This window comes from Dasypus novemcinctus, chromosome 10 (genome assembly GCF_030445035.2).
Source record: "Dasypus novemcinctus isolate mDasNov1 chromosome 10, mDasNov1.1.hap2, whole genome shotgun sequence".
NCBI lineage: Eukaryota > Metazoa > Chordata > Mammalia > Cingulata > Dasypodidae > Dasypus > Dasypus novemcinctus.
The window spans coordinates 29,710,851-29,782,939 of record NC_080682.1 but is presented as its reverse complement, the minus strand read 5'-3'; the positions used below and the strand labels follow the sequence as shown (position 1 = coordinate 29,782,939).

The 72,089-nt window shown below is 38.5% G+C and overlaps 1 protein-coding gene and 1 long non-coding RNA gene across 2 annotated transcripts; one reads left to right on the top strand and one right to left on the bottom strand.

Annotated features, from left to right (window-relative positions):
• Positions 1-28,037: 28,037 nt before the first annotated feature.
• Positions 28,038-35,890, top strand: LOC139439805 (uncharacterized). The gene is made up of 2 exons (XR_011649907.1): positions 28,038-28,707; positions 34,571-35,890. It is a non-coding gene; the product is annotated as an uncharacterized lncRNA (long non-coding RNA).
• A 296-nt stretch (positions 35,891-36,186) lies between these two features.
• LOC101437901 (olfactory receptor 8I2) lies at positions 36,187-37,119 on the bottom strand. The gene has a single exon (XM_004466630.2). It carries the CDS (start codon positions 37,117-37,119, stop codon positions 36,187-36,189), a length of 933 nt encoding a protein of 310 aa, XP_004466687.2.
• Positions 37,120-72,089: the final 34,970 nt, after the last annotated feature.

Below are 72,089 nucleotides of genomic sequence, written 5' to 3'. Positions count from 1 at the left end.
CATCATAAAACCATTACTCATCTTCGTGAATCTGTTCAAGAATATAGTCTTAATAGCCCCTGTGCTCAGATGTTATTAAACAGCATTTCTTATGCTCACAATACACCTACTGATTGGAAAAGTCTAGCCCTTCCTATTTTAACCCCCAAACATTTTATTACCTAAAAAGCTCTTTATTATAATGAAGCCAACAGTGTAGGTACCCACAACATTACTAACGGAATAACAGTCATTCCCCCAAGTGCTTTAAATGGTGAGGAGCAATAAACCCTTCCAAAAGTTCAAGCTAGCTGTCCCCCCCCCACTTTGAACAATGTTTAACCATAGCTAAACTAATAACAATGTTCCCAAGCACAAGCTTGCATGTTACAGGCAACATGGATTTCAGAAGGAATCTTAAGAAGTAATATTTAAAATGTCATATAATGGAGAACTTCAAAGCATCTGTACCAAGAAAGTAAGAATTATGAGTTAATTGTAAATATTTAAAATGTCATATAATGGAGAACTTAAAAGCAGCTATACTAAGAAACTAAGAATTACGAGTCGATTGTAAATAAATTGTATGTTTCCGTTACTGTATTGTGATTGTTCTGTGTTTGTCTGTTCATTCAATGTCAGTGTATATTTTGATACCTCCGGATGGTAAATATAAATCAATAAAAATTTATAAAAGAGCTCTATTCAAATGGCCAAAAATTAAATAAGTGCTTATATTAATACTTAAGTGTATTATATTACTACATAAGTTTAAATGTTAATAAGATATCTACAATAATAAAAATTGTAAGTCTTGATTAACAAAATTAACTGTAAGCCTTCATAAAAGGTTGTTCTTGCCTAGATTGAAATGAATAGTTTATTTTTCTTCACAGGATAAAATGAAGGATGCAAAACTTAAATGAATATTTGGTTAAAAGTTTGTGGGAATGCTGACTGAAATTTAAAAGTTTTTTCTAAAAGGTGTATTTTGTCCTAAAATAGGATGGCTAATTTTCAAAAACTCTTGGAACTTAATTTGCATGGCAAATGATAGAAGGTATTATAAAAACTTTAAGTAAGAGAATGTGTTCTGTAAAGATAAAATTTGTCTTAAAATGATATAGTTATAGTCTATATGGTTATAAATAATTATAAAACATCTTATGAAGCATTGTTTACATTAAAGTGTTTAAGTGGCTAATTCCAAAAGGTCATTAGTAAACACACCTGATTTAATAATAATAATAAAATAATAATAATAAAAGGTAATTTTATTACAGGAAAGATTGGCACCAACCAGCCTCCCCTGCCAACTTGCTTCTAGAAAACTGTTTCTGATATTGCATGCTACTAAGTATTTAAAGTAAAGAAAAGTTCATTATTTTAATAAGCTTGTTTAGTGTTCACGGTATTATGGTATAAAAGGTTTGCTTAATAACTTTGCATGTAGGCTATATGGAATGTGTTTTTATTATTAAGAAAATGGGGGATATTTTGTCCTAAGATAAAATGATTGATTTTTGGAAAGAGTAGAGTGTGCGACAAAACCTAAGTAAATACTAAAAGTGCAAAAGGTTCATGAAAAAGAAATTTTTATACTTAAAGTTGAATAAGATTTGATGGGTCTATCTATAAAATTTTAAAGGCTTTAGTATCAAGTAGTATGCTGATGCAAGGTTAAAATTTTTTATTCTTTCTCAAGGCCTCTCATCATTAATCTGTTTTGGTAAAAGTTCTTATCCTCAATAGTCAGTATACAAATAAAGTCTGTCTTATCAAAATAGCTTCTTGTGCTTATCGTTTCCTCAGTGTTCCAAGAAGGAAACTTTTATCTCTTTTAAAAGAACATAATGTTCAAAACTGCTTTCTCAAAACCTAATCCTGAACAGTGGCCTTTTATTCCAAACTAATTATAAGAGATTTGTTCTTTTACCTTAAAGGAAAAATTAAATAAAATAATTAAGTTCATTTAATATGTTATAAGTTAAATAAAGGTGTTTTACAGTGTTATAAAATTAACAAGTTTTTCTTCCCTTGAACCCTCTATTAATTAAAGTCATATGAATAGAAGGTTTCTATAAATGCTTAAAAGTGTATAAAGTTACCAATATTTCAGCATAATATTAAAGAGAAGTACAATGTGGTTATTCATGGATTTAATTATTATAAAAGAGTGTGTGTCACAGAAACAACCTCTTATCATAGATTAAAGTAACGACACTAGTATGCAGCAATCCCAAACACTGCTAGTTTGTTGCAAAAAGTTAAAGTCCAGCTGTATTGCTATCACTTTGTTTTAAAACTTGCTAAGACTTTCTTTAGTGTCTTTTTACACAAATCAAGCCAGCTGCATTCCTCTATCTGAAAAAACCCAACAATAAACTTTTGCAGTGCTTTTCAAGGCTATGTGCATAGCCCAACCATCTTCTACAGTATTTACTGATAGTAATAGTAATGGAAAAGCAGCATACGTTACTTCTCAAAAAGACAGGTCTGACAAACTCCTTATTTGTCTGCTCAATGCACAAAGCTTTCAGCCATCATTAAAGTTTTACAAATGTTTTAAGAGCCCTTGAACATTGTCTCTGACTCTAAATATGTAAGTCTTACTGTCAAGCATATTAAAACAGCTCATATCTTTGCTACTGATGAGTTATCTCAACTTTTCACTGACTTGCAACATCTCATTGGGTTAAAACAGCATCCTATTTACATTACTCATATACGCTCTCATACCTCTTTGCCTGGTCCTATGACAGCAAATAATGCAAGGACTGATTTATTAGTAGGATATTTGCAGGATGCCATTAAATATCATACATTAACTCATATTAATACTAAGAGACTTAGACATAAATTTCCTCAATTAACAAAACATCAAGCTCAAGAAATTATTTGTACCTGTCCCACCAGTGGACCCTTAACTACAGTGCCTTTTCAGGCTGGGACTAATCCCAGAGGCCTGGTTCCTAATCAATTATGACAGATGGATGTTACTCACATACCATTCTTTGGTAAATTACAATATGTTCATGTTTGTATTGACACTTATTCTCATTTTTTGTGGGCTACTGCTCAAGGTGGGGAACAGTTTCATCATGTTCACTCATACCTCTGGTCTGCTTTTGCTGTAAGGAGATGCCCTCTGAAAATTAAAACTGATAATGGACGTTCTTATATTAGTAAATCCTTTGAATCTTTCATTTTAAAATATGGTATTCAATATGTTGCTAATATTCCTTATAATCCTATATGTCAAGCCATAGTTGAATGCAGCCATCATACCCTAAAAACTACACTTTTAAAACAAAAAGGGGGAAATGATGGTATTATAACACCAAAAGATTAATTAGCAAAAGCTTTATTTACTTTACATTTTCTTAATGTTTATAATTCATTAACACCTGTGGAATGTCACTTTGAAAAATGTCAAACATCAACAGTGAATGCAGAAAATGAAGATCAACCAATATTGTAGAAGGATATTTTAAGCAATGAATGGAAAAAAGGCAGGATTAAAGTAAGGGGGTGAGGCTATGCTCGTATCATTTCAGAAAATGGAAAATAAATTTAGTTATCTGCGAAAAGGATTAAACCCCAGAATGAAGAGATGGAGTCTTCTACAACTTCTGATGATGGTGATCGTAAGTAATAAAGAAGTTGCCAGTAATTACACTTATTAGGCCTATATACCTAACCCCCCATTACTTAGAGTGTTAACCTGGAAAAATCCATTCTTTCATATATATCTGAATAAAACCCATATATTCCCTATACCAATTGATAATCGATTGCCAATTAAACCCTATAAAGAAAAAGAATTGATAATCTCATATTACCATTTGATTATCAACCCTTATGCATTAGTAACCATCCTTCCTGTATGTAGGTTAAAAATCGGGCCATAATTATCTTTAAAAATAATAATACTCAGTTTATTGTGACTTTATTTCCCTCTACCAATTTATTCATGACCAAAAATCCTACTTATGATTGTCCGCAAAAAGATAGTAGGGATAAAGAAGGATGGCAAGAGTGCCATACAGGAAGAGGATCTATCATTTTTAATGATTCCTATGGAAGAGTGTGGGAAAGTGCTCCTATGGGGAGTCCCATTGAATATAATGACAGATTTATTTGGCATGGTCTAAATAGTAAAGAACAACAAAAAATAATTTTTACTAAAAATTATATTTGGAAACAGAAAGGGAAATGGATCCCTTCTCCATGGTGTAATATTACATCTATACATATACAAAAGAATTTGTGGAAAGTTTTTCTAGGAATAGCTCCTACTATAGAATGCATTGGGAATAATAGTAAGAGTAGTCAATATCTGCATTTAAATCAAATTTATCATCTTCAGGCATGTGTAAGAGATCCTTATTTGTTTGTGGTTGGAAAATTAACTATAACCCAAAAATGCTCTATTCTATAAAATTGAGGCCTTGCATCCTAGTAGCCATTACCCCGCAACTAACATACTATGGAGAAGGCAACTAAAAATTTTACTATCCCCATCTGTGTCAAAGAGAGCCGCCTTCCTCCCTATATTCGTAAAAAATTAGCCTCACAGGTTCAGTCGCTGCAGCTGCCACAGCACGTGGTGCTCTTGGTCATGGCCTCATCAGCTTGCAATACTTTAAACAACAATGACAAATTAGCCTAGAATCCAGTGCACAGTCTCTTGACTCTCTGCAGCGGCAACTAACATCCCTAGCCCAAGTAGCCTTACAAAACCGTAGGGCCTTAAACTTACTCACAGCTTAAAAGGGGGAATCCTGCCTCTTTCTCCAAGAGGAATGCTGCCACTACATAAATGAATCTGGTATTGTTGAGCAAAATGTTCAGAAAATACGAGAATTGTGGGAAGGGATACTGCCCTCCCAACCAACCTCCTCCCTATCGGCCTGGCTCACCTCCCCTCTCTTGACATGGCTGGGTCCCCTCCTCAGCCCCCTAATTGCTCTCCTTTTAATCTGTGCATTTTTACCTTGCCTCCTTAAATTTCTCCAAGAAAGGATGAAGCAAATCTTGGCCCACGTGATGTATCTTGCCGCTCTTCATCAGTACCAACCTCTCCAGACCGAAATACGAGCAACCAACCTTTGAAAATGCAAATTTCTTATGTTGCCTCATTTGCTATCCTGTACCCTAATAGCATTTCTTTGCCTGTTTTCCCCTTACAGTCACCACCTCCCTTATCATGGCTTAACTTTCTCTGATTAATCTATATCACTGAATGGCTTTAGCAAACATCTAGCAGCTCGAACGAGCAATGTGCACCCTGGCCAAACAAGACCAGGGCGGGTGTGACCACACCCACCAATCTCAGTACATCATGCTTGTTATACACGGTCTATGAGGGCTCCCCATTATAGCTTGCTGTAATTGCAAGCCATCTGTCTCTGAGGTGCTGGACTGGTTAGCCAATGATGGGCAACTGGGCTGACCCATCAGTCAACCTAAGACAGGGACGTGGCATTTTGCTGCCATGATTCCCAATGCCGGGTAAGATTGATCGCATGCCGGGTAAGACGAATCGCTTACCGGGTGCAGCCCCGACCTAAGACATGCACAGCCCCCCTTTCAGCATGGGAGCACCTTGCAGCCACATGCCACTATTGAAAATAAGCCCTGCTCTAACATGAGCCATCGTCAGCTGTTCCTTTCTTCAATTCATAATGCATTAAACAGAGAAGGGGGACCTGTAGGGAGCCACCCGCTGTGAGACCTATTTACAGCCTCCCACAACATGGCGGATCTCACAACATGGTGGAGTTCACAAATCTGCCCTGTCATTTCCTTATTCTTCTCCCTGCTTCTTTGTTCTCCCCCTCCCGCCACTACTCAGGTGACCACAGCAACACACATGCACAAGGCGTGAAACTCCGCAGACCCGGTGCGAACTGTTGGCCAATCCCCTCCTTGGAGGTCTGCCACCCACAAGACCAGCCTATCACCTATGTACACGTTCCCTTCCCTCTCTATATATCCCCCTTCCCTCTCTATATATCCCCATGTTTTACCCCCAATAAACAAGGCTTGATCAGAACCTTGTCTTGCCTCCATTCTTCTCTCAACTCCTGCCCCACACCACTTCTTCCCACAGGTCCCTGGACTTGCCCCCGCTGGCTCAGGCAGAAAGAGGGGACAACAAGTGTCATCTGCTGACTGGTCTGGAGTTGCATGGACAAAGACTGCTTTTAGAGCTCTTTTTACCCCACCGTTGGGAGAAAGTCTGCACCACATTAGTGAGGCCCTGGCATGACTTTGATAACAGAGTCTGGACAATTTTAAAAACTTAGGAGAAGTTAAAACAAATATCAAAGAAGAGCTTTGAAAAAATAATAATAGGCAAGAGAGAGACATTGTATATCAGAGTAAATTCAGCAACATATCAGATGCCTAGACATCAGTGAAAAAAATTACAAGCCATACGAGGAAATAGGAAGAGGTGGCCCAGACAAAGGAACAAATCAAAGATCCTGAAGAGATTCAGGATTTCAGACAATTAATCAATGATAATCACACACCTTTCCTAAATTGCTTCAAACAATTTACAGAAAATATAACTAAAGAAATAAAAGATATTAAAGAGACACTGGGTGAGCTTTAAGAGCAATTTGAAAGTCTGCAAAGAAAAGTTACAGATCTTATGGGAATGAAAGATATGATGGATGAGACAAAAATACATTAGGCATATAAGAGAAGATTTGAATTGCTTGAAGATAGAGTTAGTGATTTAGAAAACAGAACATCTGAATTGGAAAAGAGAGGAGAACAGAAAGTGAAAAGAATGGAAAAAATGAAACAAATCCTCAAGGAACTGAATGACAATATGAAACACAAAAATTGCAAATATGCATTATCAGTATCCCAGAAGGAGAAGAAAATGGAAAAAGGCCATGTATTAATCAGCCAAAGGTGTGCTGATGTAAAATACCAGAAATCTTGGATTTTTTAAAGGGTATTTATAGGTAGAAGCTTACAGTCCCAAGGCCATAAAGAGTAATTTACTTCCCTCACTAAAACTTTTTGCCACATGTTGGAGAACATGACTGCCAGTTTGTGTGAGGGTTCAGGCTTCCTCTTCCTCCTAAGACTCCCTGATTCCAGCTTCTTCTGATCTCAGCTGTAAGCTGGCCTAAGCCTCATCACTCTCCCTTGGACTCATTTCTTTCCAGGATCAGCTGCTTTGTTCTCTCCACAAGGTCATCTGTAGACAATTAGGCTCATTTCTCTTCCTAGGCCATGTCTATGGAGACCTCTGTCTTCCTGCAAATCTGCTTCTGTGTTCTCCTTTTCCATGTCTATGATTGAGCATCTGTTAATTAAGCCCACAAAGGAGGGGGTGGTGTCAGGGAATCAAACTGAATCACCCTGATTATATAGTCAAATAACAGCCCTAATCTTGATTTAAAAAAGTAAAACTGAAACCTAGGAATCTAATGCAATCTAATACATCCAAAGGAACAGATCAGTATAAAAATGCAATCTGGTATCTATTTTTGGAATTCATAAACAAATACCAAACTGTCGAAGGGCGGAAAGAATATTGGAGGAAATAAGGACTGCAAACTTACCAATCATTATGAAAGACATAAATTTTAATATCTGAGAAGAACAACACACCTCAAACAGAGTAAACATGAATAGAGTTACCCCAGGGCACCTACTATTCAGGATGTCATTTATCAGAAGATAAGGAAAAGATTTTGAAAGCAGCAAGAGAGAAAACAAAGCATCAAATACAAGGGAAATTCAATAAGGTTAAGTGCCAACTTTTCATCAGAAATAATGGAGAAGAGAAGAAGTTGCATGATGTATTTAAGATATTGAGGGAGAAAAACTGTCAGCCAAGAATTCTGTATCAGACAAAGCTGTCCTTCAAAAATGAAGGGGAGTTCAAAGTCTTCATAATTAAAAACTAATAGAATATGTTACTAAAAGACCAGAATTACAAGTGATATAGTGCGAGTGCAGCAATCTGAAAAGATAAAACAAATGTGACATAGTTGAGAAAGGTGCAGAAAGGAAAGTTATTAGAAAGGGTAAGAAAAAGTTAGACTATAGTATGATATGATAGCAGAATGCCAATGATCAAAAATGGATGAAATAAGCGATTCACAAATGCAGTGCTCAGAGGGAAATTTTTAGCCCTCAATGCTTACATTAAAAAAGAAGAAATAGCTAATATTGTTGATCTAACTGCACACCTGGAAACAATAGAAAAAGAACAGCAAGCTAATCTGAAACCAAGCTAAAGAAAAGAAATAGTAAAGATCAGAGCAGATGTAAATGAAATCAAGAAGAAAAAAAGAAAAACAATCGAGAGAATCAACAAAAACAAAATTTGTTTCTTTGAGAAGATCAACAAAATCAACAAACGCTTAGCTAAACTGAGGAAGAAGAGAGGAATCAAATAAATAAAATAAAAAAAGAGGGGACCATTACTACCAACCCTGTCAAAATAAAAGACAACATAAAGGATACTTGAACAACCATATGTTAAAAAAAACTAGAAACTGTAGATAAGATGGACAAATTCCTAGAAACACATTAACCATCATTACTGAACCTCTGGACTGACTATGTGATAGCCAGGCCCTGAGCCTCAAAAGACTTGCAGCCCCTACACTCTGGTTTGTTGGACTTACCTCACTCAGCTAGCATGGAGGTGAAGAAGGTCAGTCACCACACCACGGAGCCAAGAATGCCTACAACTGAAAGCAGGAGAATTGCATCCAGAATCCATGTGGAATCTAAGCCCCCTCTTGATATAGATGTGGAGTGGACACCACCATTCTAAGGTCCACAGGATGGAGTAATAGAGTATGGATTCGAGTGGACTTACTGATATTCTATTCATGAACTATTGTGATTAGTAATCGAAGAAAATGTGGCCTTGAAGTGGAGAAAGTGGCCATGGTGATTGCCGGAGGTAGGGAGTGGGAGGAAGAGATGTGATTTGGGGGCATTTTTGGGGGTTGGAGTTGTCCTGGGTGGTGCTGCAGGGACAGTTAACAGACATTGTATGTCCTCCCATGGCCCACCGGGTGGACTGTGGGAGAGTGTGGGCTATGGTGTGGACCATTGACCATGAGGTGCAGTGGTGATCAAAGATGTAGTCACCAAGTGCAATGAATGTCTCATGATGATGGAGGAGGTTGTTGTTATGGGGGGAGGAATGGGGTGAGGGAGGTGGGGTGTACATGGGGACCTCATATTTTTTAATGTAACATTAAAAAAAGATTAAAAATCTATTGTGACTAGTAATAGAAGAAATTGTAGCTTTGAGGTGGAGAAAGTGACCACAGTATTTGCTGAGGGCAGGGAGAGGGAAGAAGAGATGTTTGGGACTTTGAGTTGTCCTAAATGATATTGCAGAGTCAGATGCTGGACATTATACATCCTGCCATAACACACTGAATGTACTGGGGGAGAGTGTGAACTAGAGGGTAAATTATTATCCATGTGTTGCAGCAGTGCTTCAAAATGTGATACCAAGTGCAATGAGTGTGCCACAATGATGGAGGAGGTTATTGGTGTGGGAGGAGTGGGTAGGGGTGTGGGTAGTATACAGGAACCTCTTATTTTTTTAATGTAACATTTTTGTGTGTGTGATGTATATATCTTCAAAAAATAAAATTTACAAAAATGATGGGGTGGGGCTGTAGGGAGTGGGGTATACGGAAACTTCTTATTTTTCTTATTTTTTTAAAAGATTTATTTATTTATTTCTCTCCCCTCCCCCCCCACACCTCGATTGTCTGTTCTCTGTGTCTATTTTCTGCATCTTCTCTGTCAGCTTCTATTGTCAGTGGCACGGGAATTTGTGTTTCTTTTCATTGCATCATCTTGTGTCAGCTATCCGTGTGTGCGGCACCATTCCTGGGCAGGCTGCACTTTCTTTCGCACTCTCTCCTTATGGGGTGCACTCCTTGTGCTTGGGGATCCCCTATGCGGGGGACACCCCTGCATGGTAGGGCACTCTTTGCACACATCAGCACTGCACATGGGCCAGCTCCACATGGGTCAAGGAGGCCCGGGGTTTGAACCGCGGACCTCCCATGTGGTAGACAGATGCCCTAACCACTGGGCCAAGTCTGCCATCCTAAATGTTTTTTATTGTAACATTTTTTGTGTTCTATTAACTAATAAAAATAATTTCTTTGACCATTCCCTAAGCTACATCTATACCTCCTTCTGATAGTCAAAATGCCTAAGAAACTATCAGAATTTTTATAGAATGGTGGCATCAGTTTGTGTTCCTTCTAGGGATGTTGGAGAAATTCAATCGCTCTGCATACTTGTAAGAGCTTTGCATTGTCAGTTATTACTACCTGTTTTTTTTTTCTCTAAGCATCTTAATATGTGTCTGAAAACACAGCATGTTTTTAAATTGTACTTCCCCTAATGATGAATGGTAATGTGATTCTTTTCCTGGGTTTGGTTGCCATCTTGTTTTCCTGTTCTTTAATCTTCATATTATTGAGGCGTAGGAGTTTTTTTTAGTATAATGGATACATATTCTTTGTCAAATAGCTGTTTAGCAAATATTCTCTCCAATTCTGAAACTTGTTCGCTCATTCCCTCATAGTCTTTCACAGAGCAGATTTTAATATGTTGGAATACAATGTATACAGTTTTCTCTGATGGCTAATGTATTTTGTGTTTTATGTAAAAAATGGGACTAAACCATGGTCGCACAGTTGTTGTCCTATGTCTACTTTAGAATTTTTATAGTATCAGACTTCATATTAATGTCTAAATTCTAATTTGGAGACATTTATGTATGGAACAAATGATAAGTTAACATATCCTCTTTTAACAAAAGACTACACATTTTTTTCATAACCATTTTTTAAAAATACTATATGTCAGTCATGAATATTCCTTGACATCTTTGTGAAAAATCAATTGGTCATATGTGTGTGACTCTAATTCTAAACTCTCTAATTGGTTACACTGATCTAGGCATTTATCTTTTCACCATTACCACATTCTGTTGATTATTTAGGTTGATGACAAGTCCTGAAATCTGATGATATGAGTCATCCAACTTTATTCTTTTTTTTCAAATTTGTGTTGGCCTACTCAGTTTTTCGGTTTTTTCACAATTGTCGAATCAGCTTCTCAATTTCTAGAAAAATAATAACTGTTAGTTGGTGCTCCCCTGAAACTATAGATCAATTTTAGAATTCATTTTTTAACAGATTGCTCCCAATTGGGTTGCCTACCAATATGATTTTCATTACATATTTTTTTTTCCTTTTATTTGAGATTCCATAATCGATATTCCATATATAAGTTAGAATGTAAGGGTTTGGGATCTAACAGCCATGTATTATTTACAAATTGTATAAGAGTTCCTTATTAACATGACAAAGTACTAGTCTGAAATCTAATGTTTTAATGTTTTACCCCATAGAATATTACAGTTAGTGGTCTACTTGCACTTATTCTGTTAATAGTTTTTATCCATAGCCTTACAATATCCATACCTATCTATTCTTTGAAATTCTCAATAAGCTTAAACTCTCTCATACCACATAAAAGTCTATCATTTGACAATTTAAACAAGAGCCTAGTCATATTTATTAAAGAACTATGAATTTTGTCATAGGATATATTTTATATTGTTTAATTGCAAATATTATTAATTAATTCCCAAGCTTATGGAGATTTTGAAAGAATTGAACAAGTTTTACTCTAAAGAAGAGTAAATTGGATTTCAGGGTTTTAAATTATTAACTGAATGGCACATAGCTAATCAGTATCAGAGCTAATTCTATGTACTTATGATTAGATTTCTTGTCCAATCCTACAGCATATGATTTTTGATAAGAGTTCTTTTTCTACCAGAGACAAAAGAGCATTCAATGTGATCATTTTAGTCATATAGCTTATTTTTCCAGAAACATTCACTAGCTTACTACTGGGGGGAAAAAGTCATCTTGTTGATCTTCTGTCCCAAAAGGGAAGGTGTTTTCTTCCTGGGGCATCCACTGTGGAAATCAGGCTATCAAGAAGAGCTTGACAATCTGATATAAGAATCCAAATGCTTTGTATACCTAGAGTTTCTTAATTAGAGTGAGCAGTTCTATTACACAGGTAAAAAGACTGGGTCTTAATCATTAATACTATGTGGGCAGCTGCAGGCCTCCGGGAGGGTCGACGCGGATGGCCGGGTGAGCTCTCCGGACGGGGGCTGTCCCACGGTCAAAGAAGAGGAGGGGGGTCGGCACGAAGCCGTTGGGTGCGGTCACCCCTCTGGCTGAAGTGTGGTTTGCTGGCCTGGCAGGGGAGCGGCCGCGGTAGGCCTAATTCCGCTGCCCCCATAATAGGGTGGTTGGTCGGGCCCACCGCCACCCCTGAAGGAAGCTCGGCATGGGCGCAGAGTGCCCTCGGGTCTCCCCTTCTCGGCAGCCATGCTTCCGCGGCCGCCCCTCCTCCCAGATGGCGCCACCTGATGCCTTGTGGGGCGGCACCCTTCTTCTTCCTTCTCCCTGCGCAGGCGCAGGGCAGAAAATTCCAGTCTGCCCTTTTCCCCTCCCCCAACAGCAGCAACAGCCAGGCGTGGGCGGGAAACTCAAGTCTGCCCTCCACCCCAGCAACAGCAGCCACCAATCCCGAAACCCTGCCCCTTCCCCCAGCAACAGCGACAGCCAATCCCTAACCACCACCCCTCCCCCGCCCAGTACCGCCCACTGACCTTTCACCGGCAACCAATCAGAACAGGGCGTGGCTTCGACCAATCAGCCTTCCCCAGCCCCTACAAAACTGTTGCCTCTCCCTCAGTAAAGTGGACTTGCGTGTTTACCTTGTCTCCGTGGTAGTTCTTCTGCCATGCGCCCTCCAGTCCTGAGAGCCCCCGACAAGGGCCTGGCCTCCCTTGTCCCCAGTTCGTCGCCTGCTTCTCCGGGCGACCCCTTCGTCGCCGGCTTCGCCGGGCGACCCCTTCGTCGCCGGCTTTGCCGGGCGACCCCGTCAGCCGAACCGCGCAACCCCTTGTGAGACCGATCCCTCGTCTGCTGCCGGACTGACCCCTCATCCCAGGTGGGACCGACCCCTCATCCCAAGCGGGACCGACCCCTCGTCCAGAGCTGGACCGACCCCTCGTCCGCAGCCAGACCCCACCTCTACCGACCGAGCAAGCCACCGCAGTTGGCGCCCAACGTGGGGCAAGGCAACCCCACCACAGCCTCACTCCATAACCTGGCGGCCGCCCCCTCCTCTCTTCTCACCGTGGGACTTCTCTCGTGCAACATTGCTGCTACCTGAGCCTTGGCTACCTCATATGATCCACGGCGGTCTGGAGAATCGCTGGACGGCTTTCTCCTTCCATGTCGGGGGCTTATACCGACCCGCTATGATTAAGAGGAGCCTTGGATTTCTCGGGAGCGCGCGCTTGCACGTCTGAAGTAATCCTACCATAGCCCTACGCTCTCCTCTCTTCTCACCCCTATCTTTTCGCTCTGCATTGCTGCTCCTGAACCTTGGTGACCTCATATGATCCACGGCGGTCTGGGAGAATTGCTGGATGGCTTTCTCCTTCCATGTCGGGGGCTTATACCGACCCGCTATGATTAAGAGGCGCCAATAAAACTCTCAGGAGCACGTGCCTGAGCACCTCCACCCCTGCCTTCACCTCTGCCTCCTCCCTTCTGCGCTTGCTCCCCTTTGCCTTGCTCCACTGCTCGTCGTCCCGCCCTCCCCTCGTCGGGGCCTTCTCTTGGCCCGCGACCACCGTCGGAGCCCCACCGGCTCCGACCCCTCATCTCACCGTGCACCTCGGCTCCCATCGCCGCACTCTCAAGGTAAGGGCCCCTTTTCTTATCGGCTCCAAAAGGCCATTAGCAATGGGTAACATCCTATCTGCTAAGCAAGCCCCACAAGTTCGGGCCCTCGCCGGTCTCCTAGACACTCACCGGTGTAAGATCTCTTTCAAACAGCTTCAAGTATATTGGGACCTTCTTCTCCCCTTTAATCCGTGGCTTACCACATGTCAGCTTTGGGACCCGGACACCTATACTCGCCTTATAGATAGGGTCACTTTTGCTGTGGAGCAGGAAGGTAAAAGATTCCCTCCTGGCTTATTACAGGCAACATAAAGTCCAGAAAAAATCTTGAAGGGTATAATCTATGATATGCTATATAAAAAAAGATTTAAAAGCAGCTATACCAAGAAAGTAAGAATTATGAGTCAACTGTAAATAAATTATATATTTCTGTTAATGTGTTGTAATTGTTCTGTGTTTGTCTGTCTGTTCGTTCAATGTCAACGTATATTGTGATACCTCTGGATGGTAAATATAAATTACTAGAAATCTTTAAAAGAGCTCTATTCAAATGGCCAAAAATTAAATAAGCGCTTATATTAATACTTAAGTTTATTATATTAATACATAAGTTTAAATGTTAATAAGATATCTACAATTTTAAAAAAAAATTGTAAGTCTTAATTAACAAAATTAACTGTACGTCTTCATAAAAAGTTGTTCTTGCCTAGATTAAAATGAATAACTTATTTTTCTTCACAGGATAATATAAAGAATGTAAAACTTATATGAATATTAAAAAGGTTAAAAGTTTGTAAAAATGGTAACGGAAATGTAATAAGTTTTGCAAAAAGACGTATTTTGTCCTAAAGTAAGATGGCTAATTATTCATAAACTCTTGAAATTTAATTTGCATGCGGCAAGTGTAAAAGGTATTGTGATAACTTTACGTAAGGGAATGTGTTCTGTAAAGATAAAATTTATCTTCAATAGTTTACATTAAGGTATTAAATGGCTAATTCCAAAAGGTCATTCTTAAATATATATATATAAAACTAAATTGATGATAATAATAATAAAAGGTAATTTTGTAACAGGAAAGATTAACAGCAACCAAGCTCCCCTGCCAACTTGCTTTTAGGAAACGGTTTCTAATATTGCATGCTACTAAGTATTTAAAGAAAAGTTATTCTTAAGGAAACAGAGGATGATTTTGTCTTTGCAGCCATTGTCTACTCAGCAACACCCCTCGCTATCGGCCTAGCCACTGTTGTGCCGGACGATTGAAACCTTAAACAAAGACTCCTCCTCACTGTCATCTTCCTATCTATCGTTACTATATTTACTGCCCTCATTCTCCTTCGTTTATAAAGCAGTCTCCTACAAACCACAAAGCTTCTGTCTTAAACATACCATTCTCAACCCTATCCTCTAAATGATCTTCTCACTTCCCCCACAGCCTTTAATACTCTATTTCTTTCTCATAACCTTTGCTTTCTTGATAATATTTTCCGCCATCTGTCTAGCCGCTACCACCCCAGAAGATTGTAACCACGGCCCCCATGCCGCCATCGCTCTCAAGCAGCTCCAGCCCTGCTAAACAGCCCGCAACCCGCTTTCCCCGGCCCGCGGCCTGCTTTCTAGCATCCAATAATGCTTCTGCTCTTGCCTCCCCATACTTCTGCGGAGCTTCCTCCTGTCTCGACCTCACTCCTCTTCTCAGCCATCCAAAGCGTCCTTTCTCGTCCCCCGCCTCCCTCCTTTTTTCGCTTGAACCCCTACTGCGTTGCAGATTGGGCCGCCCCATGTCGGCCTGCCCCATTAACATCGGCCTTTCTCACGCCCGTGAAGACTTTGGCCTTCTTATTGTCCTACCTACGTCTCCACCACTCCCGACGCTGCCGCCACCACCGTCGCTGGTGCCCTGACACGACTTGTCCTCACCGCTGCGATCCTCCAGACCATCACACAGTCTGCCTCTACCGCTCTTCGCCGCCAAGAAGAGATCAACTACCTGTAACGCGCTGTCATCCTGGACTTTTAACAAGCAGATGGACCTTATAGCCACCGAGATCAACAAGAATTGGACATTGGCCACCCTTGCTTGCAACGGCAAGATACTGCCCCCCAAATTGTATATTTGTATCCCCGTCATACTCACCTCCCTCTTCAGCCCCGCTTCCCTCATTGCTTACTGCCTCTTGGGCCTCGGCTACTTGTTGCTGCTGCCATCCTGGCCCTTATTTGAAAAGAAGGGGGAAATGCGGTCACCCCTCAGGCTGAAGTGTGGTTTGCTGGCCTGGCAGGGGAGCGGCCGCGGTAGGCCTAATTCCGCTGCCCCCATAATAGGGTGGTTGGTCGGGCCCACCGCCACCCCTGAAGGAAGCTCGGCATGGGCGCAGAGTGCCCTCGGGTCTCCCCTTCTCGGCAGCCATGCTTCCGCGGCCGCCCCTCCTCCCAGATGGCGCCACCCGATGCCTTGTGGGGCGGCACCCTTCTTCTTCCTTCTCCCTGCGCAGGCGCAGGGCAGAAAATTCCAGTCTGCCCTTTTCCCCTCCCCCGACAGCAGCAACAGCCAGGTGTGGGCGGAAAAATCCAGCCCGCCCTTTTCCCCTCCCCCGACAGCAGCAACAGCCAGGTGTGGGCGGAAAAATCCAGCCCGCCCTTTTCCCTTCCCCCGACAGCAGCAACAGCCAGGCGTGGGTGGGAAACTCAAGTCTGCCCTCCACCCCAGCAACAGCAGCCACCAATCCCGAAACCCTGCCCCTTCCCCCAACAACAGCGACAGCCAATCCCTAACCACCACCCCTCCCCCGCCCAGTACCGCCCACTGACCTTTCGCCGGCAACCAATCAGAACAGGGCGTGGCTTCGACCAATCAGCCTTCCCCAGCCCCTATAAAACTGTTGCCTCTCCCTCAGTAAAGTGGACTTGCGTGTTTACCTTGTCTCCGCGGTAGTTCTTCTGCCATGCGCCCTCCAGTCCTGAGAGCCCCCGACAAGGGCCTGGCCTCCCTTGTCCCCAGTTCGTCGCCTGCTTCTCCGGGCGACCCCTTCGTCGCCGGCTTCGCCGGGCGACCCCTTCGTCACCGGCTTCGCCGGGCGACCCCGTCAGCCGAACCGCGCAACCCCTTGTGAGACCGATCCCTCGTCTGCTGCCGGACTGACCCCTCGTCCCAGGTGGGACCGACCCCTCATCCCAAGCGGGACCGACCCCTCGTCCAGAGCTGGACCGACCCCTCGTCCGCAGCCAGACCCCACCTCTACCGACCGAGCAAGCCGCCGCAGTTGGGCCCTCGCTCTCTCAGCTCAGGCATGGGGGACGCGCGGTGCAAGCAAAAACACCACGGAGACGAGGTCTGGGCACAAGTCTGCTTTATTGTAGAAGGGGACATGGTTTTATAGGGTCTAGGGATACATAAAGGGACTTGATTGGTGCCGGCGGGTGCTGTTGCTTGCGTAGACGGTTACTGGACAGTAGGCGGTTACTGGACAGTAGGCGGTTACTGGACAGTAGGTGGTTACTGGACAGTAAGCTGGCTAAGGGGTTAGGAGCAAGGAAGGGGAAGGGGAAAGTGTGGGCTGTCTAGATAATGGCTAGGCGGAAGACGGAGAAGGAGAGAAGGAGGGGCAGCGCCGGCTGCCAATACTGGGCGGGAAGGAGACGGGGACAATACTATATTTTAGAAATAAGCTTGAATGTCAAACTAGAGTATATACTTTTAATATTTAATTAGAGACTGGGTGTTCTATTAGAGTTTATTGAAAATTGAACCACATGCCTACACACAGAAAATAGCAGGGAAAACAGGAAGAGCTCCTAACATATTTAGTTCAATAGATATAAATTAGTTATTTGTCTAATAAAGATAATGATCAAAAATAGGGATACTAGGAATAAAGGACTATATTTTTATATTACTAAAATTATTAAATGAAGAGATTATTAACTTTTCACTGTCTATTTGGTATATGCAAAATTAATTATTTTTCTGGCAGAGAAATATAAATATATTTAAGACTATTTTACTATTCATTAATTGATTTAGAGACCATGGTAATTTTTGTTTATTTTAATTTCATTGCCTATTTTAGGTTTATAGCTTTAAAAAATAATTTTAATAAGTGAAGACATTACTCTATGTTTTTTCTTGAGGATAAAATTCCAAAATATTGGCAGATCACAATAGAATTGCAATACGGTCAAGTGGAAATATCTTAGATTGTGGAGTTAAGAAATCTTGACTTGAATCTTGGTTCTACTATTAACTATCTGTTACATGTCAATTATTTTCTCTCTGTTTTTCTTTAAATGTTACATTAAAAAATTATGAGATCCCCATATACCCTCCACTCCCCTCATCCCACTCCCCCCACATCAACAGCCTCTTTCATCATTGTGGCACAGTCATTGCATTTGGTGAATACATTTTGGATCACTGTTGCTCCAAAACAAGTGTAGTTTACAGTTTACCCCAGTTCAAGCATTGGGCCATGGCAGGACATACAATGTCCAGCATCTGTCCCTGTAATACCACCCAGGACAACTCCAAGTCCTGAAAATGCCCCCACATCATATCTCTTCTTCCCTCTCCCTCCTTCAGCAGCTACAGTGGTCACTTTCTCCACATCAATGCTACAATTTCTTCCATTACTAATCACAGTAGTTCCACAGGAGAACACCAGTAAGTCCACTCTGTTCCATATTGTATTCCTCCATCCTGTGGACCCTGGGATGCTTATATCCACTCCACCTCTATATCAATATCGGTCTTAGATTCCACACAGATGAAGGGTGCAATCCTCCTGCTTGCAGGTGTAGGTACTCTTGGCTCCCTGATGTGGTGGTTGACCTACTTCACCTCCCTGTTAGCTGGCCGGGGTAAGTCCAATAACCCTAAGGGTAGGAGTTGCAAGTCTGCTGAGGCTCAGGACTTGGCTGTCATATGGACAGTCCAGAGATTCAGGTCTCCTGAGTATTCACCAACCCCAGCACCATCCACAAGTCCAAATGGCTCAGGAGTTCATTATCATGTCAGTTGGCCCTATTTTGGACTTTGTGCTTTCCTGAGTGTGATGGAGTTGGACTCAGATGTGACCTTTCTATGCATGCCTCTTCTGTTTCATGTTTATATTTATTCTGGAATTTTCATTGATCCAAGTAAGCATTTTTTTAACCACATATTAATAACACAATTAATTATATATATTAAAAAGTCTTTCACTTGGATCTGGGAAATTTAAGGCCTGTTCCTTACCTTTAATTGCAGCAGTTTTAAGCTGATTTGTTCCTTCTCTTCTTGAAATATGAACGTCTAAATATGACAAAACCTTAGTGTATTTCACATCATAGAAATAAATCATTGTAGATCACTGAATACAACATAGCCTAATTATGTCAAATACTTCACTCCTTTAAAGCTAGGAAAATACAACTCACAATTAAATAAGAATTAAGGTTAAACACTTTGGTCTCTGCATGCTGAAGGAAAAAATTTACCATCAGGACATCTCACTCTAAATATAGTGGATCTTGAATTTGCAAGTTGTTGTACAAATAAAGATTTTAGTGCATATACAGAAGCAACTTTAGCATTTTGTTTTGTTTGTTTTGTTTTTGTTTTGTACTATACTTTCTTCACACTCCACTAAGTGAGAAACAGCCTGAATGTCTGAAGAAAAATAGGAGAAATCAAACTCTACTTTGTGTCAAATATTGTGATTTAATTCTTTCAGCAATAGCATTTACAGACAATTTTAATAATGATCATTGGGTGATATTTAATTTATAATTATTTTAGAGTATACACAAGCAAGTTTAAATCATTAATGAAATGGCCATGATGTGTTTTTGAGAGAAATATGTCTCAAAAATCCAGTCAAGAACTTTGCAGGGATAGTGAGCATAGGAACAGAGAAAAAAATATATATTGTTAAGTTAAAATTTAAACAAAAATAATGGTACAAGAAGTTACAAAGGCTAAAAACTAGTAATTTAAACATATATATTTTAAAAAACAAAAAAATATGTACTCTTTTTGAAATCACACAAGTTGCATCTACCTTCAGAGTATGTTCTGCTGCTAGGGTCATCACTGCTCCTGAAGGGGAACTGGAATGGAATTCTTGCCAGCAGAAGTCATTTGGTGTGAAAAGAAGTCCATATAAGACAAGTTGAAATGTTAACTAATCCCATATTTAAGTCATCAGGAAGCATTTTAAAATTAAGTAATTTTCACATTGTTTCTCATTTATCTTTAGTATAATCTTGTGATGTGAATGTGGTTCCTACCATTTTCTAATTATGACTATTTTAAAAAGGCATTTCATGCACATTATAGCAAATTTAAGATTATCATTTTCTTTTTAGTCTGAAGAAGTTTTTTTTTTTTAGCTTTTTTGTACTGCAGTATTTTGGCAGCAAATTTTCTGAACTTGCATTAATCTTAGATGGCTCTATGTCACCCTTGCTTTTATAGAATATTTTCAGTAGATATAGAGTTATTTTTCTTTTTGCCTTTAAATACTTTTAGATTTCTTTTTTGGTTTCTAGCCTTATTGTTTTTGATATGATGTCATCCGTAATTGATATATATTTCCCTGCAGGCAATGCATTTTCCCAGAACCACCATGGCTGCTTTTAACTTTAATTATTTGCAGGTAATGCATTCTCCATGACCCAACATGGCTGCTTTTACCTGTTTCTTTCTATCTTTCAATTTCTGTAGTTTGGGTATGGTGTGCCTGGGTTCATACCTATTTGTGTGTGTTTGTGTGTCTGTGTGTGTGTGTTTGAGTTGGATTTAACTGCGTTGGGTTTTCAGAATTTCTTAGATCTGTAAACTGATATTTTTGTCAAAATTTTTATAAGATTTCATCCACTTTTTCTTCATTGTTATATCAACCCACTATGCTATGTTCTTGATTACTTAGGTTGTTTTTGTAGTTTGAAAAATTTTATTGATCCAGTTTCAAGATTACTGATACACTCCTCTATGCTTCCAATATGCAGTTTAGTTCTTCCATGTAACTTTTATCCTGAGTATAGCAAGATGCTGTGGAAAAATGACAGCTTTTCTCCCAACGAGGTGGATATATCTGACTAAAGAAAGACTTGGACAAGTCCAGCTTGGTGAGTAATGAGCATTTATTTAGGGGATTTCTATGGAGTCCTCATCCTCAGCAGTGGAAAGAAAGACAATATTTTATGGCCTCAATTGTCCATGCTCCCTGCAAAATGAGAGGTGCCTTTTATTACATGTCTCCTTACAGATGAGGAGGATACATGAGAGACAGCAGGACTTCTAAGAAAAGTAGTGTTACAAGATTTACTGATCACTCACCAGTTAACAACCCATTCCCCAGGTTTGCCCTTTTAACTATTCAGGATTGCTGCTGCAATTTGGGAAAGAGAAGGAAGGGTTGGGGAAGAAAATGTCAAGTCATATATGCCACCCTTGTCATTTCAGATGTTTTTATTTTCCATTTTGGATCATCTTGAAATATATTTGCATTAACTTCTCTAACTATTCTTGTGGTTCACACTTTCTTGCTTTGTCTTCTTTTTAGTATTTTTATTATATACTGTATTTTGTGAATGATATATTATAGAGAATTGGTATTGTGTTGTTTTCCTTTAAAGATTATTCAGGTTTGCTCTGCAGGCAATGAATTAGTGATAGTGTCTTTTTTAAAATATATATTTTTTTTATTTTTTAAAAGATACTTAGATTACACAAAATTTTACACACAAAAAAATAAATGTAAGGGATTCCCATATGCCCCACTCCTCACACTTCCCACCCTCCCCACATTAACAACATCTTTCATTAGTGTGGCACATTCATTGCAATTGATCAACACATTTGTGGTGTTGCCATTAAGCTTATATTATAGTTTATATTGTAGTTTATACTCTCTCCCAATCAATTATGTGGGTTATGGCAGGATATATATAATGGCCTGTGTCTGTTATTGCAATGTCATTCAGGACAATTTCAAGTCCTAAAATGCCTTCATCTTACATCTCTTTTTCTTTCTCCCTGCCTTCAGCACCTCCAGTGACTATTGTCTTCACATCAATGATAGAATTTCTTCCATTGCTAGAATTCCAATTAGTCTATAGTAAAATACCAGTAAATCCACTCTAATCCATACTTTCCCAATCCTGAGGATTCTTGGTTGGTAATGTCCAGTCTACCTCTAATTTAGAGGGGGGTCTTGATCCCATATGGCTGAAGGATGGGACACTCTTGCTTGCAGATGTCGATATTCTTGGTTCCTTGGTGTGCTGGTTGTCCATCCTCACCTCCTTGGTAATTGTCCTGGGTGAGTCCAATGAACTGGAGAATAGCTGTTGCAATTCTGCTAAGGTTCAGGGCCCAACTGACATAAGGACTGCCCAAAGATTCAAGTCTCTTGGACATATACCTACCAACTCTAGCACCAACTATAGATTCAAATAGAAGGAACAGAAGAAGCACATGTAGAGAAGTCACAACTGAGTCCAACTCTGCCACATTCAGGAGCACAAACTCCAAAGTAATGCCCACTAGTGAGTCACCAAACTCTAGAGCTGTCTGCCATGACCATAGAACCTAGGTGTCTCCACAGCTCTCAGGTGCCCCCCTATTTGTGGTAGTATCTACTCTGGGAGTCCATGAAATCCTGCTGATACATGCATAAGTATTATCCCTGGGATGACCTCCCTACTCACATTGAAGTCTCTTGGCTGTATAAACTCATTTGTCTTTACATTTTCTCCCTTTTATTCAAGGTCATTTTTCAGTTGCTTTGCTCATTGGTGTTTGGTAGTAATCTCTTGGTGCCAGGGAGGCTTATGCCTGGGAGTCATGCCCCATGCTGGAAAGAAGGTAATGCATTGGTATGCTGAGTTTAGTTTAGAGAGAGGCCACATTTGAGCAACACAGAAGCTCTCAGGAGGTACCTCTTATGGACCCTACAGCACTAGGCTAAGTTGCAATTTCAAGAGGAGTAAAGGCTAATAAGCATAATTGTCAATATCAAGGGCCCATCAATGGACCATCCTTCTTGACTTGTCATTGCCCTTTACTTGGGAGATTGCTGTTATTCCATTAGAGAATGTGACAGAGCTCCTCAGGATGGGAATTCAATATTCTTTTGGCTATTGTGTGAATCTCCATCCACTGTGATAATGTCATATGGACATTTTAACATATTTATGCACCTTATATGTATGCCTAGGTGAACTTCTTCCCATGTATTCCCCATCTAACACCCCATTCCAATGATCCTCCCCTGCAACAGTGGTAACCCTTCTGTGGTTCAAAACTTCTACAAAAGTGATGCCAAGAACATTCACAATATAATGAATAGGAAAATGAAATAATAATGGTAGGTTTAAATGTAAGAAATAAAATACATAATAATTTTAAAAATAACCCTAAAATAAAAATTTTAAATTTGGCATATTAAAAATTAATGAAAAATATTTTTGAAAATATATTTGACCCTTTGCTTTTCATTACTCTAATATCTGTTACCTTGTATGTAGAGTAACATTTTTTCCATTTCTCCCCCAGTGTCTTACTTTTTTTCATTTTGTCTTCAAAGAAGTTTTAGGTCACAGTAAAGTCACAAACAGAACACAGTGGACTTTCATATACCCAACATTCTCCTTCTTTCCCCCCTTCCCATATCAATAACCATTTTATATGTGGATGGTACATTTGTTACAACTGATGTACAAATATTGAAACATAACCACTAACCATGGTCATTGGTTTACATTATGGTCTACACTCTAGGTAGTACCTTTTAAGAACTTTTGAGGGGTGATTTTTACTCTTTGATAAGAAAGATCTATTTGGTTTTGTCCTTAATCCACTTTGCTTTCCTTCCAAGATAGGGTCGTACAGCTTTTTGTGTGTGTGTGTCTCAATTTCAGGCCTGAGTCAATCAGACATATTCTTGGTAATGGTGGGACCATGACTTCAACTTCTTCCATCACTTCATGACCTCTGTAATTGTAATTCATTTTTTAGCTTTCTAATTAATTTTTGTTATTTTAGTTTCATCATTTTTATTTCCTCTACTTCTTTTAGGTTGAACTCATTGTTCTTTCTCTAACACATTCAGGTATCAATATCATTTAATTTTTTTATGTGTTTAAGAATACAGGAATTTAATGTTTCCATTATTCATCTGAGATCCACTTTACCTCTATTTTACATTTTTTGATATGCATTATTTATTTTGTAATCCATTATATAGAGTCTAGAATCAAAATTTTATTTCCTATTTGACCTAAGAAAAATTAAGATAATGTTTTTAGCATTAATTTTATATTTTTAAAGTTGAACAGTCTTTCAGTTTTTACATCTTGAATATTAATTTTAAATTAAATTACAGTTTTGTTAGAAAATGTTGCTCCTTTATAGTAAACTTTAGAAATTTATTGAAATATATGGATTATTTGAAACCAGTTTGTAGAAATGACACATAGATGCAGAGAAAGTAATGCTCAAATGTTGATATGGAATTTTAGCCTTCTCAGTTATGTTATTCAGACATTAAAATTCAGAAATGTGTTTCATTTATTGGATTAATTAAATACCAGATAATCTATGTTCGAACATGTCACTGCATTTTATTCATTCATTCAGTAAACATTTTATTGAATACATGCAATGTACCAGGCACTATTCTATAGCAAAAGAATAAAAGAGCTTTGTTTCCTTGGGGTTTGTATTCTAGCTGTGAGAAAGAGAAAAATAAACAGAAATAAGTGGTATGGCATGTCAGAATATGAAAAGTGCTATTTAAAAAAAGAAATAAAGGAGAAGACTAGATAGTGGGTAAATTCTCAAACAAAGGCTTGTGGAAGCAAAAGGAAATAATAGTATGATCATGGCAAACATCAATATAAAAGTTTGCATTTGATCGAAGGCTTGAATAAGAAAAGAATTACTCATACAGGGACATAGGAATAAGGTGTCCCAGACCAGCACAGAGACCCTGTGCAGGGGCTGGGCCATCCAACTGAGGAACCGTGAGGAGGTCTAACATGAGTGGCATGGAGTGACATTCTATTGCATGGGAAAGGGGGAATAAGTTAAGGGGTGCATGGAGACAGTTGGACTTGTTTTCTTAAAAATAATTTTCAGAGAATCTTCAGTGATGAAGTCACATTTGAGCAACCTGAAAGAAGTGGAGAGCCATAAAAATACCTTGCAAAAATAAGGCTGAGGTAAATGGAATTGTAAAAAATATGTCTATAAAATTAGTTACTTTGTATCCTCTTATCCTAATGATTTGCTTTATTATATCTTTATTAAAGTTTGTATAAGAAATATTTTATATTGCAATTTGGATTTGGTTATATCTCATAATACCTGTCTTTTTAGAGGAATTTATTCTACATATTTATATTTATAACCTTAGATTTACTCTTTTATATTTCATAATATTAATATTTCTACTTTCTTATTACTGCCCTTTTTTTAATTTGTGGTCTAAACTATTTTTAGATAGCTGCATTATCCACCCACACCAATCCTTCCATATCTTGAAAGGCAAATATCCTTTGAAAAATCCTACTTATTTTATACTTCTTTCTCCAATTATCAGCTGATAAAATTGAGTCCATTCTTAAATAGACCTCTTCATTGAGTGTGGATATGAGTGAGTATACATATACATGATATTAACCAGTCAATTTCATTCCATTTATTTTATTTTCATTACATTCCTGTCTTGGGGAATTCCTTAAATATTGTTTTTAAATAAAATTAGGGGGGAGAAGTAATCTTTTGTTAAAATTTTCCATTGATATAAAATTTATCTTAAACTGAACAAAATGATTGTCTTCATTTTATAACCTGATATATCAAACACATTTTAAAGTCAATGCTTTTTCTCATCATATTAAAAGAGAAAATATATCTGGCAAATTTCAGAAACAGTGTTTACTGCTAGGGCCATATTTCAAAACATTATGGAGCTGATCATCTCTATGGGAGAGAGTAAGAGCCTTGAGATAGGCAGGTGAGAGAAAGACAATTGGTGCCAAAGAAATCCATGACACATTCTGGAAAGTTGAGTTTTACTGGGACCTAAAGGCAAGGTGCAGAGGAAGCATCTAGAAAAGATACTGGGAGATACACCAGAGACAAATATGGAGATACACCAGAGCATGCTGAGAGTAGTAGATATGGACATTTTAGCATAATTTGGACAAATAAAATATATTCCCTCATCTTTTGATGGCAAATAAAGTGTGACATGTTTTTTCTCCTAGAAACAGAACAGCCTGAAAGCACTAACAAATTTAAAAGAACAACCAAATGCATCATTTTATTAATATTAAATATAGAAGTGTCCAAACTACTCTAAGCTATCAATAGAAGATATGAATAAGAATACATATTCAATGCAATTGCAGTAAAACAAAACATACAATTTAGAAGCAGTATAAATAGAAATAAGGTGGAAAATCAAGATGTTTACATAATTATTGAAAAATAAGCATTATATTTGGAATGAAAAATTAAAAATGGTTGAAAAAGAAATTCAGGAGTTTAATCAGTTTAATAATTCTCAATGATGATCATGAAAAATCTTGGAAATAATGGAAAAATCTTCACAGTAACCAATCTTGATCACACAATGTGATTGGAAGGGAAAACTATATAAAATATTATAATATATTACACAATGAACCTTGTAGGACTCAGACCATTGTCATATAGGTAAGAGAAAAGGCACATACATGTAGACATACACAAATTGCATCATATCAGCTACTTTTAGTCACTCCCAAGACTGAGACTGATTTCTCTTTACAGGAAATAGTTTTTTTGATATATGAGATATGAGAACTTCTTATCCAGTTGACTCCAATTATGTAAAGTCATATACTTCTATAACTGTTTACTCATGTTTCCCTATCTGAATCCTTTAGAAAAGACATCATTTGAAATGGAATATATCTGTAAACCACTATGTCATATTAATGTACATATAAAAATATTTGGAAAAGAATTCTAGGAATAAATTGTCAATGAAACTGTTATTTTTTGAATCCCAATGTGGACATGACTGTCCAAGTGCAAAACTAAATATACTTATGAATATTACAGAGTCCTTGGTTTTAATGATTCATCACTATACTTCCATGAGGCAGGAAAAAGCAAAGAAATTATTGTTAACTGGCATATGTGAATAAATTAATGCATCTGTAAATACATCCTCAGATATGCCAAAGCTAACAATATTTATTTGTATATTTTGTATATGATAATTTGTTAAATGCTGAAGAACAAGCTAACCCTTATTTCAGGACACATACAGCCTAAGTCTTTTTAGAGAGAGAGAGAATCATTATGTACATTTTGCTTTAATAAAAGAACCTCAGAAAATTAATCTTTGAGTCTTTTTAACATACAATTTAGATATGATGTCTCATCTCATTCTTTTGATTGCTACAAATGATTCATGCACAATAAAGGTAGTATTGAATGATTTCATAACATTATCTGGAAGAGTTCATTCCTTGTGTTTACATGAAAGAATAATTAATAAGTTCTGCAATTTTCATAAAAGGGACAAAATATTTCCCTTTATTTTATTACCATTATTTAATACCCATTATGACCAAAGTATTTCTGCTGCATTTGAAAAGCAAGTATCTATATCTATATTTCTAAACTACCTCAGAATATGCTATAGCTACAGCTTCATTTTTCTATGCAAACACATACACATACACACACACTCATTTGTTTATTAAGTCTTTGAACTTAGAGAGGGCACTGTATAGTTATTGGAAATTTATCTCTGGTGTTTTAATGTAGAATATACTCTACTTATTAAACAGATCAATTTTCTTCTTAATCAAAAATCAAAACCATGTCTAATCACAGATAAATGACTTTAACCATCAAAGCAAAAAGCTACATTAATTAAAGATTTCTCTACATTATTAAAATATTGCTTGCACTTCACTGAACTGCCCCAGTCTCTTCACTGAGGCATATATTTACTTTTATTAGTTCTAACCCAATATTTTCACAGAGCCTTTACTTTCATTAGTTATGTATGCTTTCCTGATTTTCTCTCAGGCTAACAGCTGCCATTATATGTGTTAGTAAATTTTATGAAACCCTATGTTGTAATATCGTAACATTTTACTCTCAGTTTGCTATTAGCTGAGAAAAAAGAATGCCCAATTTCATATTTTACACAGGCTACAGTGTGACACGTGCTCATGATATAGCCTGTGTATTAAAATCAAAATTATTTCCAAGAGTACCTAGTCTCCAAGATGGCCAAATAAGTAATAAAGGCCCTACAGTCTTTGAATGTTCAGAAGGGATGTGAGACTGAATGTGTATTCAGGGCTGCCTCCAGACAATGTGGAGCTATGCTAATCCAAACTGGCTTGGATGTGGAGAATATGTAACTCACCTGGAGGAAATAACCTATCTGATACTAAGATCTGAAGAACCTAACCAAAGGTCTGTTTACCATCACTGTTAGTCTTCCTAATCCTATATCCTCTGTATAAAAGGGTCTGGAAAAGGCTGTTCGGGGCTCGGTTTTTGTTAGGACAAAAGTCCGCCGAGCCCGGCCGGTCGAAATAAACCAACTTCCTTCTCAGTATTCTCTCGTGTCCTGGCCTTCGAAACCGCGCCTATCCGAATTTCTCCACTACATTTCTGGCGAGCCAGCCAGGAGGGCGCTGAGAAGGTCAGAGGCGGCAACAGTTGTTTGCCCCTACCGGACGTCTCCGGGGAGGCCGGGAGGGCCCGGGCGAAGCCCAGCCCTGGGCGCCCCTGGACACCCCATTTGAGTCCAGAAAGAGGTTGTGGTTTTCGCTGGAGCCCTTCCGGAGGAGCCGGGGACACCGGGAGGTTTGAGAGACCCTGAGAACGAAGCAAGGAGCTCCACACGTCGGATTGGTAAGACCCCCGGGGGCATAGTGCAGGGAAGGCCTAATTCTGAAATTAGGAGGGAGTCTGATCAACTCTCATAGAGGAGGCCCTAGTACTCCTGAGAATACAGGAGGAAGCCGTCTCCTCTTCAGGTCCGAGGAAAGGAAAGGGGGGTGGTTGTGTGCGTGTGCTTGTGGCGACTGAGTGAGACGCGGAAAATTGCTTCTGCGGCGCGAGTGCGGAGTCCCGATCCGCGGTTCCGTGGCGACCTCATACGATCAAGGGCGGTCTGGGGGGTCCCTGCAAAGGGACCCTCTTCCATATCGGGGGCTTATACCGATCCGCTAAGGTTAAGAGGCGCCTGAAAGTTCCCGCGAGGGACGCGGCCGGAGACGGACGAAGCGAAAGGCTTGAGTGACTGTTGTACACCGCCGGCACAGGGTGGAAATGGGAAACACACACAGTAAAACCCCGTTAGGATGTATGCTAGAAAACTTCCCCCGTGCATTCCAGGGAGAGATGTACGGCATAAGGTTTCAGCCAGGAAAGCTTAGGATGCTTTGTGAGTTAGAATGGCCAACTTTCGGCATGGGCTGGCCCCAGGAGGGCACTTTGGATCCCCGGATCATCCGTAAAGTCCACGAGGCAGTGACTGGAAATCCAGGGCATCCGGACCAATTCCCCTACATTGATGCTTGGGAAAACGCTGTGAGCCAAAACCCACCTTGGTTAAGGAAGTGCATGGCTAAGGAAGCTAGAATTTGCTTAATGCAGAAACCGAGGAGTGCCGTCCCAGGGACCAAACCAAACAATCACCGTGCAAAGGGCACAGAGAAAGTGCGTCCCAAGTCCAGTGCTAATCTGCCCGTTTTGGAAGGGCCAGATGAATTTGAATTTCCACCGCCTTATGCGATGACTCCTGCCCCGGCGGTACTAAGGAATGAAAATGAGCTAGTCTCCCTAAGCAGTGACCCACAGTCGTCATCCACACAGGGAAGTGCGATATCCTCACCATCCCCGCCGCTGCTTTTGTCACCATCAGAGAGGGCACCTATACTATCCCCGCAGTTGCCTTTATTGCCATCTGCACCTGAGAGCCCTACGCCATCCCCACAGCAGCTTTTACCGTCTCCGCAGCGGTCTTTGGCACCTTCGGCAAGAAAAAATGCAGACCAGCTGCTTTTACAGCCGGTTGCCTCTGGCAACGCCGCAGCAGCGCTGCGGGTCCGTCAGGGAGGAGACGCTAAGAGATTACAGCTGGAACCACAGGGAGCCCCGGGGGCAGAGGGAGCAGGGGAAAAGGCTGCTTTCCAGTTCCCGCTCCGTGAAACCCGGGCCCCAATCTTTTACGATGCAGATGGCCAGGTTCAGGGAGGAAGCCGGACATTTATCTATCAGCCCTTTACTACGACAGATCTCTTTAACTGGAAAAGCCACACCCCACCATTTTCGGAGAAGCCTCAGGCCATGGCAGACCTTTTCCAGTCTATCATACAGACCCACAGACCCACGTGGGCTGATTGTAAACAACTTATAATGACTTTATTGAACTTTGAGGAGAGAATGCGGGTCACACAGGGAGCGCTAGCCTGGCTTAGAGAGCACCCACCTGAGGGAACTTTGGACAGTGATCAATATGCCCGCATGCAGTTCCCAGAAGAGGACCCCCTGTGGGATCCAAATAGCGCTGTCGGGCTCAACCGACTAGAGACATTCCATAGGGCATTAGTTGAAGGATTCAAGGCAGGGAGCCGCAAGGCAGTGAATATGGCAAAGACCAGTCAAATTCTACAGGCTCTAGATGAGAGTCCTGCTCAATTCTATGAGAGACTATGTGAGGCGTTCCGTGTATACACGCCCTTTAACCCAGATGCTCCTGAGAGCCAAACAATGGTAAATGCAGCATTTGTTGCTCAGTCACAGGCTGACATTCGGAGAAAGCTGCAGAAATTAGATGGGTTTGCTGGAATGAATATCTCTCAGCTCATGGAAGTAGCTACTAAGGTTTATGTCAACCGTGATGAAGAAACAAAAAGGGAGGAAATTAGGAAGATGAGGAAAAAGGCAGATTTTCTGGCTGCAGCCATAGTGGAAAAGTCCATTCCTGTAACAAGGAAGGTAACTTGGCAAGCCCCAGCCCCAAGGAGAGGGAAAGGCCCACGTCTAGGGCGAAATCAGTGCGCATACTGCAAGGAGGATGGACATTGGAAGCGAGAGTGTCCTAGCTGGCCACTTGACCCAGCTGCCTCTGCAGCCAAAGCATTAGCCAGAAAGGCCAGTGGGGTATCACGACCCAAACGCTGCAACCGTAAAGGTTCAGAGAAGAAACCTGCAAATCAGATCATTGGGCTGGCAGGAATGGAGGACTCTGATAGAGATTATTAGGACAGACCGGGCTCCTATTCCCTTGGCCCCGAGGAGCCTATGGTCGGAGTTCAAATTGGGGGCCGCACCATACAGATGATGGTTGACACTGGGGCTCAACATTCTGTAATGACCAAGCCAGTTGGGCCTCTATCAAAAAGGCAAGCCAATATCATAGGGGCAACTGGCAAAAGTGCCCAACGGCCTTTCCTTCAAGCCAGGACCTGCAACATTGGGGGAAGGGAAGTCACTCACGAATTCCTCTATCTTCCGGAGTGCCCAGTCCCCCTCCTGGGTCGAGACCTGCTGTCAAAACTACAGGCTCAAATTACCTTTAGTGCCACAGGGCAATCCACACTGATCTTGGGGCCACAAGACCCTCCGAAGGTAGCGCTGACCCTTCCTCTGCAGGAGGAATGGAGACTGTTTTGCCTGAGTGAGACTGGCCAATCCATGGCCACACAGCTCCCCTTTGAAGATGTGCCTGAAGTATGGGCAGAGGGGAACCCGATGGGGATGGCACATGACATTCCTCCAGTTATTATTGAAATAAAGCCTACAGCCAGTCCAGTAAGCATAAGGCAGTATCCAGTTCCACGCGAAGCGCAAGAAAGGGTCCAGCTACATATTCAGAGATTGCTGAGTGAGGGCATATTGAAGCCATGCCAGTCTCCGTGGAACACCCCTCTCTTCCCAGTTAAAAAGCCAGATGGAGATTACCGCCCAGTCCAGGACTTACGAGCAGTTAATTTGGCAGTAGTAGCCCTTCATTCTGCAGTTTCAAATCCTTATACTCTGCTCAGCTTAATACCAGCATCGGCAATCTATTTCTCATGCCTAGATCTTAAGGATGCTTTCTTCTGCATTAGGGTAGCACCAAGGAGTCAGCCGATTTTTGCCTTTACATGGGAAAATCCAAATTCAGGTGAAAGGCAGCAGCTGACATGGACGCGATTGCCTCAGGGATTTAAAAATGCACCCACTATTTTTGGACAAGCCCTGGCCAGTGATCTCAAATCCTTTAAGGCAGAAAGCCATAACTGTTTTCTTCTCCAGTATGTAGATGACCTCATTCTCGGAAGTTCCACCTATCAGGACTGTGCTGGTGGAACCCATGCTCTTTTAAAACATCTACAGCAGAAGGGCTATCGGGTGTCTAAGAAAAAGGCCCAAATCTGCCTACCTCAGGTCAAATACCTAGGTTACAAAATAACACAGGGGCGCCGTGAATTAGGACTTGAGAGAAAGGAAGCGATCTGTAGTCTTCCTGAGCCCAATTCTCGCCGGAAGCTGCGAGAGTTCCTTGGGGCAGCTGGATTCTGCCGCAATTGGATCCCCAATTTTGGGGTTCTCACGCGCCCTTTATATGAAGCCACGAAGGGGGGAGATAGGGATCCCCTGCTCTGGGAAAGCCCACAGAAAAATGCTTTCACTGCTCTCAAACAAGCTCTAATGGAAGCACCGAGTCTCGGACTTCCGGACCTCAGTAAGCCGTTCTACCTCTATGTTCACAACCGCCAAAGCATAGCAGTAGGAGTACTCACTCAATACCTCGGTTCCTGGCAAAGACCTGTAGCGTATTTATCTAAACAACTGGACACTGTAGCCCAGGGATGGCCTTCATGTTTGCAAGCTGTAGCGGCTGCAGCCGTGCTTACAGTAGAAGCTATAAAATTGACTCTTGGGCAGCCTATTATTGTCCGGGTTCCACATGCAGTAGTCACAATCTTAGAAGCCAAAGGAACACATTGGCTTACTAACAGCCGCCTGGTTAAATATCAGACTCTATTATGTGAAAACCCATCCATCCAGCTGGAACTTGTAAAAACCCTAAATCCAGCCACCCTGCTACCCGTAGAGCCAGGGGTTCCAGCCCATAACTGCCTGGAAACATTGCAAGAAGTATATTCCAGCAGGCCAGACCTTCAAGACCAGCCATTGGCAAATCCTGACATGGAGTTTTTTACAGATGGGAGTAGCTTTATGCAGGGCAGCAATCGACGAGCAGGATATGCTGTAGTAACATCTGAGACCACAGTAGAGGCACAGCGGCTCCCAAATAACACATCAGCACAAAAAGCTGAACTCATTGCCCTCACCCGAGCCTTGCAACTTGCAGCCGGAGCCAAGGTTAACATCTACACAGACTCCAAATATGCCTTTCTTACCCTGCATGAGCATGGAGCCTTATATAAACAAAAGGGACTCATTAACTCGGGAGGCAAGAGCATTAAATACGGCACACAGATTCTGGAGCTACTAGATGCAGTTTGGGGGCCTGCCAAAGTAGCTGTAATGCACTGTAAGGGACACCAGACCAGCCACAGCCCCATTGCCCAGGGAAATTGGAGGGCAAACGCTGAAGCAAAAAGAGTGGCACGGGAGGGATCCCTATCTGAAAACCTGGCCGCTGCTCTCATTCCTCAACCCCTTAATTATCAGAACATCCAGCATACACTGCCTGTCCTTGCCCCGCAGCCTCTGAGTCACCGAGAGCCACAATATACTCAAGCTGAGAGAGAGTGGATACTCTCTGAGGGTGGGACACAAGGGGAAAATGGATGGTGGACATTGCCTGATCACAGAATAGTTGTGCCACAAATATTAGCAGCAGCCGTAGTTCAAGACTACCATGAGAATACACACTTGGGAAAAACTCATCTTAAGGAAGTGTTAGAAAGATTCTTTTACATCCCAAGACTAGTCACTATCACCCATGCTGTATGCCAACGATGTGTGACATGTGCAAAGAATAACCCTCGCCAGGGGCCCACAACAGCCCCAGGGGTCCAGAGAATTGGTAGTATGCCCCTCGAAGATCTAGTAGTTGATTTCACTGAAATGCCATGATCTGGAGGCTATAAATATCTCCTAGTTCTTGTTTGCACGTTTTCTGGCTGGGTGGAAGCCTTCCCCACTCGAACAGAAAAAGCTGAAGAAGTAGCCAAGGTTCTTCTTAGGGAAATTATTCCTCGCTATGGGCTACCGCTCTCAATTGGCTCTGACAATGGACCAGCCTTTGTCTCTGAAATCACTCAAAAGATTGCAAAGGCACTGCGCATCCAATGGAAACTGCACACCGCTTACCATCCTCAGAGCTCAGGAAAGGTAGAGCGAATGAATCGTACAATAAAGACTTATATTGCCAAGATTTGCCAAGAAACTGGGCTAACATGGGTGCAAGTACTTCCAAGTGCTCTCCTCCAAATTCGAGCCAGCCCAAGCCGAAAACTAAGCCTAACTCCTTATGAAATCCTCTTTGGGAGGCCTCCTCCCTTAATCAGAAATATAGAGGGGGATCTTAGAGAAAGAGGGAACTTATCAATAGCTCAGCAGATGATAAGCTTAGGAAAAACCCTACATAACCTGCATCACTGGGTCCAAGAAAGGGCCCCCATTAGCTTAAGCAGCTCTGTACACCCGTACAAGCCAGGAGATGCAGTCTGGGTCAAGGACTGGAAGTCAGCTCCACTAACTCCTCGATGGCGAGGGCCCTATCTTGTCATTTTATCCACCCCCACTGCAGTTAAGGTGGCTGAAATCATCCCGTGGATTCACCATAGCCGAGTCAAGCGAGCTGCCTCAGAGTCCTGGACCTGTGTTCCAGATACCCACAGCCCAACCAAACTCATCTTGCGAAAAAGGGGAACGCCGAGCCCTGCTCCAGTCACACCCCGGAAGCTGACTGGTCTACGCATGGCTGAAGATTGAGGAGGGAACACCGAGCCCTGCTCCAGTCACACCCCGGAAGCTGACTGGTCTAAGCACGGCCGAAGATTGAGGAGGGAACACCGAGCTCTGCTCCAATCACACCCGGAAGCTGATTGGTCTACGCACAGCCGAAGATTAGGAATCCGGTTTAATCTGTTGCAATGCCCCTTTGCCTGTTTTTCCTACTTCTAGCCCTAAACCTCCCCTGGTCCCAGGTCGACACCACAGAATGTGAGCCATGTATTCAAAAGGTGCGTACAGGGGCCCATGTCAACACCACATTAATATATCATAGTCATTACACCTGCAAGGGCCAGGTAACCACCTGTCAGTTTCAGGGAACCTCCTATAGTGTCTGTAATGCATCTGGCCAAATAACCTGCTATGATCCTAGACCCCCAACAGTCTCCCGTAAATGGGAAATAAGAGTGCTTAATCGAAATGGGAAGTTGCTTTCCTCCACCCCAGTCATGAGCCAGAATGAACAAGTGTCCCTCCTATTTGACGCATGTCAGATTATAGACTCTGGGACACCATGGAACACAGTTTGTGGAGGGCTCGGCTGGGAGCGGAAGTATACTCATAGCAATAAGTACATGTGCACCCTAATAGATGGTGTAGTAAAAAGGCAAACAGCTGCCCATCTCATGGCTCTATATACATACCAGCCAGTCCAGAGGGACTCAGACAATAGTGATGCCGAAGTTTAATAACTTAAACTCGGCCTCAAAGGGGGGAATATGATATAGCCTGTGTATTAAAATCAAAATTATTTCCAAGAGTACCTAGTCTCCAAGATGGCCAAATAAGTAATAAAGGCCCTACAGTCTTTGAATGTTCAGAAGGGATGTGAGACTGAATGTGTATTCAGGGCTGCCTCCAGACAATGTGGAGCTATGCTAATCCAAACTGGCTTGGATGTGGAGAATATGTAACTCACCTGGAGGAAATAACCTATCTGATACTAAGATCTGAAGAACCTAACCAAAGGTCTGTTTACCATCACTGTTAGTCTTCCTAATCCTATATCCTCTGTATAAAAGGGTCTGGAAAAGGCTGTTCGGGGCTCGGTTTTTGTTAGGACAAGAGTCCGCCGAGCCCGGCCGGTCGAAATAAACCAACTTCCTTCTCAGTATTCTCTCGTGTCCTGGCCTTCGAAACCGCGCCTATCCGAATTTCTCCACTACACTCACACAGTTCAAGCACTGCTCAGATGCCTCCTCTCTTCTTACCTCCATGTGGCCATACTCTGAATAACTGATGTGCCTAAATGACTTTCTAATAAAGTGATTCTGTATTCAATACAAACAAATAAGATTATAATTCATGTCCCAAATTTCAATGTTCCTAGTCATCATTTAGTTTCTGCCATTTGATGGTACTCTGATATATTCCCAATCATTTCACTCATTGAATGCATGAGAATATTTGTCATGGAAATAGCTTTCTCTGTGCGACCCTCAAGAGAGCATTTTTCACGTCTTTGTTCCTCAGACTATAGATGAGTGGATTCAGCATTGGAATGACAATTGTATAGAACACAGATGCCACCTGTGCCTGGGTCAGGGAGGATGTGTTGTCAGGCTGTAAATATGTGAAAATCAGGGACCCATAGAAGACTGTTACACCCAGGAGGTGGGACGCACAGGTGGAGAAGGCTTTCTGCCTGCCCACTGCAGACTGGATCCTTAGGATGGCTGAGATGATGGCAAAATAAGTGACTGTGATGATAAGAAGAGAACTAAGCAATGTGAAACCAGCTAAGACAAAGATCACCATCTCGGTGCTGAATGCATCTATACAGGACAGGGCTAAGAGAGCTGTGGTGTCACAGAAAAAATGATTGATACTGGAATCACAGAACACCAAACTGCTTATCACGCAGATGGATGTTAGAGAATTTGTGAAGCCTATCACGTATGGCATTACTCCCAGCCAGTTGCAAACTTTCTGGGACATGACTACTGAATAGAGTAAGGGATTGCAGATTGCTACATAGCGGTCATAGGCCATTGAACCCAGAAGAAAACATTCACTGCACAACAAACCAACAAAAAAGTACATTTGGACAAAGCAGCCAACAAAAGAGATGGTTTTCTGGTTGGACTGGAAATTGACCAGTGTGTTGGGTGTCACAGTAGAGGAATAAAATATATCAATGAATGCTAAATTGCTAAGGAAAAAGTACATAGGTGTATGAAGCTGAGAGTCGATTCTAATTAACGTTATTAATCCGAGGTTGCCCAGAACAGTGAATAGGTAAATGAAGAGGAACAGTAAGAAAAGGCTAACTTGTAGATTAGGGTAATCTTCAAATCCAGAGAGGATGAAGAATGTCACCTCAGTGAAATTGGATCTAGCCATTTATTTCAATTCAGCCCTTTAATTTACCTGTTGAATAGCAAAAACACAAATCAGAGAAGAATTCAAGTCTAAAGGCCTAGCAATCAGAATTCATGTAAACTCGAATAATGAGAGTAACCGAGCATAATTATTTAATAGTTTAAAGTTAGTTGATAAGTTATACATGATTTTCACTTTTTGAACAGATTGTCAGGCACTAATAAAAATTTTGGAGTTCACATTTGTAGGAAATTTGTTGTACTTTTAAATAATTATTTATCTGAAATTATTTAAAGAGATTTCTACTGAGACATATTATACATTTCCCATAACTTTTATTGGGCCTAAAATAATACCCATCTAGCCTCTTAGAAAATATAAAGCTCTTTTGGGAAAGGAAGCTCCATAATCTGTGAATTTAATGATGCCTTGTGTGGGAATATTATTTTCTGAACACCTAATTGCTACTTTCAGTGATATTTTAGAACCAGAACAATATTTAAATTAACACAGCTAAAAGTTCCTAAGACTCAATAAACCTTATTAGATTTTTAAAAAAATAATAAAAGTAGAAATAGCCTGCTTGTTTGACAAGTTTTTCTATATGCCTTTTCTCTCTCTTAGTAAGCTATAACCAAATAAGAAACAATCCATGATTATTTCAAACTCTTTGTGTTTGTGTGATTAAAATAGTAAAGACACATATTTACCTAGGATATCAGATAACAACCAGTTCCCTTCCAAATAGTGATTTTCAAGACTAAGATTAAAAGCTTAAAAACAATAAGATAAATATTACATGTTATGTTCGAATATGAAATGATTGAATTGCAATATAACATTATCTCTCATTATAGAGAACTTATTTCCTAGTAAGATTGACATAAACATTTGATAAATAAATACAATTGAAACCAGTATGTGCACTTAAGTAAAGTTTGTTTTAGACCTGAAACACTCTGCTCGAGTAATCCAAAGGGACTTGATGTTATATTTATACATTTAGTTTCCCCATGTTCACAAGCAGTGTTATTTATCCTTATTTAGCAAGCATTTATCAAATGAAGGCATTTTGTTTTGCCTGTCATAAAAGGCACTTTTCTTAACACTTACTGGAAGATGCAGACAAGTTAAAAGAAATAAGTTTCTCAATGTAGGAAAAGCATACACAAACACAAACACGCAGTTTTGGAAAGAATAGGATGATGAAATTAGTTTTACCTGATATGCACTTGTCCAAAGAAAATCTCTTTCTTTTCTAGATGTCTTCTTATTATTTTCATGCTCAGGATCAAACAGTGAGAAAAGAAAATTTGCAACTCTACCAAATTCACCATTAACTTTTTGCATTTAATTATATTTGCCTCATCTGCAAATCTTGTTAATTGTCAATATAATGACCTGGATCTGCTATACTTGTGGCTAGAGATGCTGCTGCTGTTGTTGATGTTTAGCTATTTCTTATTTCTTATACACTGGACCAACATCAATATGATGCTGTTGATGAAAATTCAGTTTTTTGATGACAGTACTGGGGATTATGTATATTCCCATTCATTTGGGGTAGAAACTTAAAGACAAATTTCACTGTGACAATTTTTTATCTTTATATGACTTCTGGAAAATTAAAGTATTTAATTTTCAACTCAAATCTAGATTTGTATTCAGCTTTAATTCTCTTCTTATTGTATTTCTAAAGCAGGCCCATAAAAAAGAATTCTTTTGAAATTTAGTTTGTTAAACAGTCTTATACTAGCATACATCATCAAATTGCCAAACTCTTCTCATAAAGGAATTGGTCAATTAACATCTTTCATCTCTTGAGATTTATATTTTAATTGTAACCCCAAGGAATTTACTTAATGTTCCTGGAATACATCCCCAATGAAAATACTAAGATGTGCATATTTCTCACTTTTGTGTGTTTCAGTGTACATGACTGTACAAAATTGAGAAAATTAAATGATATAACTTCAAAACCATATACACACCAAAATAGGATGTGTAAATATTAGTATAACAGAATATATTAAAATGATATTTTGTATTTAAATAATTTTACTATACTTATTTTTTATGTTTTCTCCTGTATGAATGACATTCTTCAGTAAAATAAAAAATAAATAAATACAGCAGAAAGAATAGAAGAAAAAAAAAGGATATGGGGCTCATCGGATTTTTTTGTATATGTTCCTCCAAGCACCCACAAATATATACCGCCACTACCACCACCACCAACATCATTGTCAACATCATCTGTAAACCTTTGGAGATTTTATTATATGCCAAGCATGATTCTCATAACTGTAAATTTAATCCTATTGCAATCCATGAAGAAGGCACTATTATTCTACCATTTTATTGATGAAGAAACTAGTCAAGCCTTATTAAGCATCAATTAATTGTTAAATTTGGATTTAAATCTAGGCTTCTTATTTTAACTGCTGATCTTTTTACTGTCCTTTTGTACTATTCTTGAGTATTTATTGCAATCTTCATGTTTTGATTATTATCATCACTATCATTACTACTCTTATTTCATTATAAATATGTGTGTGGTATTGGATCCTGGGATATTGATCACAGACAAAGGGAATTATATTATTAGTAGATATGTACACAAACTCTTTTAAAAAACCCTTAAATGCGGTGAAAGTATGTGAGATAAATAATGTTAGAGAATCTCAGATAACTACTGCCTCCAATTGTGCTTGCCATTTATCCCTTTCAGCAAGAAGTGAACTTTTGTCCTTACTGATTTCATGGTGTTAATACAGGTTGAAATTATATTATCATCCATGTCAAATATGAATGAAGAATAGTTCTCATATATTAGTTTAATATTTATATATTCATGATTTTAACTGGCTAGTAAAAAACTTCTTCCAATAATTCGCTGATTTTTTTTACTGTGATAAATGGTAAAATTTCTAAATAATAGCTGATTATTTTTACCTATTTAAATATTTCAACAGGAAATATACTAAATTATAATAGGTGAGAAAACAATCTTGTTAAATAATTAACTCACTTATTCATTCAACAAACAAGTTTGAATATCTATTATATTCTACTAAATGACAGTCACAGTCTCAATAATCCTGGGGCTAAGAAGTTGAATAAGATACTAATTTTCCCATACAGGAGTAACAGTTCTAGAAGAGGAGTTAGGTGTGAAAACCAAAATTTGCAATTCATTTGTAAATGACAATGTGCAGTGGTAGAACAACAGAGGAAGTCATCCAATTTCCTTAGGGAAATTATAAAGAAAATCTTGAGAGAGGTAGGGATTCTTGATCTAGGTCTTTGAGAATGATAATATTCTAGGGAAAAAATGTAAACAAATTGGGGCATTAAGGAAAGTAGTATGATTATAAACTTTCTACTGAGATGAAATTGGGGATACATTAAAGAGTAATTAGTTAGGCTACATAACGAAAAACAAAATAGGAGGCTATTTCAGTATTTAGAATTAGAGAACATGAGCCGCCTGGAGCAAAGCAGCATAAATGATGATTAATAATGAAGAAGACATTTATTTGAAGAATATTTGGGAGACAAAAGCAACAAGAGCTAATCCAATAAACATTTAGAGAAAATGAAAGGTATCAATTTAAGGTGACTTGTTAGGATTCTGGTTTATGTGACTGAGTGAATAGAAACACTGTTATTCCAGGCAAAATAATAGAAATTAGGAGCAGGAGCAATGGGAACACTAGTTTTAGAATGTTGAGCTTTAGTAAAGAAATATGTTTCTTGGTTAGATATTTGCATTTTACTCACTTTGGGATATAAAATGCTCAAATGTCCAACAAAATGTGAATGTATCTCTACTCAGACATTCTGCAGTTTTCTTGAGGAACAAATCACTGTCTAACTGTATGTGCAATTAAAAGAGAGTACTGCCCTGAAACTCAGGATGACACTACTTTCCTAATGAGTAATAAGGTCTAATGTAAACAACTTTTTTCTTCAAGACTGGTTTTCTCATTAGGAACAGAATAGATTATAAGTCCCATTCAAATCTAAATTTCTTTGATTCTGGAAGAACATGGTAGAAAAAAAGAGGTCCTATTACACCTTTTTTACCAAATTCATAATTTATGGTATATTTAATAACTACCAGTAGAATAGGTACCTCATTGTTGAAATGACACCACGAAGCCAGAAACATAACTGTCTGTCTGATGTTCATACTCCTCACTACAAAATCTTATTAAATTGTCCATATTTTGCTTGAAGCTTCCAGTTATGGGGGTCTTCATCTTCAGCATAATCCCACCTGACCTTGGGATATTATATTGTAAAGCTTATTATAGAGTCAAAATTTGTTTCCACGTAGCCTCTAAGCAGTGAAGATATTACTGTTATATTTTTTTACCTTTCATAAGTGCTTTGATTCAAAAATGTTTAAAGTCATACAATTTTATCTCTTGAAACCATTTAAAAGAAATCTAATTCTTTTCTCCAAGACATTCCTCCAATAGTAAGACACAAGTTTTATTTTTTCCCTAAGCCTTTAATTCAGTGGTTCTCCCAACGGTGTTTTCATTATTTTTGTTAATTTCCCCTGCAAAGAGCTTAAACAAATTGGAACATGTTAAAAATGTAATATACATAACTGCACCTATTAATTTCAGATTTTCTAGCTACAGTTGAATTAAATAGAACACCAGCACCTTATCACACAAATTGTATTTCTATTATGTTTTTTTATCACATAGCATTATTACCAAAGTCTTTTATTACTAATAAAATCAAGCACATCTCTTATAAGTTTAGCTATAGAACTAAAGAAAGAGAACACATTTCATTCATATCCTATAAAGTTAGATTAAATTATTGGTTTAATTGTTAAAAATCATAAAAATCTTGTCAGAAACATATGGTCAGACAGTACAGGAACAGATGAAACACATTTTAGGAAAATCTTTGGTCAGGTCTCCAAATAAAGTTATATAATTGCTGAAGGCATTGTCTTTGTAATGATCTTGCTAGGTTTGAGAAGTTGACTTGGGGCCATTTTAGAGGCTAAAACCATTGGACAAATTCCTACCGGTAATTTATAGCCCAAGTAAGAAATATTTACTGATATTTGGGTCCCTTGTATTTTCTAACAGTGTTACTAGACAATTGCTTTATCTGTATTTTTATGTTATGTTCTTTCAAAAAGCCTATTACCTTGGATTTCATCCCCTAATTTTTAAAAAAAGATTTGTTTAATTTATCCCCCCTCCCTTGCTGCTTGCTTGCTGTCTTCTCTCTGTGTTCACTCACTGTGTACTCTTCTGTGTCTGTCTGTTTCCCTTTGTTGCATCATCTTGCTGCAGTAGCTCTCCATGGGCACAAGCCACCAGCTCTCTGCAGGTGTGGGCCAGCTTACCTTCACAAGGAGGCCCCAGGAGCAAACCCAGGGCCTCCCATATGGTAGATGGAAGCCCAATCAGTTGAGCCACATTCTCTTCCTTCATCCCCTAACTTTTATTTAACATGCTTCCATTTGTGTCATTCTACACTGACTTTGGTCCAGTGACCATTTTCCCAAATCCATTTTTTTTTTTTGAAAAATAGTGGAGGAAACCTATGTCCTGAAATTGTTTCTGATGTAATTAATTGATAATTTAGGGAAAGAAAAATAAGATCACTCATTGTATCTTCATTAATTTTCTCTTTGTTGGTTTTGATTTTTTTTCTTCCTCCTTGAAATTTATATACATACATTCATTTTTAAGTCGGTTAGGATATAATAATGAAACTCTTCAGTAAACACAATGTTGTATTACTAAAGGACTTGGGTTCTATACAAATCTTTTGAAAAATAATTTGATAAACTCCCAAATAATGTGTTTATATATGATTAAGATTAACAATAGCAATAGTTTTTCATACTATATATCAGAAAATTTAGTATTGGCAGTAACAGAGTTTAAAACACGGATAAGATTTTGGCTTTATCCTGTAGGTAGCTAAAACTGGTTCCGATTTAAGTAAATATTATGGTTCCATAGAAGAGAGTTAACACTGTCCGGAGGCACATGTGGAGAAGGCTTTATATCTGTCCCTTGCAGAGCATAACTTCAGGACAAGTGAGAAGGATGCCAACGTAGGAGCTAAACTATCAGAAAGGTGGTCAAGGCTGTCACTCCAGAGAGGACAATAAATAAAACCTCACTGTGTTGGGCATCAGAACAAGAGAGTTGAAAGAGCAAAGGGATATCACAGAAATAATGGTTAATGATATTGGGCCCACAGAAGGACAGACTGAGCAAGTCACTCAGGTGGGTAAGAGAGTTGGCACAACCTATTAGGTAGAAAGCAGTTGCAAGGTGGATACAGAATGTAAGAGTCATGAGACCTGTATAGTGCATTGGGCAGCAAACTGCAACGTATGGATCATATGCCATGGCAGCCAGGAGAAAGCATTCACTTGTCAGGAACATGTTAGCAAAGATATACGGAAAGAGGCACTGGCTTTCTGTCTTGCTGAGAAGTTCACCAGCATTTTTGAAATAAAGACTGAAGAAGAGCAGAAATCCAAGAAAGCCAACTAAGGAAAATGTACTTGGAGGGAATGGAGCTGGAAACTAGCCAGAATTATCATGATAATGCAAACGTTGCCCACCACATTGATGAGATAGAGCAGGAGAAACAGCACAAAGAGGACAGTGTTCAGTGCAGGGTTTTCAGTCAGTCCCAGGAAGATGAACTCTGTTATCACAGTGACATTTCTGTCAGCCATATGTGCCTCCCTTAAAACAAATACACAGAGAAATGCAGGTAAAAGAAAATGACCTAAAATTACACTTTGTATGTATGAATTCAATCTACCAGCATCTTTACAGAACTACGTGGTTTAATTGCTTTAAGTAACAATCCACAGTAAACTAAATTCACACAATCATGAATCCCTTGGATTCTCCTAATGGGAATGTAGGTTAGGTAGAGCAAGTTCAGGGGACAGATTCTAGATAAGAGTATATTCCAGATTCCAGAAAGAAAAAATCAAGAGACCTCATAATTTAGGGAAGAGCAGACCTTGTCAGAGAACTTAATATTTAACAGGTACATTTTTTGATATCTCTGAAAAAATTATTCTGTATAATAGGATTTTAGTTTAGATAACTAGCAAGCATTACACATATATTAAGCAATAATATAAAAGAGAAACTGTGTATTTGTATATGGTTTCACTCAATAAAACAGGCTATTCATTAACAAAGGAAATGAGAATCAATGGAGTCTGGGAAAGAGAAAAGAAAAATAAGCAAAGATTTCAATCATAACAAAGTTACTAATTTGTCAAAACTCACTTATTCTAGGATGTAACTCTTTGCAATTACAGCTGATATGGCCATTTCATCCAATGCCATTCAACAGCATTTCTTACTCAATAGCTTGGATTTGTTCAAATCAGATTTTTTCATAGTGTTGTGATTTCTTTAATAACAAATCACAGAACTTTCTCAATATATTTTAATTACCTGTGGTCAAAAGCTTCAAATCTGATATCAGGGACAAAGCTTAGCTTCCTGAATAGTCAATCATGTTTGAATTGTCCTTTTGGCATTTCATCAGGTAGATGTTAAATCATTCAATTGATTTTATGTGGAGCTTTATCACGTAACACCAAATACTAAAAAGATAAGATTCACATGTATATGTTTAGGAAACTCTTTGGTTAAGTAGTGTTTAAGACAGATTTTTTTCACGGCAGGAATTTTCACATCACAAAATAAACTACTCACCTTTCTGAGTTTCATAAAATAGTAAGTAATAAACATCATTTTACAAATTAAACAACTGAATCTCTTTTCACTGAATATTTATGAAAATAATGTTCCATAACTCATAATTTAGAAATAATATTTCCCTGGTATTGAATAAATAGTCAGAAAAATATGAGCTAGGTTTCCTACTCTGATTACAATGTAAGGTAAGCTAGCTATTACAATTAAAATTCTGTAAACAAAGCTACAAGATAACTTTAATTTTGTTCCTTTTACTAAAAGAGTAAGAAGTTAAAAAGAATGGCAATTCACTTGCAACTCTATTGAGCTGTGATTTCTTATTATTCCTCAATGGTTAATTCTAAGAATTGATTTGTTATTATTCCTCAATGGTTAATGTTAAGAATAAAATAAGAAAATACATGAAAACTGTGTGGCCCATCTCAGGTACCCTCTAAATGTTAATTGTCTATTTTAAATAAAAGAAATAAAGAAAGTGGAGAATGGACCATCTTTTCATGTATCCAGCAAATGTTATTTTTAACTAAACTGTGTGTCTGTGTGTGTTTTGTGTGTGCTTTGTCTTCTTCGGTTTAGTTTTGTGTAGTTTGCCTTGCTTTGATTAGTCTTGCTAATAAAAATGTTTCCAAGCACAAGCTTGCATGTTATAGGCAACATGAATTCTAGAAGAAATCTTAAAAGTAAAATCTAAGATGTGATATGATGGAGAACTTAAAAACAGCTATACCAAAAAAGTAAGAATTATGAGTCAATTGTAAACTGTATGTTTCTATTGGTGTGTTGTAATTGTTTTGTGTTTGTCCGTTTGTTCAATGTCAGTGTATATTTTGATACCTCTGGATGGTAATATAAATTAACAAATAAAAATTTCTAAAAGAGCTCTATTCAAATGGCCAAAAAATAAATAAATGCTTATATTAATATTTAAGTTTAAATGTTAATGGGATCTCTACAATGATAAAATTTGTCTTAATGAAATTACAGTCTCTTCATTAAAAATGGTCTTGCCTAAATTGAAATAAATAGTTTATTTTTCTTCACAAAATAAAGGATGTAAAACTTGAATAAATATTTTGAAAGGTAAAATTGTAGAAGTGCTAAGTAAAAGTTTTTTTTTTAAACAAAGTTAATATTTGTTTAAAAAAGTGTATTTTGTCCTAAAATAAGACAGCTGGGCTTCATAAAATCAGAAAGAACATGTGCAGAATGGAACTTGAATGCATGTTGTAAGTTATAAAGTGTATTGTAGTAAATTTAGGTAAGAGAATGTGTTCTGTAAAGGTAATATTTGTCTTAAAATAATATAATTAAAGTCTATATGGTTATAAATAACTATGAGAAGTTTAACAAAGCATTGTTTAAGTTAAGGTATTTAAATGGCTAATTCCTAAAAGTCATTATTAAACAAAACCTGAATTGATAATACTAATAATAAAAGGTAATTTTATAACAGGAAAACTTGTTGGCAGCCAGCCTTCCCTGCCAACTTGCTTCTAAAAGACTGTTTCTGGTATTGGATTCTACTAAGTTTTTAAAGTGAAGAAAAGGTCATTATTTTAGGAAGTTTTAGTGTTAATGATAATTATAGGTTGGAAGAAGTTTACCTGAAGACAGTTTCCAAAATTGTTTTAGTAACTTATGTATGTGAGATGTATGGAATGTGTTTTTATTATTAAGTAAACAGAAGAGGATTTTGTCCTAAGATAAAATGATTGATTTTTGGGAAGGAGTGAAATGTGAGATAAAACCTGAATGAATACTGAAAGTGCAAAAGGGTCATGAAAATAGAATTTTTTGATTAAAGTTAAATAAGATTTGATGGGTCTCTCTATAAAATCTTAAAAAGGTTTAGTATCAAGTAGTATACTGATGCAAAGTTAAAATTTTGTTCTTTCTTAAAGTCACTCAAGTCATTAGTCTGTTTTAGTAAAAATTTATGAAAAGTTTTTATCCTGAATAATCAGTATATGAAAAAGGTCTGTTTTATCAAAATAGCTTCTTGTGCTTTAACCTCATCATTTCCTCAGTGTTCCAAGAAGAAAAGGTCTCATCTCTTTTAAAGCAACATAATGTTCAAACCTGCTTTCTCAAAATAATATCCTGAAAAGTAACCTTTTATTCCAAACTAATTATAAGAGATTTGTTCTTTTACCTTGAAAGAAAAATTAAAGTAACAGTTGAGTTCATTTAATATGCTATAAGTTGAATGGAAGGTGTTTAAAAGTGTTGTAAAATTAACAGTTTTTTTAATCCTCTGCTAATTAAAGTTGTATGAGTAAAAGTTTCAAATGAATACTTAAGAGTGTATAAATGTATCAATATTTCAGCATAATATTAAACAGAAGTACAATGTGGTTAATTATGGTTTTAATTATTATAAAAAGGTGTCACAGAAACAACCTCTTATCATAAATTAAAATAACAACACTGTAGTATGCAGCAGCCTGAGATATCGCTAGTTTGTTGCAAGAAGTTAATGTCCAGCTGTGTCACTATCACTTTGTTTTAAAACTTGCTTAGATTTTCTTTAGTGTCTTCTTAGACAGGTCAAGCCAGCCTGCATTCTCCTATCTATGGAAAACCCAACAATGGACTTTTGCAGTGCTTCCCCAAGACTGTGTGCATAGCCCAACCATCTGTCCTGGCATGGTGATCATAATCTAGCTTTGAAAAACTCAGTGGCTGAAACTCTACTGATGACATTATGTTAACCAGTAATCATTTTTTCAGAATAAAAAAAAAAAAAAAACATCAGAGACAATAGTATCTTATCTTAAGAGCCTGAACTAGGCAAACAATTGAGACAGGCTGCAAAGTCCCTGCTGCCTTATCAAATTCCTAAATGTTGTTTGGTTGGGTGGGATAAAACTATGCCCTCTGTTGTAGTTGATGGAGTGCGATGCCTTCTCATGTTAATAGAGTTTGTAACATTGTTGAAGTGCTAAAAATATTTCATCCCTCATTTAGCTCAAATATTAAAACCATTGTATGCATTAATTTGGAAAAGTCCTTCATGGAAGTAGGAAAACCTCTAGCAAGCTGCTTTAAATAATCATAAAAGGAAGGTAAATTGTGGACATTAACTTAGCCTATGAATTGGATGTAGCAAGAACCAATATTGGCTTTGGGTAGAATTTGTGGCAAAAGCAAAATTCTAAACAAGTACCCCTTGGGTTTTAATCACAATTCTGAAAAGAGGCCAAAAGTACAATATAAAAAAGCAATTGTGTGCAGCATGGGAGGCCCTGCTAAAAGTGAAATATTTAACCCAATATTGTCTGATCACTCTAAAGACTGCCACCCCTATGCAGGGGTGGATTGCAAATACTAAAAGGAAGACAAAAATGATGGACCTGTTGTAAATCACCTTTGGATTATGAAAAAACATCTGAGATACCTGCTAGTTGTAACAGGTGACTATTTGTCATGTCCCTGCCGGCTCCACTAACATCCCTTTTAGGACTGTTGATGCAGATGCTTTTGGAAAGATCCAGAACGCGACCACTGAAACCTGAGAAAAGGCAAAAGTGCCTCCACTAAAAAGGTGAACATTGTGAGTACCAAACCTTGTGGTGCCTAGTGCAGCAGTTCTGGCTGCCTGTTACTCACCAACCTCCTTCATGCTTACCCCAATGACTGTGACATCAGATCCCTCCTGCTCTTGAGAAGAATGAGCCCTCAAATGCATGATACAAACCCTCCGGGGAGTAATACAACAAAAAAACAACCAAGTTGTATTCATTACTTTACAAAAACAAAAAGGGGGGAAGGTGGAAATATGGCCAGAGGCTAAAATACTTCATTGAGACCTGTGGCAATTGCTGCCATGCATCATATTGCATCATATTAACTTTACAAATCCTGGAACTGTGAACTTGCAGCTTGTGTCTGCCTATGGACTTTGGGCCTGTGTGCTCTCTCCTTATTCTATTGTGGCAGGAACTGTTAACATTACAAAGGAAAATGGATACTGGCTCCTTGGACTAGTAACATCATAGTCATAACGTACAAAAGAATTTGTGGAAATTATTTCTTGGAATTGCCCCTACTTATAAATGGTTGGGAAATATAAATATGATAGGACAGTATTTGACCCTTAATCAAACATATCATTTTAAAGCCTGTGTTAGAGATCCATTTGTTTTCATAACTGGTAAGATAACTATTAAGAATGACTCATTGTTTTATGAAAATTGTGCATTGTATATATGTCTATCAGAAAGTGTGTTGCAGGATGGAGAAACAATAGCAATGGCCAGAAAAGGCATCTAGATACCTGTGAGAATGATGCAGATTTGGCAGTCATCTCCTGAAAGTCAACTATTGCTACATAAGAATTCTTGAAATGGACTAAATGCTTTCATGGACTGCTTCTTTTTTTTTTTTTTTATTGACTTTGTAATAATATTACATTAAAAATATATATGTGAGGTCCCATTCAACCCCACCCCCCCACCCCACCTCTCCCCCCCCCAACAACACTCGTTCCCATCATCATGACACATCCATTGGATTTGGTAAGTACATCTTTGGGCACCTCTGCACCTCATAGACAATGGTTCACATCATGGCCCATACTCTCCTCCATTCCATCCAGTGGGCCCTGTGAGGATTTACAATGTCCAGTGATTACCTCTGAAGCACCATCCAGGGCAGCTCCATGTCCCAAAGACGCCTCCACCTCTCATCTCTTCCTGCCTTTCCCCATACCCATCGTCCACCATGTCCACTTTTCCCAATCCAATGCCACCTCTTCTATGTGGACATTGGATTGGTTGTGTCCATTGCACCTCTATGTCAAGAGGAGGCTCAGATTCCACATGGATGCTGGATGCAATCCTCCCATTTTCAGTTGTAATCACTCTAGGCTCCATGGTGGTGGTTGTCCTTCTTCAACTCCATCTTAGCTGAGTGTGGTAAGTCCAATAGATCAGATTGTAGGTGCTGGAGTCTGTTGAGGCTCAGGACCTGGCTATCACATTGTCAGTCCAGAGATTCAAATCCCCTAAATATATCTTAAACCCCAACATTAACTGCACCTCCAGCACATTAGCATGAAAGTCTTATGAAGGGAGATCCCATCTGAGTCCAGATTCATCACACATAAACACCATTTCCAAAGAGGGGCCATCTGCCCTGGTAGTTAACCCCATCGGCCATGACCATAACTCCCATGGGTCTCTTTAGCCCTCAAAGGAACCAATATCTGGGGGTTGTATCTGCTTTATCTGTCTCTCTGACTCTGCTCAGTTGTGCATGAGGGCAATCCTTCTGCCAGCCTCCAGACTCTTTTTTAGAAACTCGTAGCCATATAAACTCATTTCTCCTTTTCATTTCCCCCTTACTTTAGGTCAAACAGCATTTTAAAGTCATGGTATTTTATGTAGACGTGGATATTCTGCTGATCCGCATTGAACCTTGCGTATAAGGTCATTTTCCAGTTGCATCATCAGTTGGTAGTTGATAGTGGTCCCTCGTTGCCAGGGAGGCTCATCCCCGGGTGTCATGTCCCACGCTGGGGGGAATGCATTGCATTTACATGCTGAGTTTGGCTTCGAGACTGGCCACATTTGAGTAACATGAAGGCTGACAGGAGGAAATTCCCAGGCACAATGTTGCTCTAGGCCTTGTTCTTATTTTAGGTTTATCAGCTCACAAGCATAGTCATTAGCATCAGGGGCTCACTGTTGAACCCTCACTCCCTCCCGGTCCCCGCCACTGTACCTGGGAGACTGTTGCTGCTCCCCTAGAGACCACGACAGAGCACCACTGGCCAGGAACCCAGTACCCCCCCTGCTGTGGTTTTTAATTGTTGCCACTATGAGTATATCCAAACATTACCATGCACCCTGGACATATGTTCTGTTTCTTATAAGCATTTTGGGACTAATTGGAATCATTACAGCTGCTGCTACTGCTGTGGTAACTTTACATGAAAGTACAAACACAACAATATGTACATGATTGGCAAAAAAATACTAGTGATTTGTGGCATAGTCAAGAGCATATAGAAGATGGGCTGTTAAATAATCAAGTTAATGATTTGAAATCAGCTGTGTTATATATTGGAAATCAATTGTATAATTTGAATTTGTTAAGGGGGTTGAAGTGTGATTGGAATGAAAGTAATTTCTGTATAATTCCACTTGCATATAATTCATCAGATATAGTATGGAAAAAATTAAGAATCATTTATTAGGCCATAAAAGTAATACCTCTCTGGAAATAATTGAATTACAAAGGAAAATATTAGAGATGTCTCATAATCAAATTCATGTAGCAAATGATAAGGATATTTTCTCAGATATGATTTCACATATTAAAATTTTAACCCAGTTAATTGGTGGAAATCATAGCATTTCCTGTCAGCTTTAGTAATAGGGTTAATCATATTTATTCTTTTGCTCATGATTCTTGCCTGTGCCAGACAGTGCTTTTGAAGAAAATTGCAAAGCGTAACAGCCATGGGACATGCAAATAATCTGGTGCTAGCAAAAGCACTTCAATAATTTCCCCAAGTCGAAGAGCTTGGCTGGTAGTCAATGACAGGTGAGACTCTTGAGAGGAGGGCAACCTAAGACAGGCACAGTCACCTTGACTAAAACAAAAAGGGGGAAATGTTGGAAATTGAGACACAGTAGTCTCACAAGGAGAGACATTCTATTTCCATGACTACGCTTGCAATCTAAGGAATGCGGTAATTAAGAGTTCCCAGCAAACAAAATGAAGCTGTTAAAAGCTGAAAGAAAAAATGAGCAAATAACATTTTGTAGTAAATAGAACACTTAGACTTTGTACCTTGAGATAAGATGTTTTGAAGTCCTTACATTATGAGTAATGCTGATGGTTAACTGCATGTTGCTGCTTGTTCTCATGTGGACTGTGGTATATATAGAACCCTTTGTGAACAATAAAGTTGTCTGATGAGTCTCTACTCACAGACCCCTGATCCCAGCTCTCTCTTTCTTTCTTTCTTTCTTTCTTTCTTTCTTTCTTTCTTTCTTTCTTTCTTTCTTTCTTTCTTTCTTTCTTTCTTTCTTTCTTTCTTTCTTTCTTTCTTTCTTTTCTTTCTTCCTTTCTTTTTCTTTCACTCTCCTTTTTTCTCTTTCTTTCGTTCCTGATACCCTTTGGGCCCAAATCTCCAACAATATACATGAAGTTTAGTTGAAAAGACTAGAAGTATCCAGTCTGAAAAGAGTGGATCCAGTAGAGTATTATAGGAAAAAAAAAACCTGAATATTTAAGTGCTGTAAGAATGCATAGTGAGACAATATGAATTCTAAGACTTCATAAGACATATCTAAGACTAAATGAAAAAAAGAGCTGTAAGGAGAGTGGTATTTGTTGCTTAGATTGAGGGAAAAAATGTGATTTTTTAATTGATGAAAACTAGAAAGTACTGATTTTGGAGGGGAAGGTAGACAACCATAAGGGCATTTTTAGCATCCATTCTATATCATATTAGGGTTTGGTTGGATGGCTATATAAACCTTAAATGTCCATGATACTGGGATTTAGAATTTGGCTACAAGCCATGCTTGACCAAGGACAACTGAAATGTGTCCTCAAAGCTGGGATCAAAGTAATCAGTACATACTTATTCACAGAACAAACTTTGAAATATTAGAATATAAATTCATCGTGTTGGTCTTTGGGTGTCTTAAGTAACAAACATAATCACAATGAAAAAGTAGTCATGGTCAGTCCTTACCATTTTCCTGACCATTGGACAATTTCCAATTCACAGACCCCAAGACTACACAAATGAAAATTTTAAATATATGCAATTTAAAGAAGATTAATATCTACTAAATCTTGATTTCTCCAAGCATTAATGTTGAATAATAACCAATTTTATGTATGGAGTGGGGGACTGGAACTATAATTGTCTATTCTCAGATTATTTTCCCTGGTATTTCCATGGTAATCAATGGAGTAGCATGAGATATTTCATTGGCAAAGCCCTCACTTTTTTCTACTGCCTAAGGATAAATGTCATTTAGGAACCCTTGGAATCAGCTTAACTCAGTTTCACTCACTTTCAGATTAAGGTTTTTAATATATCTATATCATTTATATATCTATAACAAATTAGGATATATAATTACCTTGCAAATATTCCATCCTACAAATTTGTCCTCCCTTTTGCTTCAGAATTCTAGGGGAGAATCATTTTTCCCCATTGATGTACTCAGTTCCTATTTATAGTATAATATTGTAACTATATGTTAATGTAAATTGAAAGAAGGTACTAGTATTAGACAAAAAAAGTCATTTTTTCAAAAAGTACCTCCCCACACAAATAGCGTTATTTTATCTCCTTCAGGGAGTATAGCCTCTTCTTTCATATAGTGCATATTTTAACAGAATTTTTAAAATCTTCAATATATGTATATATATCTGAACCTCTATTTTGCCCAGAAAATATCCTTGTCTTTTAGAGTTTAAAAGGCAAGATATTAAAAGTACTTGAAAAATTATGAAGGATTATATAAAAATAAGTTTACCTAACATTTACTTTATTTTATTTTATTTTATTTTTTTTACAGATTAAACCTCAGCTTTCCATTCTGTAACCTCATTCTATCTTCTGGTAACATGCTGTAGCTATTAACTTCATGGGTTTGCTCATTTTATTCAGTTCACAATAGCAAAATCATGCAATAGTTATGCTTTCGTGTCTGGTTTGCTTCACTCAACATAATGTCCTCCAGAGTCATCCAATTTGCCATATGCTTCATGACTTCATTTCTTCTTAAATCTGAATAATATTCTATAGTATCTATATACCACATTTTGTTTATCCATTCATCAGTTTATGGACAACTGGGTTGTTACCATCTTTTGGCTATTGTGAATAATACTGCTATGAACATCAGGGTAAAAGCCTGTTAGTGTTTCTTCTCTCAGTTCTTCATGTATATACCTAGTTGTGGTATTGGCAGATGACATGGCAGATCTATATCTAACTTCCTTAGGAACTGCCTAACAGACTTCCACAGCAGCTGTATATTCCCACCAACAGTAAATGAATGTTCTTATCTCTCCACATCTTCTCCTATGTGCATAGTTTTCTGTTTAATAGTGGCCTTTCTACTACGTGTGAAATGTTATCTCACTGTAGTTTGATTTGCATTTCCCTTACATCCAGTGATGTTGAACAGTTTTTCCTGTGTTTATTTCACATTTCACATTTCATCTTTGGACAAATGTCTATTAAAGTTTTTTGCCCAATTTTTAATCTGGTCATTTTTCTTTTTATTGTTAAGTTGTAGGATTTCCTTATAGATCACAGATACATAAATCTTGACAGATGTGTGATTTCCAAATATTTTCTCCCATTGAGTACGCTCCTTTTTTTTTCTTTTTCACAAAATCCTTTGAGGTCCCAAGGTGTTTAATTTTGAGGAGGCCCCATATATCTGTTTTATTTTTCTTTCATTGCTTGTGCTTTGGGTGTGTTTTAAGGACTTCCATTTACCACAAGAACTTGAAGGCATTTTTCTACATTATCTTCTAGGAGTTTTATGATCCTGACTTTTATATCTTGGTCTTTTATGCATTGTGTGTTAATGCTTGTATAAGATGTGAGATAGTGGTCCTCTTTCATTCTTTTGGTTATGGATATCCAGGTCCCCCAAAACCATTTGAACAAAGAGACTGTTCTGTCCCAGTAAAGTGGATTTAGTAGGCTTATCAAAAATCATTTCATTGTTGAGGTGAATGGAATTGAATTGAAGGTTCTATTTCTGAACTTTCAATTCAATTACATTTATCAAAGTATCTATTGTTATACCAATAACATGCTTTTTGGACCACTGTAGTTTGTAATACATTTGATGCTAAGGAAACATGAATCCTGAAACTTCACACTTCTTTTCTAGGAGGTTTTGAGCAATTCAGGATGTCTTTCCCTTCTGAATAAATTTGGTAATTCACTTTTCCATTTCTATAAAGTAAGCTGTTGGAATTTTGTCTGGGATTCACTGAATCTGTAAATCAATTCAGGTAGAATTGATATCTTAATGGTATTTAGTCTTCCAATCCGTGAACATGGACTGTCCTTTCATTTGTTTAGGTCTTCTTTGATTTCTTTTTGTAGTGTTTAGGGTTTTCTGATTACAGGTCCTTTGTTTCCCTGCATAAATTAATACAAAGAAATTTGAGTCATTTTGTTGCTATTGTAAATGGAATTCTTTTCTTGATTTTCACTTCAGATTGTTCATTACTAGTGTACAGAAACACTACTATCTTTACGATTTGATTTTGTGAATTGATATTGCTTGCTATTGGTCTGGCTGATGGCCCTATCTAGAAATTCTAATACAATGCCAAATAACAGTGGTGACAGTAGGAATCTTTTTCTTATTCATGGTCTTAGAGGGAAAGCTTTCTATCTTTTCCCATTGAGTATGTTGTTGGCTGTGGGTTCTTCATATGTTCCCTTGATCTTGTTGAGGAACTTTACATCTATTCCTGTCTTACACGTTGTTTTTAACAAGAAAGGATGCTGGATTTTGTCAAATGAGGTGATCCTTTTTTCCCCTTTGATTTCTTTATGTGGCATATTATGTTGGTTGATTTTGTTGTGCTGAACCACCCTTGCATACCAGGAATAGAACCCTCTTGATTGTGCTGTATAATTATTTTAATATGTTGTTGGATTTGATTGGCCAGGAAATTGTGAACGATTACATAAAATTAAGATTATGTATTATCATTATTATTTTATAATTTAATTCTGAAAATTAAAATTTACAGCAAAATGTATTTACATGTATTTCTCATAAATCAATGTCACCTACATCATATAGGGATCTCATAAATCACCGCACAACAAATACTTTGCATTATTGTGAATAATTTCTAACAAATAATGTAAAATCATAAACACAGTGTTAATGCTAACTATAGTCTGTGTCTCACATTTTGTGTATTTTCTCCAAACCAAACATATTTTTTTGGATAATAAACCAGGTAATTATCTAAAGTGTATAACCCATGGCTTTTGGTATAATCATGGAGTTGCACATTCATTATTTCAATCTGTATTAGAGCATTTTCATTACTCAAAATATAAATCAACAACCAAAAAACCCACTATCATACCCATACACAGGTGCTATTAATTACAAATCCAATGATGTGCTTTCATACTTTCTATTTATTTACAACTTTTTACCAATTCTGCACAGATTAAACCTCAGTTTTCTATTCTCTAGCCCATTCTATTCTCTGATGACTTATTTTCTAGCTATTAATTCCATGAGTTTGCTCATTCTCTTTAGTTCATAATTTCAAAATCATACAAATTTGTCCCTTTATGCCTGGATTGCTTCACTCAACATAATTTCTTCTAGGTTCATCCATGCTGTCATATGCTTCATGACTTCTTTTATTCTTACAGTTGAATAGTATTCTTTCATGTGCATATACAACAGCTTTTTTTAATCTTTTCATCAGTTGATAGATACCCAGGTTGTTTCCATCTTTTTGCAGTTATGAATGATGTGGCTATGAACATCATTGTGAAGAAGACTGTTCAAGTCACTGCTCTCAGTTCTTCTGGGTATTTGCCTAGTAGAGGTATTGCCAGTAACTTGGTTGATCTATATCTAGCTTCTTTTGGAATCTCCAGACTTCCATTGTGACTGACTGTACCATTGTACATTCCAGCAGTGAATAAGCACTCTTATCTTTCCAAATACTGTCGAAACACCTAGACTTTTCTGTTTTGTTAATAGTGGTAATTCTACTGGGGTTAAAATGATATCTCATTCAAGATTGATTTGCATTCACCTAATAGCCAGTTACATTAAACATTTTTTCATGTGTTTTTTCACCATTTGTATTTTTTCTTTAGAAAAATATCTAGTTAAAACATTTGCCCATTTTTCATCATGTTATTTGCCTTTTATTGTTGAGTTTTAGGATCTATTTATATGTCATGGATATTAGATTAGACCCCTGTCAGATGTGTTTTCCACATATTTTCTCCCACTGGGTAGGCTCTCTTTTTACCATCTTCACAAAGTCCTTTGAAGTGCAGAAGTGTTTAATTTTGAGGAGGTCCCATTTATCTATCTTTTCTTTTGTTACACACACTTTGGCTGTAAGGTTTAAGAGCTAACCACCTACTACAATGTCTTGTAGGTGTTTCCTTATGTTTTCTTCTAGGAATTTTATGTTCCTGGCTTTTATGTTTAGGTCTTTAATCCATTTTGAGTTGATTATTATATAGGGAATAAGACAGGGGTCATTTTTCATTACTTTGGTTATGGATATTCAGTTCTCCCAGCATCATTTGTTGAAGAGACTGTTCTGTCCAGAAAAGTGAACAAGAAAATCAGGTGATCTGGGGATATGGATGTGGTTCAAGCAATTGGTTGCCTGCCTCCTACATGGGAGTTCCCAGTCCCTCCTAAAGAAGATGAGCTGGTGCTGCAATGAGCAGATGCTGCAAAGAACAGATACTGCAACAAGCAGACCCCACAACTGCCACAATAAGTAGATGCTGCAATGAGCAGATGCCACATCTGCCACAATGAGCAGACACCACAACCACCATAATGAGCAATTCTGCACCTGCAGCAACCAGCAGATGCAAGAAAAAGCAGATGCTGCAATAAGCAGATAGAGCAACCAGAAGATGACACAGATACCAGAAGCAGCATACATTGCAATGAGCAGACAACACAACCAGTAGATGATGCAACCATCATGAAGCAGAAGTGGCTTAGGTGGTTGGACACTTGCCTCCACAATGGAGGTTCCAGATTCAGTTCCTGGTATCTCCTAAAGAAGAGGAGCAGACAAGCAGACAGAAGTAGGAGCCCTCTGGGGAGGATAGGAATTACAATTTTACAAAATAAGTTGACCGTAGATGTGAGGGTCTATTGCAGAACTCTCAATTCAATTTCATTGATCACTATGGCTGCCTTTGTGCCAATATCATGCTGTGGCTTTATAATACACTTCAAGATCAGGAAATGTGAGTCCTGTAACTTCATTCTTCTTTTTTAGAATATTTAGATTATTCTGAACCCTTTCACTTCCAAATAAATTTGGTAATTGACTTTTCTATTTTTGTAAAGTAGGCTGTTGTAATTTTGATTGGTATTGCATAGAATCTATAAATCAATTTCAGTAGAATTGACATCTTCATGATATTTACTCTTCCAATCCATGAACACAGAATGTCCTTCCATTGATTTAGATCTTCTTTGCATTTTTAGCAATGTTTTGTAGTTTTCTGAATACAGATTCTATACTCTCCTGTATAAATTAATTCCTGGATATCTGAATCTTTTTGTTGCTTTTTTAAATAGGAAATTTTCTTGATTTCCTCCTTTAATTTCTCATTTCAAATGCATTGAAATGCTATTGATTTCTGCATGTTGATCTTGCATCCTGACACTTTGCTGAACTCGTTTATAATCTCTAATAGCTTTGTAATTGATATTCCAGGATTTTCTACATATAGGATCATGTCGTCTGTGAATAGTGAGAGTTTTACTTCTTTTCCAATTTGGATGTCTTTTATTTATTTTTCTTGCTTAATTGTTCTAGCTATGACTTCAAGCACAATGCTGAAAAACAGTGTGACAGTGGGAATCCATATCTGGTTCCTGATTCCCATTGAGTATGATATTGGCTGTAGAATTTCATATATGCTCTATATTATGTTGAGGAATATTACTTCTCTTACCTTGCACAGTGCTTTTAACAAGAAAAGATGTTGGATTTTGTCAAATGCCTTTTGAATCAATCTAGGTGATTATGGTTTTTTTCCTCTTCAATTCAATAATCTGTTCTATTATGTTAATTGGCATTTTAATGTTGAACCACCCTTGCATAACATGAATAAAACCCACTTGATCATGATGTATAAGCATTTTAATATGTTGTTGGATTTGATTTGCAAGTATTTTGTTGAGAATTTTTACATCTATGTTCATTAGACAGTTTGGTCTGTAATATTATTTTCTTGTAGTATCTTTACCTGGCTTTAGTATTAAGGTGGTGTTATCCTCATAAAACACGTCAGGTAATTTTCATTCCTTTTCAATTTTTTTTGGAAGAGTTTAAATAGGATCAGTGTTAATTCTTCATGAGAAGTTTGATAGAATTCACCTGTGAAGCCATCTAGTCCTGGACTTTTCTTTGTTGGAAGAGTTTTGATGACTAATTCTGTCTCTTTTCTTGTAATTAGGTTGTTGAGTTCCTGTACTACTTGGAGAGTCAATGTAGATTGTTAGTTTCTAGGAGTTCACCCATTCCATCTAGATTGTCTAGTTTATTGGCATACAGTTTCTCATAATATCCATTTATGATCTTGTTTATTTCTGTTAGGTCAGTCATAAATTCCCCCTTTCATTTCTGATTTTACTTATTTGCATCTTCTCTGTTTTTTCCTTTGTTAGTCTTGCTAAAGGTTTGTCAAGTTTATTGATTTTCTTAAAAAAACAATTTTTGGTTTTGTTGATTTTTTATATATTTTTTGCTGTTCTCAATTTCATTTATTTCTGCTTTAGCTTTTTTTATTTCTTTCTTTTTGCTTGCTTTGAAATTGATTTGCTGTTCTTTTTCTAGTTTCTCTAGCTGTTCAAATAGATCTTTGATTTTAGCTCTTTCTTCTTTTATGATGTATTCATAGGGGCTATAAATTTCCCTCTCAGCATTGCCTTCACTGTATTACATACGTTTAGATAAGTTGTGTTTTGTTTTCATATGTTTTGAGATACCTACTAATTTCTTGTGCAATCTCTTTGACCCACTGATTGTTTAGGAGTGTGATATTTAGCCTCCATATATTTGCAAATTTCTCCCTATCCTGCCTATCATTGATTTCTAGCTTCATTCCTTTATGATCAGAGAAGGTGCTTTGTATAGTTTCAATTTTCTTAAATTTATTGAGAGCTGTGTTTTGGCCCAACATGTGGTCAATCCTGGAGTAAGAACCATGAGCTCTTGAGAAGAATGTATAAACTACTGACTTGGTGTGTAATTTTCTATATTTATATTTTTCAAGTTCTCTGTTTCCTTGTTGATCTTTTGTCTAGTTGTTTTATTTATTGATATGAGTGGTATGTTGAAGTCTTCAACTATTATTTGTCAGAGTTTCTGTTACTCCTTCCTGGTGGATTGTCTCTTTTACTAACATGAAATGGCCTTCTGCATCTCTTATCATATTTTTGCATTTGAAGTCTGCTTTGTCTGATACCAGCAGAGCTACCCCTGGCCTCTTCTGGTTACTGTTTGCATGAAATATCTTTTTCCAAACTCTCACTTACAGTCTATTTGCATCTTTGGGTCTAAGATGAGTCTACTGAAGAGAGCATATGGATGGCTCATGTTTCCTTATCCATTCTGTCAGATTGGTGAGTTTAATCCACTAACATGGAATGTTATTATGTAAAGGCGTTACTTATTTCAGCCATCTCAACTTTGGCTTTCATATGTCATTTTATTTATTTATTTATTTATTTATTTTTTAAATATCACCTCTATTTATTGGTAGGTCTCAAAGTTTGTTTTTTTTTTCTTTCTTTATTTTTTTTTAACATTACATTTTAAAAAATGAGGTCCCCATATACCCCCAACCCCCTCACCCCACTCCTCCCCCCATAACAACAACTGCCTCCATCATCATGAGACATTCATTGCTTTGGTGAATACATCTCAGAGCACTGCTGCACCTCATGGTCAATGACCCACATCATAGCCCATACTCTCCCACATTCCACCCAGTGAGCCATGGGAGGACATATAATGTCCAGTAATTGTCCCTGCAGCACCACCCAGGACAACTCTAAGTCCTGAAAATGCCCCCACATCTCATCTCTTTCTCCCACTCCCTACACCCAGTGGCCACCATGGCCACTTTCTCCACAGCAGTGCCACATTTTCTTTGATTACTAATCACAATAGTTCATGAATAGAATATCAGTAAGTCCACTCTAGTCCATATTCTATTCCTCCATCTTGTGGACCTTGGAATGGTTTTGTCCACTCCACATATATATCAAGAGGGGGCTTAGATTTCAGAGGGGTGCTGGATGCAATTCTCCTGCTTTCAGTTGCAGGCAGTCTTGGCTCCCTGCTGTGGTGGTTGACATTCTTTACCTCCATGTTAGATGAGAGGGGTAAGTCCAATAAACCAGAGTGTAGGAGTTGCAAGTCTGTTGAGGCTCAGGGCCTGGCTATCACATGGTCAGTCCAGAGATTCGTGTCCCCTGGGTATACATTAAACCCTAGCACCAACTATAGTTCTGGTAAAAGTAAAAGGAGAGACTTGGGAACAAAGATCACATCTAAGTCCAGCTCCATCACACAGAACATATGTCATTTTAAAAATCTATATCTTTAACTTTTTGGTTACCCTTTCTGATAATCTTCACTTATATACTCTCACCCAAGCCTCTCTCTCTTTTCTTTTCTTTTCTGGTTGCAGAACTCCATGGAGTGATATTATTTATGAATTCTTTTAGTTTCTGTTTGTCTGTGAATGTTTTAAACTCACCATCATATTTCAAGAACAGTTTTGACAGATAAAAATTCTTGGATGACAGTTTTTCTTTTTCAGTACCTTAATTATGTGAAGCCACTGCTTTTTGGCCTCCATGGGTTCTGAAGAAAAATATACACTAAATATTAATGACATCCCTTATATGTGATGTTTCACCTTTCCCTTATTGTTTTCAGAATTTTCCCTTTATATTTGGCATTTGGCATTCTGAATACTATGTGTCTTGGAGTAGGTCTATCTGTATCTATTCTAATTGGAGTGCACTGTGCTTTCTAAACACGTACATTTATGTCTTTCAGAGACTGGGAAATTTTTGGCCTTTGCTTCCTCAAATACTCTTTTGACTGCTTTTCCATTCTTGTCTTCTTCTGGAACTCCCATAACACATATGTTGGTACATTTCTCATAACACATATATATTTTTTTCATTATTTTCCCTGTCTGTTCTTCTCTTGGCTCAATTTCAGTTGTTCTCCTTTATGTTACTTGTTCTTTCTTCCATGATTTCAAATTGGCTGCTATATGTCTCTATTGTGTTTTAATCTTATTGTGTGTCTTTCATTACCATAATCTCAGTTATTTTTCTACCCAAGATTTCAAATTTTTCTTTGTACTCACCCAGTGTCTTCAAAATGTGTTTTATTTCTTTAGCCATGCTGTTCCTCCACAACATGATTTGATTTAGGAGATTTGTATGAACATCATTGATTGCTATTTCATCTGGAGCTTAGATTTGTTCCTTTGCCTGAGTTATATCTTCCTTTTTCTTTGTTTAGCTTATAAATTTTTGCTGATGTGTTGGCATCTGATTCTAATGCTGACTTTACTCTGATGTTCAGTTTCTCTCACTTGCCTAGGAATTTTATTGTTAAGTAGCTGTGTCCTATCACTGTTCTTTTGACTCCAATTTGTTTAAGATATTTAGGATTGCCCCTGTTTAACTGCTCAAACCAAGCTCAGGACACAGCAATAGAGTGCATGCCAATTTCAAAGGGCCTTGGGAAGGAAGGCAGTAAAGGTACCTGCTTGCCTCTTTTTAAAATGTATTTATTACTCTTCACCTTTAATGAACTTTTCTGGTCTGGTCAGCAGATGGTGTCCTTTGGCAGACCTCTCACCTCAGACACTCTCAGTGTAACTCCTGGGGTGGGAGGGTAATACAGAAGCAATATCCTCAGGGCTGGCCAAGCATCACAGAAAAAATTTCTCAGAAACTGTAGTATATTCTTGGCCAGTCACACTCTTCCTCCTCAGCCTCCTTAGCATCTAGCCCAGGGAAGTAGGAAGGGTCATTGTAAAGGTAAATTATCTTTTGCTCCCTGTAGGCTCTTAATGCAATGTTACATTGCCATCTGGCCTGGAACTGTGGGATCCCTCCAAAGTAGCAGATGAACTGTGCTAGTCAAAATCTGAATTTGATGTAGACTGTGTCCTTCCTTCCCCTTTCCAGGAGAAGTGGACCCCTGCAAACCCCTGAGTCCTCAGCCACTGCATTCCACAGTTGCTGCAGTCTGCACACTGCTGATTGCTCTGTGGGTGGAGGGATAGGCACCTGCTGCTGCTTTTGCAGCTGTACTCAAGAGATTTTTCAGTGATCTGAGATTTCCTACTTAGACCTTCTTTCTTCCTGTTGTCATGACCTGCAGAGCAGTCCCCCAGAGAGAAGAGATTCCTCTGCCTTCTAAACCTGATTTTATTATGATGCATTTGTGATAATTTGCATTAAAGGGAAATAACTGGATTCTTCTCATCCAGAGTACAAGTTTTCCTAACTAGAATACAGTTTTTATTTAATCTGTAGAAAAGATAGTAGGAGACCTTAAAGGATCCATGTAGATATCATTAGGCAGAACATTGATCTGAATACTATTTTGGAATATATGTGATATGAAGTACAATGGGAAATGTTTCATTCTATGGTTCTTTTTGAAGCATCCTTTCTTTTTTTCCCCTTAAACTGAAAATCAGTGGGTTTAACATGGGAATCACCACGTTAAAAATCACAGACACTACCTATTTTTGTTTTAAGTAGTATTGGGAACTTGTTTGAATGTAACTAAAGGTTATAGAGCCATAGAATAAAGTAAAAACTGTCCAATATGAGAGACTGGTAAAAAGTTTTGTGTTTACCTGCTGCTGAGGATAGAAACAGCAAGAAAAAGTTGGGAGATGATCACAGTCAAGAAAGTTATCATGACAATAACATCAAAGAAGATTAAAAGCAACAACACATTCATGGATGTATCAGAAGATGACAGCTTCAGTAGGGGAGGGAAGGAGGTCACAGAAAAAGCCACAACCTGTGGCCCACAGAAAGAGTGTCTCAACAGACCAAGTGTTTATGTCAATGACTTGATTAATCCTCCTACATTTGATCCAATGACATGCACAATGCACTCTATTTTAGTCATGGCTGTTGTAAAAAGCAAAGTGCTTATAATGACCCCATATCCATCATAAGGCAATGGTGCCTACCAGAAGTCTTCAGTAGTAAGCAAAATATATTGCACAATGCATGCAAAGAATGAGATTATCTCTCTTTTCAACAAAGAAGTTTAGTAGCATTTTTGCACATAGACCCATGACCAGCAGACATTTACAAATGACAGAGAGCTAAAGAAATGGTACATATGGAGTTTGGGAGTTATCTGGATTAGAAATAGTATTCCCAGATTCCTCACAAGTGAAATGGCATAGATCAGCAGGAACAAAATGAGGAGAACCAACTTTAGAAGAGAAGTCTGTAATCTGTCAATCCCAACAGGATAAATTCATGACCATTGTAATTTCCATCAGTCATTTGCTTTTCTTGATATCTGCCAAGGATAAGAACATTGAATTAAGAGAGAACAGCAGTATTGCAATATAAAAACTATTTGGAATTTCAAATTAACATTATGACTGGAGCTAGTAATTTCCTCTTTCCCATTATCTTACCTATAATATTTATAATATTTAAGTAGAAAATTTCTAGAATCTTCACGTATTTTCATTTGCCTATCTCATAAACAATAAAACAATGCGTGCACAAAATATTAAGGTCTTAATAACTTCAAGATGTATTTAAAATGCTAGTCTTGGAGAGGTGGAGGCAAGATGGTCGCTGAGTGAGCTTGCCTTTGCGGTAGGTCCCGGGAGGAGACGGTTGGGCACGGCTGCAGGCTCTCCAAAGCCAGGCTTTTTCGGGATTTTTGCAGGGCAGAAGTGCCTGGACATCGATTGGGTGGAAAGGTAACGGAGAGGATTGGTCTAGTAGATATAGTTTGGGTTCTATTGCCTGTGGGTGAGACCCGCACGGGCTCCTCCCTGCTGGGGGTGGGGGGAGTCGCGGTTCAGCCCAGCGGCACCGCTTTTACACGGCTCTGAGCTGTCGAGGAGTTCACGAGCTCTGGGCGAACTGCGCACGGGTTGATGCGACGGGTCGCCTTTGCAGTGGGATTTGGGAAGATAGACGGTGCTTTATTTTGAAGCGGGAGAAACTTGTGATTGCGAAAATAAACAATAGTGCTTACGCCTGAAGCCCCGCCCCCAAAAGCCCGGCAGCCGGTCTCCGACCCAAATAGGCTGTAGGCAATAAAGAGACGTAATCGGAAAGTTGTATTAGGCTGCGGCAAGGGAGGGGGATACGTCTGGAAGCAGATTAGGAAATATTTTGCGAAGCTTGGGAAATCCGATTTTCGAATCTGTTTTCGGCGTCACAGGCCGGGCTTCAGATCTGTACTAGCAAAGTGGCTGCGGTGTAAAGGCACCCTCTAGTGGCAGAGGTTTGGAATCACAGGACGGGAGCTGTCTAAAAGCTGAAGTGAAATATACTAATGAGCCCAGCTAAGTAAATGAATTGCAGGGTTCAGTCATAATATAAAGTTTGCGGATCTGACTTCCCCCTTAAGGCTGGCACCCAGCTGAGGGGATCCCAGAGGGCTGTATTACACTGCGGGGCTCCCAGGCTTCCTGTAGACCAGATTGGAGGGTGCCAAGTCTGAATTCCCTAAAATCTGGTGGCCCACACCACAGAGACTCACATCTCTTGAGACCTCAATATCTCAGACTTTCCATCCCTGAATCCATCACGCACTGAGGTCCATCTGAGGTCCTTAAATGCCCTAGCCTTCAACGTTGGCGTTCTTTCCTTATCGTTTCATTTTGTTTTGTTTTTATTTTCATTTTGACTTATTCTTTACTTTTTTCAATTTCCTGATTGCTAACACTGCATTATCCCCTAGTCTTCTCTCACAGCGTATCCCCCAAAGTCTTTCTTTTACTCAGTTATTTAAGGCTTTTTTTCGTGGTAGGTGCTGTGAAGTGGGTGTTTTAATTCTGGGTCGTGCATATCTGTTTTTTTTTTTCTTTCTTTCCCCTATCTGTTCCCCACCCCTTGCCCATCCCCTTCTACTTTCTTCCTCTCGTCCCTTCCCCCCCCACTTTCTTTTTTTTTCTTTCTTTCTTTTTTTCTGTTGTCTCTCTCCCTCTTGTCCCTCATATTCTACTTAGTTTATTTTAACTCAATTATAAAATAGGTGCGGCAGGAAACACCTCACATTCGCTGGGGTTTTCTCATCCTCCACTGCCTCATTTCTGTGTGAAATGATTTAGCCTACCTGCACTATCCTCTTCCCCCTACATCTTGATACCCGCCACCATCTACTGGCTCTCCCATATTCCACCTCCCACCTCCCTTGCTTCGATCCACGAAGGGTCTAAGTCTTAACTTCTAATACCTATGTTTTGTTTTCTGTCTGTTATCCACTCTTGAAACTATTACCATTTTTTTTTCTCTTTCCCTCTCTCACGAAATCAATAGCTTTTTAGCTCATACCATAATCTTACCATATTCAATCACCTACCTCATAGTAGGTACTCTACCTACTGCTATAACTCTACACAATTTACATAAATCTAACCTCCATCCTCCCAGATCTCATATTCTTGCTTTGCTAACATATATCACCAATATTACTTTACACTTTTCCCTTGCTTACACAATTGCCTTCCCCCAACACTAATACTTTCCTTTAAAGTGAACTTAACCAACAACAAGAAACTAGAATAAGAAGAAAAAAGTGACAAAGAGAAGATATAACACCTATGCAAAAATAACAGCTAATTAACCTCCAAGAGCAGACAAAGAAGCTAAGGAACTGATTAAATCCGTCAAGATAAAGAGATGACCAGAAAGCAACAAAAATCTACAAACCAAACCAGTAATCAGGAAAACATGGCTGAATCCAATCAACAAACCAATAATCACGAAGGGGAGCAAAACTTGGCACAAGCAATGAAAGATCTCAGAACATTTATCCCCGACAAATTTGACGAAGTAATGAAAGAGGTTAACAACATGAAGACATCACTTGGAGGGGAAATTGCAGACATACGAAAAAACATAACAGATATGATGGGAATGAACACTACAGTTCAAGAAATCAAAAATACACTTGCAGCAAATATCAGCAGACTAGAAGAGACAGAGCAGAGAATTAGTGATGTGGAAGACAGTACTTCAGAAATCAAACAGATAGTAGAAGGGGTCAATAAGAAGATAGAAAAAATCCAATTAGGATTTAGGGACCTGAATGACAATGCAAAACGCTCAAACATACGTATTATAGGCATTCCAGAAGGTGAAGAGAAGGGAAAGGGGTCAGAAGGAGTGTTGCAGGAAATAATGGCTGAAAACTTCCCAAATCTACTGAAAGAGACAGATGTACATATCCAAGAAGCACAGCGCACTCCACAAGTCATAAACCCCAACAGGCCCACCCCAAGACATATACTTGTCAAATTATCCAATGCTCAAGACAAAGAGAAAATCCTAAAAGCAGCAAGAGAAAAGAAAACCATCACATACAAGGGAAGCTCAATTAGATTAAGTGCTGATTTCTCTTCTGAAACCATGGAGGCAAGAAGGCAGTGGTATGATATAGTCAAGGTACTAAAGGAAAGAAATTTCCAACCAAGAATACTCTATCCAGCTAAATTAGCATTCAAACATGATGGAGAGTTCAAAATATTCGCAGACAAACAGAAACGGAAAGAGTATACCAACAAGAAACCTCCCCTTCAAGAAATTCTAAAGGGAGTTCTACAGGAAGAAAGGAAAAAACAGGAAAGGCAGAGTTGGAGGAGAGTATAAGACCAACAACAATAACAAAAAAGACAAAAAAATATATACAAACGAAATATGACAAACACAAACCCAATCAAAATATGGCTAGCACAAATAATTCCTTGACAGTAATAACACTGAATGTCAATGGATTAAACTCACCTATCAAAAGATTCAGACTGGGACATTGGATAAGGAAATATGACCCATCCATATGCTGTCTACAAGAGACACATCTTAGACCCAGAGACGCATGGAGATTGAAAGTGAATGGCTGGAAAACAATCATACAAGCTAACAATAACCAAAAAAAGGCAGGAGTAGCTATATTAATATCAGACAAAATAGACTTTAAATGTGAAACAATTGTGAGAGACAAAGAAGGACACTACATTTTAGTGAAAGGAAAAATCTGTCAAGAAGATCGAACAATCATAAATATCTATGCCCCTAACAAGGGTGCCTCTAAATATGTCAGGCAAACGCTGGAAAAACTAAGTGAAAGAATAGATACATCTACAATTATAGTGGGAGATTTTAATACACCACTATCAACTCTAGACAGAACATCTCAAAAGAGAATCACCAAAGAAACAAAACATCTGAACAGTATATTAGAGGAGCTGGATCTAATAGATATATATAGATCGCTACACCCAAACACAGCAGGATATACATTTTTCTCAAGCGCACATGGATCATTCTCCAAGATAGATCATATGCTAGGCCACAAAGAAAGGCTGAACGAATTCAGAAAGATTGAAATCATACAAAACATCATCTCTGACCACAGTGGAGTCAAGCTGGAGATTTGCAAGGGACAGAAGCCCAGATTTCACACCACGATTTGGAAATTAAACAGCACACTCCTAGAAAAACAGTGGATCAAAGAGGAAATCTCAAAAGAAATCAATGACTACCTTGAAACAAATGATAATGATAACACAACATACCAAAATTTATGGGATGCAGCAAAAGCAGTACTGAGAGGGAAGTTTATAGCCATAAATTCATATATCAAAAAAGAAGAAAGAGCAAAAATTGAAGAACTAACTGCACATTTGAAGGAATTAGAAAAACAACAACAAAGTAACCCAACAGGAAGAAGAAGGAAGGAAATAACAAAGATAAGAGAAGAACTAAATGAAATAGAAAATAAGAAAGCACTTGAACAAATAAACAAGACCAAGAGCTGGTTTTTTGAGAAGATTAACAAAATTGACAAACCTTTAGCAACACTAACAAAGAAAAAAAGAGAGAAGATGCAAATACACAAAATAAGAAATGAGAAAGGCGATATCACCACTGACCCCACAGAAATAAAGACTATCATAAGAGGATATTTTGAAAAACTATATTCCAACAAAAATGACAATCTAGAGGAAATGGACAAATTCCTAGAAACACATAAGCAGCCCATATTGACAAAAGAAGAAATTGATGATCTTAACAAACCAATCACAAGCAGAGAGATAGAATCAGTTATTAAAAATCTCCCAACTAAGAAGAGCCCAGGGCCAGATGGCTTCACAGGTGAATTCTACAAAACATTCCGGAAAGAACTGACACCAATCCTGCTGAAACTATTCCAAAAAATCGAAACAGAAAGAACATTACCCAACTCCTTCTACGATGCCAACATTACCCTAGTACCAAAGCCAAACAAAGACATCACAAGAAAGGAAAATTACAGACCAATTTCTCTAATGAATCTAGACGCAAAAATACTTAACAAAATACTTGCTAATCGTATTCAACAACACATTAAACGTATTATACACCACGACCAAGTGGGATTCATCCCAGGTATGCAAGGATGGTTTAACATAAGAAAATCAATCAACGTAATACACCATATAAACAGATTGAAGGAAAAAAATCACATGATTATATCTATTGATGCAGAAAAAGCATTTGACAAAATACAGCACCCTTTCTTGATAAAAACACTCCAAAAGATTGGAATACAAGGAAATTTTTTGAACATGATAAAGAGTATATATGAAAAACCTAAAGCCAATATTGTTTACAATGGAGAAATCCTAGACTCCTTCCCTCTAAACTCAGGAACAAGACAAGGATGCCCACTGTCTCCGCTCCTGTTTAACATTGTCTTAGAAGTACTTGCTCGAGCACTGAGGCAAGAACCAGAAATAAAAGGCATTCAAATTGGAAAGGAAGAAGTCAAAATTTCATTATTTGCAGATGACATGATCCTATTCATAGAAAACCCTGAGAGATCTACAACGAAGATTCTAGAACTCATAAATGAGTTTAGTAAAGTCACAGGTTATAAGATCAATGCACAAAAATCAGTAGCATTTCTGTACACTAATAATGAGCAAGATCAGGAGGAAATCAAGAAACAAATACCATTCACAATAGTAAATAAAAAAATCAAATACTTAGGAATAAATTTAACTAAAGAGGTAAAGAACTTATACACCGAGAACTATACAAGATTGTTCAAGGAAATCAAAGAAGACCTAAATAAATGGAAGACTATTCCTTGTTCATGGATAGGAAGACTGAATATTATTAAGATGTCTATCCTACCAAAACTGATCTACACATTCAATGCAATCCCAATAAAAATCAATGCAGCCTTCTTTAAGGAACTAGAAAAACTAACTATGAAATTTATTTGGAAAGGAAAGAGACCCCGAATAGCCAAAGACATACTGAAAAAGAAAAATGAAATTGGAGGAATCACACTACCTGACTTCAAAACATACTACAAAGCTACGGTGGTGAAAACAGCATGGTATTGGCATAAGGAGAGACAGATAGACCAATGGAATCGAATTGAAAGCTCTGATATAGAACCTCACATATACAGCCACATAATATTCGATAAAGCCACCAAACCCTCTCAACTGGGAGAGAGTGGCCTATTCAACAAATGGTGTCTGGAGAACTGGATAGCCATATGTAGAAAAATGAAAGAGGATTACCACCTCACACCTTATACAAAGATCAACTCAAGATGGATCAAAGACCTAAATATAAGAGCCAAGACCATAAAAACCTTAGAAAGCAGTGTAGGGAAACATCTACAGGACCTTGTAATAGGAAATGGATTTATGAATATCTCACCAAAAGCACGAGCAGCAAAAGAACTAATAGATAAATGGGACTACCTCAAAATTAAAGCCTTCTGCACCTCAAAGGAGTTTGTCAAGAAAGTAAAAAGGGAGCCCACACAGTGGGAGAAAATATTTGGCAATCATATATCTGATAAGAAACTTATAACGTGCATATATAAAGAACTTCTATATCTTGAAAATAAAAAGATAAACAACCCATTTAAAAAATGGGAAAAAGACTTAAACAGAAACTTCTCTGAAGAAGAAATACAAATGGCAAAAAAGCACATGAAAAAATGTTCCAAATCTCTAGCTATCAGGGAAATGCAAATCAAAACTACAATGAGATACCATCTTACACCCATAAGATTGGCAGCTATGAAAAAAACAGAAGAATACAAGTGCTGGAGAGGATGTGAAGGAAGGGGAACACTCATCCACTGCTGGTGGGAATGCAGAAGGATCCAACCGCTCTGGAGGACAGTATGGCGGTTTCTCAAAAAACTAGCCATAGATTTGCCATATGACCCAGCAATACCACTGCTGGGTATATACCCAACAGAACTGAAAACAAGGACACAAACAGATATATGTACACCAATGTTCATAGCAGCATTGTTCACTATTGCCAAAAGTTGGAATCAACCCAAATGCCCATCAACAGATGAGTGGATCAATAAAATGTGGTATATACACACAATGGAATACTACTCGGCTGTAAGAACAAACACACTACAAACACATGTGATAACATGGATGAATCTTGAGAACCTTATGTTGAGTGACGCAACCCAGACATTGAAGGACAAATACTACATGACCTCAATGATATGAAATAAACAAGCTGCCTTAGATAGTAAGAGACTGAATGATAGGCTTACAGGAAATCGGAGGGCGGAGGAAGGATATGAGCTGATGTCTGCAGGGGTGGAATTTAAGACGAGATGGTGGTAAGTATGAACACAAAGAAGAGATAAAAGGGGGGCAAGGGGTTGCCTTTGGTTGGGGCTTTGGGGGTTTGAGGGTGGCTGGGGAGGGACGGATGGGCAACATTGCCCAAAAGTGGGGGGAGGGAGGGGTAGCATACGAACACAGGAGAGGGTCAGGTGTTGGTGGAGAGTAAAATGCCGAGAAAATCATATCAAAATATAATAAAGAGGGTTACCTGTTTAGAATGCTCGGAGGGGGGATCTGATGCAGGACGGGCTCCTGGGGAATGTCTAAATGCTCATTCTGCCAGAGTGGGTGTCACCATGGGGTAGAAACCCAAGTAGTGAACATCCTGGGGAGGACTAATGCCACCAAATAGAGGGAACTATATCCCTCGAGAGAAAGGGTGGCTCCCAGGGCATTGGGGCAGTTGAGCAAGTTAGGTCCTGAACACTATTCCACCTATCTCTGGAAGTGGCTCCTCAGGAAACGGAGGTTGGCTGTCACTGTGGGCACCAAGGTGGAAGGGAAAATGGATGTTAAATGTGTGGAACCAAGGTAAATGGGGGATAAGAGAGGAGTTTCTTGAGAGT

Coding starts and splice junctions, on each gene's coding strand:
- LOC101437901 (XM_004466630.2), bottom strand. CDS start 37,119: ATGGCTAGATCCAATTTCACTGAGGTGACATTCTTCATCCTCTCTGGA.